Genomic DNA, 72,089 nt, shown 5'->3' with positions numbered 1-72,089 from the left:
AGTGTGAGAAGCTGTGGAAGATGCCTATGGCTTACACTACTGTCATTCTATTTATAGTGTGGGTGTGGAAGTAGACTTTTATGATGGAAATGTTCTGAATTGGGCAGTTTTGTCATTATTGTTTCATGCATTTTGTTTCATTGCCTATAGTACAGCCTACTGGAAAAATGTTCAAACAATAAATTTAAAATGTGCTCAATCAAACATGTGTGCTGTATTATACAAGGAATATAACTTAATAAAGTCAGGAAGATGTATCAAAGAAAAGAACACATGTATGTTTCTTGTTTTGTGTGCAAGGGGTCAATAATTTGAAAACAGCCCAAAGGTAATCTTTATCCACCACTGGCCAGATGCATTTTCTTTGGATGTGGTGTGTGGGTTTCAATGCTATTGCAATGAATGTGAGTTTCAAGGGCAGAGAAGTTTTAATGTCAAGTCTATTTTCATTGTGAGACAGTATTGCTTTGTTTAGGAGATGTCTGTTAGTTTTTGTGTATTGTTGTGCTGCAAAATGTAAAAATAAAATCCAAATAATCATTGCAGAAGTAAAGCAGTATGCACAAATTAGTGTTTATGCTAAATGGGGAGAAATCACCAGGTAATGGGACATTGGAATGGCTGCAGGGGGACTCTGGTGCCATATTTTGGTTTTATGTTCTTTAGTTTGGGTTTGAAAGTTTGTATCCCACAATTCCATCTTAGTGGGTGGGGTTATACAATTAGGTATGCAAATTACATGTTAATCAGCATTTGTACCTATTTTTCATGGGCCTTCTCCAGATTTTTGATGTTTCCAAGTTGAGAGGTATGTGCCAACCCCATGTGGAAAATAGGAAAAAGGGGATTGATGATGATGAAAGAAGATCTCAAGCTCATACTGGATTTTAATGGCATAAATTACATTGCCTTAACAGAAACCTTCTGGATCATCATATTGGTTCAGTCTGTCTTTCCTTGTTTACAAGAAGGAAACTGGATGTGCTTTATAGGTTCAGAGTTTCATACAAGGCTATTGATCCAGTGGATCATCAGTAGTCTTTCAATTTACCAAGGCATGAATTAATACCAAACTCCAACCTAGTTGTGGCCAATTTCCATAATGGCTGGAGGGGCCACACCATGGGTGTACTTAACGATTTCCAGGTTATGCTTAAAAAGGGTCAAGCAGCTACTCTGCTTTACTTATAAGGAGAGTCTATTCCATAAAAGAAGTATTATCTGTGAAAGACATCTATCCCACCAACATGTTTTATTTATGTTTCTGTGGAAGATTACATCTCTTGAGTGGATAGTTAGGGTGGTTTTACACCAACTCATAAGAAGTAAACTTTCACTGAAACCTAACTAGGACAACCAAGAATATTGTCTAGATGGTATGCACTCCTTGTCCAGAACTAGTCACTATCAGTTTAGGCCTTTACCATTTTGTCTCACTTCTGGTCCCAGGATGATCACATAGGGCACTTCCTAGTAACAGCTTACAAGAAATTGCAGCAAGCAAATATCTTCCCCTATGTAACTGACTATTTCTTTACTTGTTTTTACATGATAGTGTTGATAAAAACAGTGAGTTTCTACACAAACTACCCAATTCCTATAAAATTATAGAGAATCTTACAAAGTCTTATCTCCAACAGGTTCAGATCCTTGTCATTATAATTTGTTCTCTAAATGCAGTCTTTTGTAAGAGGTTCTTGTTCTAGGACAAGTTACTTTCTCTGAGCTGAGCAATTGCTTCCATTCACTCATTTCAGTTTGTTCCAACAGAAGCCTATCTCAAAGCCTTGGTCTGCATGGCAGCTTCAGTTTTCAAGGCATCTATGACAGACGTTACATCAGGCCATTCAGTGGACTTTCCACATCCCGTCATCTCCGAATTTTGACCATCTGTTTTTAAAATCAAGGCATCTAAGACTTTCAAGTCACTTTTTCTGCGTTGCCTTGATTCCACTCATCTGCTAGCTGGAAATACATTCCACTTGCAAACTCCTCAGGTATCGGTCACTGCAGATGTATGTACTGTTTAGGTGGGGGAACTACAAAGGGCAGACAGTCCTGGGGGTCTGGTCCCTTCAGGAGTCTCATTTTTGCATAAACATTTTAGGGATGAGATTTGCTCTTCTGGTAGTATAGAACTTTCATGACTCCTTGTCTCAGGGACTCATAGTTGTCTGCTCAGACAAGGTATCTCTTATCTTGGATATCAACAAACAGACTGAATATGATCCCACTCTCTTTGCAGGAAGTCCAGATGGTCGGGCAGTAGATAAGTTATTTCCACCATTGTTTAATTCCAAATTGTTTTTTCCATGGATTTTGCACACAGACTCAAAAAGTGTCTCTTGATATCCTTTGAATAGCCTCTGAGTATCTCAGTAACCAGAAGGATTTTTCATCTGTGGGGCAAACTGCTGTATGATCTGCATCTTAAACTAACAGCAAATGCCCTGATTACTTTTAACCAGCTCATTATCTGGGGGTAAATCAGGCCAAGAGTGCCATGGTCCACAGATAGCTTCTTCTTGATCTTTATGCTTTCCCTCTGATGACAAGGGTCATCCAAAAAGCAATGGCTATTCTTTACTCCAACATTATATCATATCCCACTTTTGGCAATGAGGCTCCCCTGCTGAGACTGTGTCTACTGGAGAAATTATTTCACTTTTACCCTTTCAGAATGCTACAGGCTCAACCATTCAGCAAACCTCACCCATATCTTTGTCATTTAGTGGTGACAGTTTGGCTTCTGCAGTTCTAGTTAAAGAAAGCAGGCCTGCCTTTTCAGACATAGTAGGTACTATCACTTCCTCTTATATGAGACCTTCCTCTCAAAATGACTTATTAGGATACGGTGACCTAAAGAGCTTAGATTTCTTTTTTGACACATTCTTACCATTCTCACTTGTGGGTCCAAAATATGTCATCAGGTGCAGTCCCTCTTCCCTTAAAATTCACTTGTCTATTGTTCTTAATTCCATTTGCAAACTAATTCTTCTTGCCTGGCTTCAGTTAAGGTCTGTAATGCTGCCTTATAGTTCCTTTCTTATTAGACCTCTAATGATGATCATGCTCCCCCACGGGACATCATATTAGAAAAGCCCACCCATCCTACATTTGAACCAGATTCCTTTGCAGAGTTAAACTGCCTGTCATGAAAGACATTGTTTGTTCTATAAAGGCAGGGTATGTCCAGAACTAATTGTACTTTCAAACCAAAAGTAGCTATAGTGTCAAAACTGAACTAATCCATCAATCTATCAGTTCTCTAGGCCCACTATGTTTAGCAAAAATAATATCTTATTCATGACATGGATGCTCACAAACAGCTTAGGTTTTATGTGGGCAAGACCAAGTCTTTTCATAAAAATAACCAACTATTAGTTTCATTTGACAAGTCTAAACTGGGTAAGACAGTTTCTAAGTCCAACCTTTTCAAATGGTCATCAAATTGTATTGCATTTTGCCATATTGAATATGGCATATACCTAACCAGTAACTCCTATGATTCATTCTGCTAGAGCTACAATCTAATCCATTATGGGCATCAGAAAAGAATTGAAAGTTGCCTCATCTATTAATTTCCCCTAGCTCACATTAAAATCATATGATTTTTTAATGATAACACTTTTGATGGTATTTTTGCAAATACATATTTGCTTTTTGTATACATTTGGGTACACAAACTAGACAGTATTTCCAGATGCAGGCCTTGGTTAAGGGCTACTTTCATCTGTGGCATGCTTCCAAGAAAATAGCAACAAAACAGAATTAGCTAGGGACTCTCTCTTATGTTTTTGTTTCCAGATGATGAATCTCTTCTTGTCAGATATAAAAGTTATCCACCTACCATAATGACAGATCTGTAAGAAGACAGTCAGACTACTGTAATATGCCATCCCATTATCTCCTACCTTTGGAGTGTCTGGTGTAAGGCTCTTTTCTCCCTCTTTCTCTTTTTCTTCTCTCAAGTAATAGCTATAACAAGAGGAAGCAGAGAGTGGGAGATGCCTGATATGGTATACATTCATTTGACTGAAACACATTTTGGCAGTCGTACGGTTGTGCGACTTTAAATGTCAAATCACAACATTCCGAACATACCAAGATTTCGAAAATGGTAATCTCGAAAACAAGATTCAACCATTTTCGAAAATGAAAAATTTACATACAGAGTTATGCAGGGGGTGCAAGCCCCCCTGCACCCCCACACACCCCTACTTTAATATACAAACTCCGAGATCACACTACAGTGGGGTAAAGGATTCATTTCCCGATCCCCGCTATAGTGTGATCTGCACCCAAAATGCCGACTTCAAATGAGCAAATGCAAATGTGCATTCGCTCATTTGAAAGTCGCACCCTTTTTATTTGTAATTTCGGAGATCTGGAGGTTGTACTTTCGCACTTTGGCAAATCGTACAACCTCCGTACAAACAAATGAATGTATACCGCATGATACATGATGAGAAGTGGAAGGATTCCTGGTAGTCAGGGAAAATCTTACCTAAGCCAGTGGTATCAGTAAACAGTTATAGAAAATGGTCCTCCTTCTTAGGAATCTATTTGTTATTCTTAGTACATAACTTTAATTTTACCCAGGTTATCTTTTATTTCACTCAAGTTTAAATGGGTTTTCATGCTGTATATTTATTTATGCAGTTCTGCATTTGTAGTGCAACAGATAAAAAGTCTGCTATTTTTCAGTCATGCATAGTTCATAGCTATTCTTGGCCACCTCATCTTACACGCTCCTGCACTAAACTTATATCTAGTGGCCTGTTATGCAGGCTTTCCTACCTCAACATTTAATTCTCTTGATGGTCTCTGTGTGAGATATATTTACTGATGTGATGAGGTTTTCTTGCCCATATTACATTTTCAGTCTTATGATACATGCACTGTTTGTGACCCTTTTAGTCAAGCTTTGAAATAATTAGTTATTAAAGCATATAAAGATCAGAATCAGTGTGAGCTGGTCAGACAAGAAATCTGATAAAACTAACCAGTACAAATACAAGTCTAGCAAGATAGGAACAAGATTTGATGTGGATTATATCAGATAGGTCGAAGGCAAATTGAAGGCATAAAAAGTGAGAAAAATCTGTTTTGGCACTGTAAGGTTTTCAGCAGTATTTTCCTAATAAAATATACAGCATGGATATTTTACTAACTAGCAAATGATGATGATTTTAGCTGCACAAATAATGCTAATTTTACTTGCATGTCTTTCACTGAGCCACGTAGTGGGAGTTTTGTTCCCTCAGGAGTATGGCGAATTTGCAACACTGATGATTCTTGGAGCCCAGGTTGCATGGCACATTTGCAACACTGATGATCTTGGATGTCATATTTGTATTTGTAGAAAGTATAAAACAACAAACCGACAGGCGACGACTCCAGTAACCACTTTATTGTAGGTTAAGCGCTTTCGTCAGACAAATATCCAACTTCTTCAGAACAAATTATACTCAGCATACACTTGCCTTAAATGCATAAAAACACGTCACATGACATTGTTGATTACCTCTCCATTAACTTCTAAAATACCAGAACATTTCAAAAGTTGTATATAAACATATAATATATACATCTTTTATACAGCTAAACCTATATATATATATATATATATATATATATATATATATATATATACACATGGGTCTACTTCAGTAGACCAAACTTTTACTTACCTGACATGGAAGTTTCCCAGACAAAAGCACCGACAACTTCAGAAGACCGATATCCGGAACACCGAGTCCACACGCGAGGTAAGTAATCGCTTGGCCACCCTGTTGAAATTTGCCCCTTATCCCTCGCAGTAGTGCGATCTCAGAGTTAGTATATTTAGTTGGGGTGTGTGGGTTTAGTTTAGTTTTGTTAATTGTTTTTGTTCTGGATGGCCAAGCAGTTACTTACTGGCATGCGGAGTCGGTGGAGTTGGTGCTCTGGACGTCAGTCTTCTGTCGTTATCTGTACTTTCGTTTAGCCAAGTGAGTGTCACGTAAGTAAAAGTTCAGTCTACTGAAGTAGACCCATATGTATATATATAAAATGTATTTCAAAGCACAATAAATCAAACCATCTCTTATGAGATTCACCAAATCTGTATTAAAAATCAACATGCCATAAATTACCATGTCTATCTGGGTTAAAACATTTCTATTCTACTTAATTCATTAAAAAGCCAACTCAGCTTTTAGATTCAATATAGTACTAATAGAAATGGTCTCAGTGAGGCCAGAAAGTTCTGCAGCATTACATTTCAGCTGACATTTCTGTTCTTTGTATTCTAGATATAAATCTGATGGTCCCTCCTCTGGCCAAGATTGACCTTATCAGTAGCAGTGTATTTAAAACTATGGGATGGGTTACTTTTTATATATTTTGCTAGTGCATTCCTGTCATCACCCTTTACTATATCATGTTGATGTTGATAAATTCTAATTCTAAATTTATTTTTAGTTTTGCCAACATAAAAATATTCACACCGTTGACACTTGGCAAGATACACTAATTCTGTGCTCTGACAGTTAACTTTGTGTCCCAGCTTTGCAACACCGCATCCTGGTGCCATCCCTTCAGTTCTTTATACAATGATGAGTCTTGGAGGCAAGATTTGTGTTTGCTCCATTTTTTGTATTTGTAGAAAGTATGTAAGATTTGCTCATAGGTGTCGCCAGGCATATGACTAAGCCATAGTACACAAATTAATGTTTAAGGAGGTCTAATTTCTCCCAGCACAAGAATATAAAAATGTCCCAGCTTAAAAATGGTGCAAATGCAAAAGTAAAAAAATATAGTTTTTCTCAGACTCATATATGCATATATGTCATATCAACAGCATTCCAATTAAGGTGTTCTGATGCTATAATTGAGTATATGAGGATTGTCTTTAATTCCATACTTATGATATATATCACTGATTAGAAGGCAGTTGTGCTTCTTGGAGAAGGAGGAATAACTTGTATAGACTGGTGTACGATTTCAAACATTTTAACTTCACCTTTGTTCTTCCTTATGTAATGTCTTCTTCCTAAAAATCGCATGGCTATAATTAATCCCAGTATTTACTTTGAATGTTTTATGTAATAACGTGTCATATAAAAGTGAATGAAATGTGCTTACTGCATGTTACAAATAATGTTTAGAAAGTATATCTAGTACAGCAGTGTGTCAGCCCTCCTGACTCAATATGCAGCATAAACAGCTTGTACAAAGACTTATAGTTTTTTTTTTTGCAAACCAAAGTGCAGCCAGTACAGCTGATGCAGCATAAGTCATAATTACAGGTTAGTGTCAGAGGTTCACATGCAGTTAGGATTTATTTAAAATAATGGTTTCAGTTCATCTTGTACAGCAGTTGATAGTTTCTAAAGTCTGTTTCAAACTGCTTGTTATTACTATATTGAAATCAGACTTATGTGGTTAGCATCCTGGTATATTTTGTTAAAAGATGCATGCCAGCTACATGTGGCTTTTCTGGCAGCCAACGCATGCACATAGCTCAGCATATAGCATGCTGCTTTGTCCTGTAATGAAGTACACTGCAGGAAGAGGAAGTGTTAGGAGGATCCAATTTCCCTTTTAAAGTGCTCAAGTACTGCTGTGTGCACAGTTATGTACCATCAGCATGAAACTCCCATAACCATCTGTCACTATCAGCACTGCATTTCTCATCAGCAAGAAAAAGTACAGGGAACTGACGCATGCTAACATATTGCTATTATATGAAGTAAATGCAAGAGGGTTCAAATAAACCAGTTTGTGTCAAAAGGCGACAATTGTTGATGATATCTGCTGATAATATTATAGTATTACTAAATCTGTCTTTCAGTTGTATTTTCTACCATCTATTCCATTCTGGGCATCAGATAAAAAACTGAAAGCTTGTCTCACCTATTAATTTCCTGTAGCTCACTTTAAAGTCTTATGCTTTATTTTCTGTAATAGAGCCATGGGTAACATGCCTGGTGCTATTCTGATTTCTAGATTACACGTCTTTATTTATTTTCCTAACCTTCAGAATGTTTATCAATTCTATTTTCATGGCTTCAGGGAATTTAAGCACAGACTCTCAGATGATCATGAGTTTGACATATTAATTTATGACACACACTTTTCATGTCATGCCATTTAATAATATGCTAAAATACATGAAAACTGTGTGTATTAACTATGTATATTCAAAAATAAATTCCATATGTTTGCTTTTCCTGAAATTTCTCTGAAATGGATGGTATTTCAACAGATCTTCAGTGCATACTATACCTTTTAACTTCAGCTTGCTAAGTTATAATCAATGGCTCAAACTCAAGTAGGGTAATAAGGAGCATCAAGTCTGTTACAGCTACTCTCTGGGGGAATTCAGTCAAAGGATTAAGTCTGTGAGATTTCTGATGTGTTGAATTTTTGCTACATTGCCAGTATTCTAATCACCCTAACCAGAACAGATTGTGTCATTGAAAAAGTCAGGAAAAATGACGGGGTGTCCATCCTGTTATCTTAATAGACCATCGCCTTGCATGCTTACAGTCATTGTTGATCACTCTGCAGACCACTCCTATTGATATGAGATCTGTCATGTTGTAGTTGTTGTATACAAAAAGATTCTCTATGGCCATTCCATTCTACCTTATCAGCATGATATTCTCAGAAAAAAAGAAAAATATAAGGCCAACATTGATCCCATTATAGATGGATATAGAACCAGTCATGATATAGTTCCTATAGCTTTAATGCCATCATAAACAGCATGATAAATATAAAGAAAATTATGAGTAGAAAGAACTTCATTGAATATGAGCATCATCTGATTTTGGTTATCATACCATAAACCTAGTTACATTTGATTACTACTTCTTAAAATTCACTTAGAAAAGTCACAAACCATACATACAGTCATGCTATTTTCATTCATACTAAGTAAGAATTCAGTGTCTGCCAGTAATAATTTAGGGCACCCATCCCAATTGCAGATGAAGCATTCCAACCATCCATTTGCATAATACGCAGTTATAGGAGCTTGTTTTGTAATGTAAACAACAGACTGATTACCAGATGAACTGAAATATGGGACATAGATAAATTTACTGTGCTTTGATTTGTGCACTACATATAAATCATTAATTAGAAAAGGAAATGTAATACTTCAAAAGTAAGAAATATAGCAGGAAGTTTTCCCGTGTATATGTATATGCCTAAAAATGTGATATTACAGCGAGAACTTTTGTGTTGTTGTGTCTTTCGGCTTTTCCCGGTTAGGGGTCACCACAGCGGAACTCCGGTCCGCTAATGATTGGCAGTAGATTTTTACTTGCCGAGTTGCCAGCCCTGATGCACAACCTTCAACGAAGGTACGCCCATTAACGCATGTCTCCACATAGAAGACGCTTTAGCTGAGAATCGAACAAGACAACGTCTTACTGTGAGGTGACAATGCTACCGCAGCACCACCACTGCAAAATGAAAAGAGCACAAAAAGCACAGTTAGCATATAGTTAACATCAGTAGTGATGCTGAAAAGACCTGAAAGCTGTAGGCTCTATCATTGCACCTCAAGGGCAGCAGGCACTGCATTTGTAGATGAATCACTTCAAACTCTGCATTGGTAAGAGATTACTTTAATGTGGAGGTGCTCACATGACTTACTTTTGCAGAATTTTACACATTAACTGATATTGATAGATTATAATAACAAGTTGGAATGTTCTAAAATAGGTAGTTTTGCCATTACTGGTTCATACATTTTATTCCATTGCTAATTTGAAAATAAAATGTTAGAAACTACAAATTTAAAACATACTTTAACAAATGTTCCTATATTAAACAAGGAATATAGTTTAATACAACCAGGAAGGTGAATCAAAGAGCACATGCATTTACACATGGTCCTAAAACTGTGTGCAGGGGACCCATGATTTGAAAACAGCCCAGTCCCAAGGTACACTTACTCTGCCACTGGCCAGAAGCATTTTCAATGAATGTGAGTTTCAATGCAGTTTCAATGCATGTCAGTTTCAAGGGCAGAAAAGTTTACTGTTGCTTATGCTGTCTGTTTTCAATGTAAGACTTTGGTTTTGTTTAGCAAATAGCCATTGATGTTTGTGCTACAAAATTTGAAATATAAGTTTTAAATTAAATCCAACTATCTGTAATCATTGTACAGGTAAAGAAGAAAATAGTATGTCCACTGACAGTTGGACCATATTTATGGTAAGCAGACAGCTAAGAAATGGAACACTGATATGGCTGTGGGGGGTACTGATCTGTTACCCTGCTTAGGGCCCCATTTAACCATGATTTAGCTCTGATCTTAATGAAACATGCTCCATCATCCTTTCTTGCTTAGAGTTTTGTATAACACAAAATCTTTCTTATATGGCTTAATATTTCATCTCAGATGTTATATGAAGAGTCCCTATTAAATTAACAAAAATTACAAATCCCGAACGCTCACATGAGCAAAAATGCCACAACTCAAAAAGTTTATTGTGGGGGGGGGGCTGTGCCCCCCACACCCCCCACTAAATATATATTCCAACTCCAAGATCTCAATACAGTGAAGAAAGGGCAAATATCCTGATCTTCACTGTATTGCGATGAAAAAAAGCAACTTCGAGTTGCAGTATTTTCGCTCATGTGAGAGTTTGGGATTTGTAACTTTCGTTAATTTAATAGGGACCCTGTATGTAGCATGACATAACACAGGCTAGGATTCATGAAGAATATCACTGCCTGGGCTATTTGGGCAATGACCACAATGCCCAATAACATGAAGGTGACGCAATGAAATTCAGTGACGGGATAAAGCCATATAGAGTAATGTATCATCAGCTCAGTAGATCATTGTCATGTCTCTGACCTGAACACTATCTGTTTACAGGTAATCCAGCTAGTGTTATCCTTTCAACCCATGTAACACAGTTGCACAGGGGCATACAAGAATTCATGCACAAATGTGCACGTATACACACACACACACACACACACACACACATACACACACACACACACACACACACACACACACACACACACACTTGCATCAAGACAGATGAAATCATGCTCATACACACATACTGACACTCATGCATACTTAGAATGTCATCAGTCATTTATTGTTAGTCATGTAGTGCAGTATTTTGATATTTATGTTAATATTTCTAGGAAAAAAGTGAATCTGTGTGGTATCTGCTCTGATCATGCTGCATAAAATAATCATTGATACGTGTACTGCAATTTGGCACAGCTTGAGAGAGATTGAGTGTTGTTGGTATTGTCGATTATAAAGATAAGTATAATTTTTATATTTCTGTACATTTCTCAAAAATAAACAAAGAAAACAAACATTTATCATGATATAAAAACTGAAGTTTGGAAAAACAAAAGCACTGCTGATGCTATATATCTAGAGGGCGTCATCATGTCTGGTCGTTGGTGAAGAGGTTAAGGAGCTGTTTAAGAGCTGGTTCCAGTGGTGCAAGGTTTGATTCCTTCAGCATCCATTGCTAGCTGTTTGACTTTAACTAAGTCACTTAAGCAGACACAGCTCCTGAGCTGAGTCTAAAAAAGGTTCATGGAGATTGCTGATCTATTCCAGAAAACAAATTTAAGTATATTAATCATCAACTCCCATTTTCTACATGGGGTCAGGGTGTCATATCAACTGTCACTATCGCTCTTATTTCTATGCCACTCTTCTACCTTCTTTGAGAGTCTTTTCCCATACAATTCATCCACCTCTTGGCTGGAGGACCTCACTTCCTTTTGCCTTCTGCCTGTCTGTCCCAAATCTTCTTCACCAGATTGTCCTTTGCTTTCATGCAGATGTGCAAAAAACACTGTAAGCACTTTGACCTTCTCTGCAATTGCAGCTACTTGAGCTTCTGCTCTGATGGCCTCGTTTCTTCATCTGTCCAAGAGTTTGCATCCTACCACACATCTCAGACACTTCACTTCCATCACTTCTATCTTCCTCATCTGCTTTGTTTTCACTCCCAGGTTTCTGTACTATACAATAATACTAGTCATACCGTTGTTTTGTGCACCTTACTTTTCAAGCTCTTTGGCATTCTACTCCCATACACTACACCTGACACTGTGCCAGTTAACTGCAGCCCCTGTAATTTTAGCTTGTCCTCCTCATTCAAACTTTTCTTCTCAACCATCCCTACCAGGTACTTGAAGCTGCTAACTTGTTTCACTATTTTCACTTCTGTCTCAGTTCTCAGCTTTGTCTTATTCCTCCACCTACTGCTATCACAGCTATCTTATCTATGCTCATGTTCATCCTGTGTGCCTTCAGTTTTGCATTCCATTCCCCTATCAGTTCTTGTTCAGAGTCTGCCTGTAATGTTACATCGTCTGCATACAGCAAATTTGTTGATCAGTCCTCTCCAATCTGTTTGCTAATATAGTCCATCACTAGTAAGAACAGCAGAACATCCAGAGTTGTACCCCGATGCACACCCACTCCCACTGGAAACCCCTCTGTGAATCCTAACACTGTTCATACTTCATGCCTCTCAAACTCTTAGCACAATAAATCTGGGCAAAGCCAAAATAATGGTGAGACAAAGGCCCAAAACTAGGGGCAAATTTTAAATGTTGCTCTTATAAACTTACAAAGTCACTAGAATAATAGGCTTTGCATTAGTATGTATTTTCTGAAGGATAAGAAGTCTGAAACTCAAATGTCTGTCATTATCTAATGACTTTAATCTCAATTATTTGCAAAAAAACATAAAATTTATGAACAACAGACCAAAACTATGAGGCAAAAATCTGGACAGTTGAGATGTACACATTTGATCCTATTGCCTGCATCAATTCTACCAATGTTTCCTGTGACTTCAAACCATTGCAGGCTGTCTAAATCTGATTTCTTTGGATCTTGTCATATGTTTTCTACATTGTATGATTTCTGAAATATAAAAACGTGTTTGTCAGCATTTAGACAAAAATGTAGGGCATTATAAAATGTCAAAGTATTAATGTGAAGACGTTTAAGATATTGACTGTAATCTTCATTTCTTGCATGGCAAACTATTTCTTAGTTAAATGAACATAGGAAATCCAAATAATACATTATCACAGCTGGAAGAATGAGCAGTTACAGAAAAATCATATTTAAGGGCAATATCTGAGACATATCTTAAAGATTCAGTTTGGATATCCCCAAGAGAGTCCAAAAATAGGATAGCGTAGAACAACGTTTCCATTGACAATGTCGGTGATAGATCCCATAAACTATGCCCTCCTTCTTCAGAGAGATAAGGCAAAAACCCTTTGCTTCAAGAAAATATTCAGTGGATGAGCATGTTTGTCACTAGGGTGACTTTTAAAGAAAATGATAAAGTTTACTAAAGCCAATTCACCTTTATATACATTCAGTAAAAGGGGAAGGAAACTGCAAGCAACTGGTCTGTACCACTTGTGATTGTTTAAAAAAATGTGGGATCAGGTTGGCTATCCCTGGAAACCCTAATTAGCATGTTTTCTAGTGATGACCAATAAGGTCCCTACAGTGGCCAGGCCATGTCATGTATCCTCTTCTCCCAAGAATTAAAACATAGTAAATGTACACATACTATGCTTGCATCATCTTGTTAAAAGATAAAACACATTTGATAAAAGTGTTTCTAGGGATCATAGGCTTTTGCTATTCTCTGATACAACTGATCTTAAATCAGTCTTTAAAGAATTACACAATTGCCATTTCCATTTGGCAGATATACTGTTATTATCCCTTACCCCTAGGCTTGTGGACAGGAAGTTATCATCCTTCTTACTAAATAGCATTAATTTTAGCCAGTGAGATTTAAACTGTGTCAACAAATTTGAACTTCATTATATTACGCTCGCAACTTAAATCAGATTTCTTTATCCATTCTCATAAGACACATTTTTAGGGTGATAAGGAAAATACGGAAATGTCTGCCTTAGAGAAAATAATGTGGTAGGTATTCTCATCATTTAAAAATAATTCATAAACATTTATGTCACTTAGCAAACATGACAGGGATATAAATGTACAAATGCACACATGCAATTTCAGTTTCTTAGCAATTTCTAAAATATTAATACATTACTATTTACTTGCTTTAAGGTAAAACAATGGTATACTTTAGGGAATGCAGTAAGGCTGGACATATACAAGCAGTCAAACAGTATGAGCCCTGCTGAAAGACAATATATCTGATGAAATATGGTTGTTACTGAGGCATCACAGACTTGTGCTGTTCCCTGATAAAACTAACCTTAAATCAGACTTTATAGAATAACACAATATACAGTTAGGCAATAGCAAGGCAGATGTACAAAAGTACTTTCAGTGATTGCGGATACCATAAACTAATTTTATTGAAAGCCTCTTTCAGTAATACTAGAAATACATTTTTCTACATTGATTTTCACAGTGCCACACTTAGATGATTTATATATATTGAGAATGTGTATTCCCTGCAAAAAAAATATTCTTAGAGGTTAACTGAAAATGGCTTTCAATGATTTAATTTTGCAATACTGATATCTGCATACATTTTCTGTGATATATCAAACAAGAATCCCAGTCAGACAAATTTAACACATTACTGATTGTTTGCTGGTTACAGAATGAATCAAGTTTGAGTATGCATGCGTAACTAAACAGTTGCCGAAGATATTAAGAATGCATTCAAATTCCACAGCCCGGAGGTTTCTCACTATAACCTGCCATATGGCTTAAAATGGAGTTTGAAATGAATTCCATTTGTATTAACTGCATGATAAAAGCAGAATCACATACTCAATTTGAAATGAAACCCAGTACAGATTGAATTTTCTTTGAAAATGTCAATGCTAATACTGCATTAGCTGTATCTCCATTATTACAATAATCCTACCTGACCAGTTTCTTCCCATGCACTCTTCATCCTCTTCATCCTCTTCAGTCTTGTTTACAATCAGCCTCACTTTCTACTTTAACATTTCTTCTTTTGTCTTCCCTCCTGCATTTATTCTCATCACATTATAAGCTCTTGCTCCTTTCTCTATAAGCCTCTTTCAAGTCTCAAAACACTCAAATGTAGCTTGATGTTCTTTCAACATGTTGGCTTATATCCCTATATCAATTACCCATGTCTTTATCTGCCTTCTCACTAAGTATAAAACTAATCTACTGACTTGTCTTGTTCCCGTCAAAAGAAAAGATGGGACCCTCAGTGATCTCCCTCTTGCTACATCTGTATATGTGTTTCCACATGTTTTTTTATATTCTCCCTTTGTTACTTTCATCTCTAATTGTTACTCTTTTCTTCCATTCATTCTATTAATCCATTTTTCTAGTTTCATCAGTTTTATCTTTAATTTCCCTTACGCTTATTCTCATAGCCTAAAGAATTCTGCAAATAAACTTTTATTATCCTCATTTGGGATATAAATTGTATTCATTTCCTGTACTTTCTATTACATCTTCTTTAGGATACCACATACCTGCAATCTCCATTATCGTTCATATTCTCTTAATCACTTTCATTCCTCGTTTAAATGAAATTGCTACCTGTCTTTCCCATCTTGTGCTATATCTTGTCTGTGTCCACCAAGGAATATTTTCTTATCTTAAGTTTCACTATGTCATTTGTCTTAAATTTAGTTTCTTTGTGAAGTTCAGTATTTACTCCTCACCTCAAAATTCTTCATTATTTTTCTTTTTAAATTTCTTGGGCAATCCCACATATTATAAAATATCACATTAGGTCCTTTATTTTTGGTTTTTCCCTTTACTATTACCCCTACCCCCATGTTCCTTATCTACTAATATTCTGCTTCTATCTTTATCCCTTATCAGTGGGATTGATCCTTCCCCCTCCCCCTGCATCTCTTAAAATCATAATGTACTTATGCTCAACACCCCCCTCCCATTTAGCTGGTACAAGCTCTGCCCCTTATTTCTACATAATGTATTTATTTGATGTTTCTCTGAGAGCCAAAATACCCCTTTTCAATATACTGTATTTTTGTAACCTTCTCCTAAGTCCCTCTACCCCATGTTAACTAAATCAGAATCCAATTTTTGGTCTTTTATTCTAATTCTGCTTGTTCTTGAAAGTCTTGTGAGCATTTTCCTCCCCTTCATATGTTCTCACAAATCTTGAAGTGTTGTCTGGTCCTCTACCCTCATCTTTTTTCAGTTTTCTTCTACCTCTCCCACCCTAAAACATTTACAACTTCTGTTCAAATTCCCATCCAGCTTCAACAAACTTCTCTTTTTCTTTATTATTTCATTTCTAGGGTTTCAGTTGTAGTTACAATGGTATGACATAAAAATTAATACACAACATACAAAAATGAAACAATTCACTTTAATCTTTATATGCATTATGATAACAACAGTGAATGTGTTGATTAAACATATGTACACATTTCTAAACATAGTTTGCTGTCACTTCTACCTCATAAACTTAAGAATGTAACTTCTTAAGCATGTAACATTGGTTAACACATCCTACATTATTCATTAAGTCTGCCTCCTTACAAATAATTCACTGTTCAGATAAGAACAACTTTTAAATAAATAGTAATGATACACATTTTGTTGTATTTAAGGAATCTGCCTATAAGGTCAGCACTTGCCAATATTTCTTCTTGAAAGCATTTCTTGTGCACCTCCTTATAGAAGTCTTAGGGCAAAGAGCACAATATGTTAGGTTATAGAATATGCAGCATTTGCAGAGATTACACTAATAATATGTTTGTGAGATAATGAAGTCTAAGGATTTTAAACATTACTACATTGATTGTCCATCATCGAATAACTATTATAGTTAATATTTAGAGACGACTGTTTAGCTAAAGGAATTTGTTGATGATTGGTATTAATTTGGTTTTATCCATTATCTCAGATGCAGAAACATGTACCGGAATATTTAAGGTGACCTTTTAGCACAGTTCTACAATGTGTGCAGCTGTTTCATGGCAAATTAATAGTAATATATTTTGCAATCTAAGGATAAAAAGGCTGGGCACGACCACCACAACGTGTATAAAATCCAGTTTACTAGATAAAAATGAGCGCTTTCACATACTCGACTGGCATGCTTCTTCAGATTCAGAAATCTGAAGAAGCATGCCAGTCGAGCATGTGAAAGCGCTCATTTTTATCTATTAAACTGGATTTTATACACGTTGTGGTGGTCGTGTCCAGCCTTTTTATCCTTAGTGTTTTCCTTTTCTGGGACGTGTACCTTTGGACAGCAGCTGTACTTGGATATATCTTGATATTTTACAATCTGCACAGACATGTTGAATGTGCTTCAATAATGTTGCATACTTTTTTATCCCTGAACGTCTTAGTCATACACATATTCACTTAATCTGTCACAATCCATACATTATTGCTATGAATTCTTGTGTTAATTGACCATACCACTTTTATGCATTTGTGAATGTTCTTGATCTATAAGCAAATGGTATAGCCACTTGTAGGATATCACTCTGACCGATGTCTACTTGAAACACAACAGTTTGGCAGAAGCACTGGCTTATACCTAGTACTGAGGAAAAACTAAGTTTCTGGCAATCTTGAGTCTACTCCTTCAGATGTAAACAATGGCTAATGTCTGCTCTGATCTGCTTTAACAAAGTTATTTATACCATGACTGTTAGTTCCTGTTTTACTTTACTTCTGAATATTACTGGCTACTATCCTCGCGAGAACACATACCATTGAAAGAGCATCATTTTTTTAATATGTAATATTCATCTGGCAAGCTTTCTAATCTTGTAAGCAAGTCACTGTAATCACGCAGTATATTATTGCTATAGATTTGGGCATGACATCTGATCTTTCTCTGTGATTCTGTGATCAAGTTTAAGCTCAGACAGCCTTTTGTTTTATACTTCACACTCTTTTTACTATTCCCATATAATCACCAAGCCACACAACCTCAAATAATAGAAGAATTAGCTTTTTTTCTTTACATGCAACTATTTGAAAAATAAATCTGATCTTCATATTCATGCACTGACAGATCAGGAGTTGCTGACATAATGGCACCAGCTGGTGGCCATATTAAGTTAACAATGTAGACATAACTTTTTTCTAAAATGCCAAACAGATGTCATGCTTTATAACTGTATTCTGTGACGATATTACACCCTGCACCAGTATCTAGTTTCAGAGCTGTAGCTGTGGCAGCTGGAATCCTGAGTAATTTCTCAGTTTACATCCCCCAGAAGAAGATCAAAATAAAAAAAAGTCATGAGGAGCCGAGGACAAAAAAAAAAGTCAACATTTTCATATCTAGCCAAAGAACTACTATATTTCTGCAAACTAGTGCTTTAATATCTTTAAGAAGGGTCTATATTAGATATTCGAACGCTTAAAAGTTCAAATCACTAAAGAACGAACTTTAGTGATCGAATGCTTAAATGTTCGAATATACATAAAAAAAAAAACAAAATAAAAAAAAGAAAAACTAAAGGGTGTACAGGGGGGCAAGTCCCCCTACACCCCCACACCTCCCGCTACTTAAATATACCAACTCCAAGATAGCACTACAGTGTAGGAAATGGGAAATGTTCCATTTCCGCACTGTAGCACACTGAAGTGCAATCTCGGATTTGGTATATTTAAGTAGCAAGGGGTGTGGAGGTGCAGGGGGCTTGCCCCCTAGCTTAAACTTTTTACTTTTTCTTTTTTTTTTAAATATTCTTTTTATTGATATTTTAACTTTTAAGCATTCGATCACTAAAGTTCGTTCTTTAGTGATTCGAACTTTTAAGTGTTTGAATATCTAATATAGACCCTTAAAGAATATAGGAATAACACAATACAAGTGATCATAGGGATCGTAAAAGGCCTAGCCACATGAACATTTAATTGTTTCCTACTCAAATTCTATGAAAGAGCTACTGTATACTGGTTCATTAATATAGTTGCTAAAATGCAGGCAGTCTTTTATATCATTTACGCAGTTCAGATATTAACTATATTTGCTTATACGTCTATTGGCATTTATGCTCAGTGCCACTGACTTGCAGGAAATGAGCAATATCTAAGGCTAATCATGGTCTGAAACAGCTTGGGCTTGGGGCAACTACCTTTCCCACCCACCCATGTTTATCTATATCACATTTCACATAATTCCCCTTAATTTTTAAGATTTCATCATTTTTCAACAGTCTGTTTTACAAGCCTGTATCACTGTTTACAATGCACTTTAAGACTTCAGAATAGCAAACCTTTACACTTATAAAGTACTGCTAAACAGGTAATTTTAATATTTCTAAAAGTGCACATTTATTTGGCCAGAAAATAGTTAAAACTTAAATATTTACTCATGAGCTTAAAAACAATGGCTTTCCTGGCATAATGCCTTCACAAGATTCTAAGCCATATTACTAGAAGATGTGCATTAAATGCTCCCCAGGAAATGATGCAAGTAAATCAAAGAAAGCACTCTCACATTTTAGAAAACAATAGAAAACTATATTGCTCATACAAAGGTATAGTTAAAATAATCTGGTATTTATAAGCTGTCTCTTATCTAAGTACTAATCAAGCCCAACCCTCCATAGCTTCTGAGATCAGATAGGTTTGGGAGTAATATATTATATATTATTACATACTGTGCTGTGCTAGACATATTCATATTCAACAACATTAGCTTCTTCACAGATAATACAAAGATAGGTGCAGCCGTGAGTGATGTGGTTGGAAGCTAAGGAAAGATTTAAAAAGTCTGGCAAAGTTAGTAGAAAGATGGCAATTGATGTTTACTACAGATGGCTACAAAATGCAGTACTTAGGTTGCAGCAACCCTGATGTGTAAGATTTTGGGGGTAGAAGTGATGGCGGTATCCAAAGAAAAGGAGATGTGAGTGTTTATCACATTTCACATTTGGATTGATGAGCCTCCAGGATTACAAGGTGTAATATTAGCCAATAAATAAATCTCCAATTTGAGAGTGTCTTGAACAGGCCACATAGTCTATACTGTGTGCAGTTATAGATGCCGTAGATTGAGAGGGATATCAGCCGGATAAAAAGAGCACAGCAAGAAGCCATTATAGGATCAAGATGAAGGAGCATAACTAAAGATTAGAAGAGCTGCAGCTTTTCTCATTAGGGACCAGAGAAGACAGTGGCTACATGACATACTTGCACAAGAAAATGTCAGGGAGATGCGAAGGAGTCACTATGAACAGGTGAAAGGAGTCGAGTGGAGACAATAGAGAGAACAGAGGAACTACTTGTCTTGATCTGCAAGTGTACTTCTTTTGCTGTTGACAAGTGGAATGGCCTATCAGAATGGAGAATAAATGGTATGGAGGAATTCTCTGAGGCACTTGAGACTGCATGTTGCAGATGGGGAAAGAGTGAAGGTTGGGGTGATGAAAGAGAGCTGGAATGATAAGAACACTTAAATGGCAAACTCCATATAATAATTATCGCCATCTGCCATCAGAAAGTGTAATTCAGAGCCAAAATCTTGAAAAGCAGGTGCTGTTAGAAAATTGTCAAAAGTTTCAAGTCTCAAAATAAAAGCATGTCTTCTTTTAGAAGACAGACATTTTTTTCACTCCTGAGTTACAATGCTTCTTCATCAAAAAGAGGACATTTCAAAGCAAACACCTGTAGGTAACAAAGAAGGCACAGCTCAGAAAACAGGTCTTTCATTTAATACCAGAAGTTAAAGTGCTTTTCGCTTGCACCAAAGCAAACTTCTTCAGAAGTAAAAAATTAGTTACACACATCATATTTAAAACCAAAGTGGAAGTGACGTCTTAGACCACACCTTTAAAGCAACATTGTTGCTTGAGGCTATACATAGATACTATTTATCAAAAACAATGACATTATAACTTCCAAAACCAAAATTGCAATAATTAAACTGATATAATTAAAAATATGTGTATATATATATATATATATATATATATATATATATATATATATATATATATATATATATATACGTATATATAAATGTTCGGTATGAATAGGATACCATAAGAAAAAACATTTGTGTATTCAAACCAAATAATTACCAAAAGAACACCCTACTTTGCATGAAATAAAATAAAGGTGTGCATATTAATGTACACATTTGTACTACTTCACTTGTTTTTTTAAAAAAATCACATATTTTAAAATGTGTGAAACATTCAAGGCACTTTGAAATAGAGCAAAATGTTAAGATGACTGTATTTAAAATAACTAAGTGGCACGAATGCCACTTTTCCCAACATCTACATAAATTTTTACATTTCAATATACAAGTAATGGAACACATGCCGTTAAGCCCTGGAAGTTTGTAGGCATTCAATTTTATCTGCCATCCAAGTTCAAGTTCTTCTAAATGAAGGGGAGTTGGTCCACCCCTTAGGGGTTGGAATACCTGATCAGTTGCCATGTATGTGAATCCATGAATCCATCAAAGTTTGCCCAATACATTATATTGGGAAAATGGAGCGTAGGCTCCATGACAGAGTGTATGAACACCAATATGCAGTTTCCAAAGAGAAACTGGAAAATGTATTGGCAAAACATGTTTATTTATGTCATGGGCATGGATTCACATACATGGCAATTGATCAGGACTACATGAAAAGAGACATGGAAGAGCTCTCCGATCTTGTAGCCCAGGCAGGTATGACCCTAGCCCTGAGTAGCATTCTGCCATTACCCGGAATGATGCCGCAGTACAAGCACAAAATGATTGACTTCAACAATTGGTTAAGCTTTTGGTGCCATTCTAAAGGGATCCAGTATCTGTCTGCCTGGGATGACATGGTTGACAGACCATGATGCTTTGCCATTGATGGCCTGCATCTGTCACCCCTAGGATTCCAGATACTGGCTAAGGTTCTTGCCGCCCTTATAGTGCTGTTTTTAGGCAAGGTTCAAATGACAAATTCACCACCATAACAGGAACAGGCAAGCAAAAACTGAGGGTGATGCTACTCAATGCTAAAAGTCTAAATCTCAAAATGCACTCACTTGAGGCACTCCTTAAAATGGAGAACATCGATATTTGTGCAGTGACTGAGACCTTGTTCAAGGCTCCAGAGAGCACCCCTGCACTACCAGGCTATAACTCATATCACACTTTTCGGCCACGTAACCTGGGCCGGAACACCAAAGGTGGAGGTGTGTCCATATTCATTAAGGATATCCACACCTCCAGGCTAGTTGCTCAGAATAATGCAGCCGAGGTTATCCAAGTGCAACTAACTCTGGGCAAAACTGCAATCCAAATTGTAGCTTGCTACATATCACCTACCATGCCCCAGGATTCCCACTCCTCTTTTCTTGATGTACTGGAAAATATTAGGGTTCAACCAAACACCCTAATAATGGGTAATTTCAGCTACCCCACCATTAACTAGGAAAACTACTCATGTACCAACTCCTTCGCTCAACGCTTTCTGGAATTCATAAACTCCAATTCCCTGGATCAACTTATCCATACCCCACCAGGGGCAACAATATCCTAGATCTAGTTATTACCAATATGAGTGACCAGTGTTCCACACCTGAAGTCAATGCCTCATTGGTCCAATCCGACCATAAGCTAATTACCCTAGATATCCACATCCTGTCTCCACCCCCCATTAAGGAAACTATGATAAAAAATTTCTCCAAAGCCAACTTCATGCTTCTTAAGACAGAAGTGGTGAACTTCATGGCACCCATGCAGATGGACAATACAGTTAGGACTACTGAATCCTACACAATTGCAGTTTATAAGCACTTATATGAGTGCATGGATCATGCTATCCCAAACAGAACGCTATCCTCCAAAAAAAGGAAGCCAATCTGGTGGTCCCCTGTCATAAACAAACTGTAAAACAGAAGGAAGAAACTCTTGCAAAAGAGAGTAAAATCCCACGAGTGGAGGAGCTCCCTGGTCAGCCTCAGTAAGAAGCTGTGATCTCTGATAAAATCCTCCAAAGCTAGTTATGAAAACAAAATCGCCACTGATTCTAAAGACAACCACAAAGCATTCTATAGCTATGTCAAGAATCTCAATGGCAAAAATCAGATCTGCTCTGAGTTACAGCACAGTGGCACTAAATATACAGACCCAACTGATATTGCCAACATCCTGGCAGATAGGTTCAGTGCTAACTTTACCCCCCTCTCACCCCCTAAAGAGCCCATCTCTATACTGGAAGAATGCAAAGTTCCTGTAATCATGGCTGCACACGTAAAAACCACACTCTCCAAAGCCAAGAACACAGCATCCATGGGACCAGACAACATCCCAGGCTGCGTTCTACACGAACTACAGAACGAACTGGCACCCCACCTAAGTACCACGTTCAATCATAGCCTCAGCTCAGGCTTTTCTGCCTGCTGAATGGCACACAGCAATGGTTATCCCACTCCACAAGGGGGGAGCCACCACGGACCCCGGGAACTACCACCCCATTAGCCTGACGAGCCTGGTCTGCAAGGCCATGGAACTTATCATCATGAAACTTATAAACAAAGACATTGGTAATCTCCAAACTCTGGATCCCACCCAGTTCGGGTTTGTAAAAGGCAGATCATGTCTCCTAAACCTGACAGACTTCTTTGAAGCAGTCACCAAAGCTGTCGACAAGGGTAAGGGGGTTCACACAACCTATCTAGATCTTGCCAAGGCTTTCAACACCATCTCCCACTCTGGAATTGTAGATAAACTCACTAAACTAGGTATAAATCCCTATGTCATAAGATGGGTTGCCAACTGGCTCACTGACGGAACCCACACTGTGAAAGTAGCAGACTCCAAATCCGACTTCAGAGCAGTGACAAGTGGAGTACCACAGGGTTCAGTCCTGGGTCCTCTCCTGTTTGGTATCTACTTCTCTGAAGTACAGGCTAACACAGAAGGTCTTTGGCTAACGAAGTTCACAGATGACTACAAACTAGGAGCCATAATCGAAACTCCTAACAATGTGGACATCCTACAAAAGGGCCTCACTGAGACAGATGCCTGGTGTCAAAGCCATGACCTCAAGCTCAGTGCCAAAAAGTGCATTGTCATCCCCTTTGGTAAAAAACTCTGTACCCATGAACTACAACATAGGCGGTAGTATACTTAACACCGAAAGTGTGATAAGAGACCTTGGGACACAGGTGGACAGTAGTCTCTCCTTTGATAATCACATCACCACAGTAGTCAGGAAATCCTTCTATGTGGCACACCTCATCACAAAAGGTTTCTCATCCAGAAAAAAAGAGGTTATTGTTCCCCTCTACTCATCACTCATTAGACCCATTATAGAGTACAACGCCCCTTTTGGTATGTACCTCACAAGACATCTACAACAACTGGAAAGGCCACAGAAATACCTCACAAAGAGGATTACCGGCCTCAAACAGTTGCCCTACGCAGATCATCTCAAAAAACTCCAGCTTTACTCCGTCGCATATCGCCTACTCAAAGGTGATCTCTGCCTAACATACAAAGCTATGTCAAACCCAGAGCTGTTGGACATGCTCCACTTAAAGAAATCTCAATCCCTCCGAGCTACACGCTCTAGGGACCTAAACCTTGTCACCACAATAAACAGAACATGCCGGAGGGATAGATTCCTGTCCCAGAGACTTCCCATACTCTGGAATAAACTACCTATCTATATCAAATAAAGCTCCTCATTAGCACTCTTCAAGAATAATCTTGATGATTGGATGGGAAATAGGAAATTCACCCTGGGGATCACCTCTGTGGCTCTGCTCGACAGTGGCACAGGAAAATAATTTTCTTGGGTGGCAAAAGCCAGGGTACCTTTTTGGCTGGGCTTGTATAGGCCCCAGGGCCGATAGCCTAGTACCTACCTATGAACCTATGAGCCTATTAATTTACTATGCACTCCTTAGTTCATAAGAGAGTACCTTGTGTCTATGACGTAAAGATCTTAACCATTATATGAAACCCACTCCTCAAAATATATACATATTTCTGTCTACAGACTATTACAAGTTTAGTCAATATATAAAGGTCAGAATCAAACCTTGTACTTTGTATTTGTGAGGTAAAGACCTTAACCGTTATGCCAGCTTTCCCCTTCTGACTTCTCTTAACAGAGCACTGAACTTATGCAACACCCAATACACACCTGAGCAGCTATAGTCCACATCACACAATGGGATACGTGATGTTTACTGCCACAAAGAGTTTTATCTCTGAATCCAGCATTAGGGAAATGCTGTCAAAGATAAAGCTGTTTTACACTGGAAGATCAGTAAGAAAAGCTGCAAATAGGACACAAAATACATAAGACAGCAATCAAGATGTAATTCATATTTACAGACAACAGACAAGTTAAATGTTGCAATATTCAAGAGATCAGTGAGGCAGTAAAAAAATGAATCAAATGATACATGTGAAGTTTTCATATTTAAATCTGGGTTAACCAGTCTAGCAAATTAAACAGTTTTCCATAAATGAGATCCAAGTAAAATATACCACTTTTCTCAAAAAGAAGACTTCATTTTTTTACTTTTCAGTCTACAATAAAGAGCATTAAGAAACAGACTGTTCTACACTTCATATTTAATTGCGTTCTACAGCCTTACATTTTCACTTAAGTTACAGGTGCCTTAATTTTATTTATTTGGCTTAATTTTCTTTGGTAATCAGGTGCATGTGCTTGCACAAGGTCTTGGCTTTATGGTCAAAGTCCTTACCTCATGGATGCAAGTTTAAGTCTGAACTCTGGTTGTGGGCTAGGCTTGCAATAATATGCAAACTCATAGCCTAATGTTTATCTATGAAATCTTTTCACTCATAGCATGAGCCAAAACACTTTTATTTATATTTTTTTTACAATTTCAATAACAGATAGTAGCAGTTTATTGTATTTCAAGTTGAGATAGTAGTACTTAACAGTATTTACAACTGTGGGATATTTCTAAGTAGAATATTTACAAGTTGAGCATCTTCGGATGTTATTAGCCTACTGTAAACTTCATATGCATTTGGAAGTACACTGTGTGCAAATATTAATTAAATTTACATCTTGTTAGGTAGCAAAATACAAAGCATTTACAGTATGCATTCATGCTATGTTATGAAAAGCATTACCATTAATCCAAGTTTTTTTTAACATTACTACACTGGTTAGGAATCCTCAGATAATTACTGCATTAAGTACTATTTCACAGATTACTTAGTGAATGGTACATGCTGGTATATTGATAATGAACTGCTTTTACTGTTTCTTTATAAAGCAGCAACATATATGACAGTCTTTGATGTAGTCTATTAACTTAGTCCTGAAATAGAAGTAGTTGGTTTCATAGTGAATTTCTGCCAGGAAGTTATTCCAATTAGCTAGAATAACCTTCTTAAAGCTTGTTTTCCTCCAGTGCAAGCACAAACTGAGGTCTTTGCTGCAGTAAAGTAGTTTCAGAGTGTGTAAGAAGATCATATAAGGATGGATATATTTATCTTTAGCGACAATTCCTGGAACTCATTAATGCCCACACTGAGTATACACTAAGTGTACACCATTCTGAGTGAATAGACAACATAAGCATAACTGACACCTTCTTATTCCTCATTTTAGTTTTACTACTGATTTTCTTGCAGCCTTAAATATTGAAGGGGATTCATAAAGGTTACCACAAAGTATAGACTACATGTCCACTTACTATAATCTTTCTGAGTAACCAAAAACCACAAAAAATGTGTTAGGGATGTTCTTGAATACAGATCAATTACACATAGTGGAGGCATTAATGAATCTGGCCTCTACCTCTTGTAAAGGTAAGTATAGATGGCAGAAGTGAGGCACATACTGGTATGAAGAGCCATTTTGTCTTGTTGAGAGCAATATAGTAATGTATTTTATGGCGAAAGACCAGTTGGCATAATGGTTACGGTCTTTGTCTGTGCTGCACAAGCTACAGACCTTGATCCTGACCTCTGTCCAATGACTGTTTGGAGTTTGTATGTTCTCCCTGTGTCTTTATGGGGTTCTTCCCACCTCTGAAAAGCATGCTGAGTGTTTTCATTTCAAACTCACCAATGAATGGATCTGTGGGCAGCAGCACAGAATTACATAATGCCCTACAGGGAGAAGAGTTGTATACACTAACTGCTTTGGGCATCTACCATGGTATGTATGTCTATATCAGAAGATCAGACACTAAAAATAGTGAATGCTCTTCTATCGAACTTAAAAACGCAAAACCTTAAAATGTCAAAGGAACAGATCAGAGAATTTTTTCCCTGGGAAAAAATTCACTGATCCAAAAAAATAAAAAAATTGTACAGGCAAAATAAAGTGGGGGGGCTTTGCCCCCACACCCCCCCAACTTAAATATACCAAACTCCAAGACTGCAACACAGTGGAGAAAACAGCAAAGTCCGGAGAACAGCCCATCAATTTTTTCCCTGGGAAAAAATAGATGTTCCGTGCCATCTACATTTTCAGGTTTCGCGTTTTAAAGTTCGATATAAGAGTGTTTGCTAATTTAAGTGTTCACTCTTCTAATAGGAACCCTGGTATGCAGTATCCTCAAGGTAGAAGAACATGAATCACAGACTGCAGCCTCTTGGCAGGTGTAAAATATGTCTCTAGATGGACTAACGTCACCAAATGGGCATGGGTGAACTAGCATTTAAACTCTCATAAACTAACACAGAGGGTAAATTAAATTTGACAAGATCTCATTCCATCATGTTTATCTGCTGCAGGCCTTGTTAGAAATTATGCTTTCCATATTTTTTTTTTGCATTCCCCTGACTCAGCAATGTTATAAAGCTGACCTATAGGCAGAATATTTGTATAGACCAACTGCTTTGGGCATCTACTGTAGTATGCAGTATCCTCAACATAGAAGAACATGGATCACAGACTGCAGCCACTCAATAGGTGTAAAATATGGTTCTAGGTGGACTAATGTCACCAAATGGCCATGGGTAACCTAGCATTTAAACTGTCATATATTAATACAGAGGACATACTAATTTTGCCAAGATCTCATTTGTTCGTGTTTATCTGCTGCAGGTTGTGTTAAAAATTATGATTTCCATGTTTTTTCCCATTCCACTGACTCAGCTATATTATAAAGCACTGACAACAACTTTAAGTAGATATATTATATGCACTTTCTATGTTAACCCATGTGTAGAAAATGTACATACAGAGGAGAATAACCAAACCTGCTGGTGGACAGAGAGCTCAGGAAAGTTGAATTAGGGCAAAGAAAGTAAATAGGTATATAAGTAAGATCCCAGGTTAAAAGACAGGGAGAGCAAGTACTGTAAGACAGTGTGAAGACGGTAGTACAGAAATGGGGATGAAGTGAGAGTCAGGGAAGGTTAAAGGAGAAGAAAGATGGTTGTAGCAAGGAATTTTGCATTCACCCATTAAAAAACTTAATAAGATGAAAGAAAGTGGAAGAGAGAGAAAGAAAGAAAAGCATTATGCTGGTTGTGACATCCCCAGACTGGGCCAGTAATCAAGGGGTCTGAATCCTGACACTGGAGAGGGATGTGTACTTCGAATACAAATGGATTCACTCAGTATTTCCAGATGCAGACTTCTCTGCATCAAGCACAATTTCTCTTAAGAACACACAGGGAACACATTCAGTCCAAGGTCTGGATCTCTATCTGTGCCCCTCTAGGTCCCCAATAAGATTCCCCACTGGTACAATTGTAGAGTTAGGGCCTCAGCTGAGTGTCCAAGCCAAGACCTCCAGCAGCCTCTCTGTAAGCCCAGTGCTTGGTGTTCCTGCCCCGAGAACCTGACACACACACATACACACACACACACACACACACACACACACACACACACACACACACACACACACACACACACACACACACTGTGAGATTTGATTTTTCAAACACACACACACACACACACACGCAGACACACGCAGACATACGCAGACACACATACACACACACACACACACACACACACACACACACACAGACTCACACTCGCACACGCACGCACACACACACACACATACACACACACACCTGGGAAAGACTGGCACAGATTTACCTGATGTGTCCACTTCTGCCCAGAGTATAAAGTAGTTATCATTGCCACCAGACACTCCACAATCAGCTACTACAAGACATTTAACAAAGGGTGTCCAATTATACTGTGTAATATTAATACTAATACAAATGGCAATAGTTGACCAAGACAGCTAGGTCTTCTGAAGTGGCACACACAGTGTCACCAAATAAATATAAGCACTCTCAATGCTTAAATATTTTCTTACAAATAAAGAAAAGCAATCTCTAAACTAAGCTTCACTATATTCCTGACTGAATCTAGGAGAATTACTATTCTATAATAACTTACTTGATAGAGCAAGGCACAATAAAATATGCAAGCAGTCTTTCTAGTCATGTTCCCCAAAGCAGAATACTCAATACTCAGAGACTTCTCCCTGTAAAATATAATATCCAAGATGGCTTGCAGAATTACCTCATCTGGCCACCTGACTTTAGGTTCTCACAGTATCCCCTTTTGAAGCTGAGACAGGAATTTATCATAGATGGCTACAGTACACATCTAAATGTTTATGTCAGTACTTAGGGCTTCCCCTCCTTTTACTGAGCTAATGAATGAAGGCTTCCTCCAGACCCACCATCTCCAGTCCTATTCAGCACTGTGGGGTACCATTTTAATGGTTTAACAGCTCATTTACATTTCTCTTGTTTTTTCTTAAAGTAAGCTAGCTGGTTAACCTCTGCTGTCTCGGTATCCTATGTTAAAACATATACATTTAATTCAGTTACTGTAATACGTGTACATTTCTTTTCATTTCAGCAGGGTAGGGTACACTGTTGATATATTTTAACACAAACCTCACAAATACATTTTCAACACAAACATCTGTACAAATCAGTTTGATATATAAATGACATATAATTATTTACAAAATTCCAGCTAGCTATGCTGGCACAAGTCATCCATCCACTGCCCCTCTTCTTCTAGCATGGCTAGTAGTACTTCCTATCATCACACTGGTCAGTTTTTCAAAAAGCATTTATACTTGAAATGTTTAATAAGATGCAGCTTTATGATGAACCTGAATTCAGAGTACATGTACATATGTCATCAGCAAATAAGCTGATCACATTCTCTACATGGTCATATATGCATGAAACAAACAGTAAAAAATACTAGCCCCAGGAATGCCCTCAGCAATACTTTACTAGGCTCTTTCCTTATTCATGACATTATCAATCTCACATTATAACCACCCTTGTCCAACATTTCCGTCTTGCACAACTCCAGTTCCTCAGTTTTGGTTGTACCCCTGCCCCTCCAGTTTTCCTATCTGTTGCTTATGAGGGACTTTACCAATAATATCACTGAAATCTAGGAAGACCCCATCTACAAATACATCCCTGCCATGTCGGTATGTGATCCAACCATAAAAATTTACCAAGGTTAACTGACAACTTCTGGTATCCTTGGTCATGCTGGTTACTGTCCTGGAAATTGCTGATGTCTTGGAAACTAGCCAGCATTTCTCCCAGGATTCTATTCCTGAGTTTCATGCCACTGCTGATCAGCTGTTATAAAAGTAGCACCTGCAGTGTCCTGTTCCCTACCTGGACAAGAGTACCAGACTTGCTGCTATCCATCCCTCTCAAATGTGCAGATTTTTGCCAAATTTCCAGATTTTTTACCACATATTTTTTATCCATTTGTCATAAAATTGTGGCTTTAGACAAATTAGTGTCAAATCGTTAAAGACTGAATTTAGAAAATATTGACAGACATTTGAGTTGCAGATGTCATAGCATTCAGAAAATTCACACAAATGCAAAACCTGTTATTCTATCAAATTTCTATGCATGTAAGAGTGATATTTAAAAAAATGTTTTAGTAAAAATGCTTTGGGCCTTTGTCCCACCTTTTGTTATGGCTGTGTCCATATTTCTTGCTCTCAGAAGTTGAGAAGTATGTTATCTAGTCCTCAAGCACTTATGCAATGGTCATTAATTATGGAAGAACTTCATTGGAGGTTTTGACAGCACACTGGTCAGATTCATCAGGACTATAGGAGTAGCTCATGAAGTCCTTTTGCTTTATCTCTTCTAAGGGTAGTCAGTTCTATTTCAATTTCTTTTTCCTCTATCCCCCTCTCCCTCTTCTTTATTTTGTCTTGAAGTCTGACCACTGCTGTCTTCATTTTGCCCTACCTCCCCCCCCCCAACATGGTACTCTCCTTCTGCTTTCTTCAATCACTATTGAAGTATTGTATTTATTTAATACCTCTGCTCTTTGCCAGTTTTATGTGATATCACTCCCATTTTTGCTCAGGCTGGCCAGGATTGTGCCTTCATACAACACTTGCCTATATACATAAAGGTGTTCTTGTTCACCTTCCTGACTCTTCTGCCATCTGTATTTTAACATGTTCCTTTGCTGTCTTTGCTACCTTTGTTACCATTCTGCTATGCTCCTTGAACTGTCTTGTTCACCTCCTTACTCTTCACTTTTCATATCTTTGAGGCCCCATCTGTTGCTCAGATTGTTAATAAGACACATGTCCCTTCTTCTTATTTTAACTTTCAGCCTTTTCTCATAGCCTGAATATTCTATCCCTGATCCATTCCCAAAGGGTGCCCCTTGCTTTGCTACTTTGGTCATGCACCTTTGACCCTCTCTCGAGATCAGTGTAATTTGTCCCTTTAAAATCCCACACAATCATATATGACTTTGTTTTCTTACACTCTCCTACACTCTTGACCACACAATGGCATAATATCATTTGGCTAATGGAACCTGCGTTGTCTTGGTTAGAAACTAATTCAGAATTGTATTCTTTCTGATACAGTTTTCCACAAACTGGGTGAAGTGTTTTAGTACAAAATTTAACACGTCATCTTTATCTCTTATGGCAGCGCAACTTGTTTATTTTTTGTAGGACCTATCAGTGGTATAAACTGGTGTAATCAGTTTTATAGAAACATAGGAATAATATTAGGCAAGTGGTCACGATGACCATAAGATGGCTAGACATATACACCTTTAATATGACACACTTAAAGGTTCACACCTCCCTTATAATATATATATTTAATAATGCTCACCTCCTAAACTGAGCAGGGCTGTACATGACAATAATGTAAATTTTTGTCTACCTATCCAATCATCACAATTTGCCTTAAAGGCAGGTAAAGTAGGACTTTATTTTACTTTTTGTGGTAACTCATAGATTGGATATACATGGACTTATGATGTCATCTCTCTAGTGAATCCTGTTTTTTTTGTCGGTGTGGATTTAGGTCCCTAATATAGGGGTTTATAGAGCCACTGTTTTAAAAAAAAAACAGGAGTTCGAATAGGACTGGGTCTTTTATGGATCAAAAATCAAGAGACATGTGTCTGCAGAGCAACCTATATGCTACTGGGTATAAGGAGATCTGTGCAAATTTGTCATGATACTTGAAAGATTTAAGGCCTTTTATTTACTTGTTGAAGTATCCTTGTGGGCCTTTCTAGTTTATACATACTAAATGGGGCATTGTATTCACTGATGGGTCTGATAAGGGAGGAGAAGAATGGAAGGATGACTTCTTTGAATTTTTAAGATACTCCCTTGGAAACTGACTGGACAAAATAAAAGGATGTCCTGACTGTGGTGGAAACATGATGTTCAATTTTCAATCTCTTGAGGATCAAACTCAAAGCATAGAAAGGCCTTCAAAATGTTTTCCACCCATACAGACTATCACTGAACTCCTCATCCACAGAACTCTTAAATGATATTAATGAGTCCACCCTTCTAATTTTATAGGGTAAAGATTTCCACCATATTCCAGCTTTACAATTAAGGCATTTTAAATACTGTCTAGAATTCCTAGGGGCAATCTTAACAAACAAATTATTATTTCTTGTCTCATGTTTGTGTCCCAGAACATTCATTCTGATGCAAGCACTATATACATAAACATGCATAATTTTATAGATAATAATTAAATCTCCTCTTACAAGCCTGTAAGCAATGGAGAATAATGATAGACTCCTCGATCTTTTCTTATTACTTAGGTCCTTTACATCCTTATTTTGTCTGATGTAATATCATTGTATCCTGTCTAATCTAATTAGTTGAGAGTAAGAGAAGTCACAGAAGGAAACATCATATCCCATCATTTATCTTACCTCAGCCTTGTACAGAGAAAAAGGCAATTTATAATCTTCGCACAAAATATTTTTAATTTCACTATAGCATCTCAAGACTATTTCCTTTAAATTCTATTCAAACCTTAAAGGTCTGTCAATGTTTATGCCCAATATTTGTGCCCAGATCACCAATACTGTCAACTTTCTGAAGTATAATATCATCAAGAGCATACAGATATTCCCTTTTGGTAGAAACAGAGTGCATTACTTTATTTTTTTACATTAAAACTCATATTATTAGAGGATATTCAAGATACCAAACTATTCATATATTCTCGCGTAGTCCTTTGGTAATCTGATGATGTTATAATTTCAACTATTTTAGTATCATCTGTGTACTTTCTTAACCATACTGTGATTAACTGTGGACATAAAAACAGGAAACACTGGGCCCAAGAAGGACCCTTGTGAAATGCTACTGTAAAATATTTTAGAGTTAAAATGATTACAACTTACTCATCAGTGTCTACCATGAAGCCAATTGCATAGCCATCTAAGCATGTAGCTATTTATTTTCTTCACTACAATTAATCTTAAAATGTAATTGTGCTGGATAGTAGCAAATATACCATGCCCACTGTAAGACCATTATTTCTCACCTCCCAAATTGATTGAAAAACGTAAATGAAATTTGTGAGACAAGATCTGTCTGTCTGCAAAAAAGCCAAGGTGAGGTAAATTGTGATTAGAATTCAATAGTTAAGAAATCAAATCTAGCAGACCCAGTTGAAATATTTCCCCAGGATGCTAGTTAAACTTATAGACCTAAAATTGCTCACTAAGGATCCAGCACTATCTTTGAACAATGAGACTATAAAAGCCTCTTTCCAAGCATGTGGAACAAAACAGACATGTAATGTTTCCTGAAACAGGGTATGCAAGCAAGGGGTGATGCACTGTATAACGTTTACTGGAGGAAAACAATTGGTCCATAAAAAACAGCAGCTGTATGATGCCTAATTAAATATAAGGTATTAACCAACATTTAAATGGCAATTGTTGGACAACCATCAAAGTCATTTAAGGAAATTACTCAGCCATGTCCCTTCTACAACCTAGGTAATATATAAATTCATCCAAAAAAAACTGGACCTTCATTTGGGGATCTGTAATGAGACAATCATCTTCTGTTAAATGAAATATAGAGTGAGACTATTTCCTGCATTGTCTTAACAGATTAAAAATGTCTTTTTGTTATATATTGTGCACATTACCAATTGTTGTTTTTCATAATTACATCTAATGGAATGTAAAAACCTCCTAAAATAACTTATAGCTAATACAGTATATATCTTTTTCTGCACTTCACATTTATGGTATTTTTTAAACTTTTTCCATTAATATTTTTTCTTTGCTTTATCCAGTGACCTATTCAACATGGTAAATGACTGTTACATGGTTTAACATGCACCATGGGTACATATTTTACAATTAGTTCATCAGTTTAATGGTAAAAATTTAATGGGTTTACAATGCATTATCCCAGTTATATACTTTTAATTCCTCCAAACAAACACCAAAGTATGCCCTAACAATGCACTCCTATATGTTTACGCTTCCAAAGAAATATAAGTAGTGCAATAATAATAATACATCTGTGGCAGACTCATATGATCGGACCCTAATAATTCAGGGTCTGTTCAACATTACTTTATGGCATTAAAGTATTTAATGCATACAACATCCTCCAAATTGATTCCTTCTCTTCTATGTGTAGCTCTGTTCTACACAGACATGAACTATTATGTCTAACATACTAGTGCCGACTGATACAAACTGCCACTTTACATTTAATGTATTAAAGTCACCTGCAATAATATCAAATATGAGGAAAACAACTCCTAATCCCCTGATGTCATCTTTAGTTTGATTTATGGGGTCATAGAATAAACACATCTTCATATCTTTATGTTTAAAGATATATTCTAGGCAAATATCTTGAACTGAATACTTGTATGGAGGGCACTGGCACGATACTTGTTATTCAGAAATCAAGATACTGATTGTGTCATCCTTCAGATTTGATGTTAAACCAAGGCCCCATCTCCTTGAGTGGGTGGTAGCTCAGGTGGATGTAAATGGCACCTGTCAAAAAATAGGGATCTTTTATTTACATTTTATTTACATGACATATTATTTACATATTTACATTCTTACACATTCTATATATGTTTACCAGTTTACAAAATTTAAAAGATTTTACTCAAACATTCACTTAATTTCTTTCTTATACATTCTATTTTTCATCTTAATATATATTTTCTTTAAACTGGACCCATCTTCCATAACCACAATCTGATTTCCCATAATATGACTGATAAGATCTATTTTTCATTGAACAAAATTTTATTTAATCTCTCATTCCAAATTTCCCACATTGCATAAAATAACTTTTTGTCCATTCTTATGTTATATTCTTTATTTTTATTCTGATAATATCCATAATCATACCCATGTTTATGTCACTGCTATATTTTAGTTCTGCAAAAAAAAATTTCTTTACTTAATTTTCCCATAATTTCTGTGGTATTTTATATTTTAGAAAAACACAGTTTGTAGTTTCTTCTTCACTACAGTACAAACACACTCTCTTATTTTTCTTTTTGTAAAGCATATTTGCTTTATTGGCAATGTCTTTATTCCCAATCTCCACAGAAAATCCTGACATTCTACTTCATTACTATACCACCTGATTCTTTCCTTTATAACCATAATCTTATTTCCAAGGGTTACCACAATAATATTGTGCCATTATATTCTTATACCATGTTTTTTGAACTTCTCCTATCTGATCAATCTTTATCTTCCATATTTTTATTTTTTTCTTGATAATTAAATATTTCTTTATTAATGCATTCCTTTTCTGTTATTTCTTCTTATTTTCTCCCCAACATTTTCATATTTATTTTAAAACTCTTACTACTAATTTCTCATTTTCTTCTGTTATCCATGTTGACATTTTATACAAAATGTAATGATGCTGCAAATACTACTGGATTTAATAATACCAATCTGCCTTCATCTTTATTCATATATAGGTTCATAGGTTCATAGGTTCATACTAGGTTATCTGCCCTGGGGCATTTATAAGCCTAGCCCAAGTGTGTTTGGCTTTCGCCACCCTTTGATTTGAGTTTGCTGTGCCCTTTTTAAGGTTAGTTTACTGTGCCTCTGTCAAGTAGTGACACAGAAGTAATCCCCAGGGTAAACCTACAATCTCCCATCCACTCATCAAGATTCCTCTTGAAGAGAGTCAGTGAGGTGCTCTGCCTAACATGGACTGGGATTCTATTCCAGAGCGAAGGGAGCCTCTGGGTTATGAATCTGTCCCTCCAGCATGTTCTATTTATTTCTGTGCTGAGGTTCAAGTTCCTCAAGCACGTGGTTCTAAGGGATTTAGATTTTCTGAGGTGGAGCATGTCCATTAATTCTGGCTTGGACATAGCTTTGTATGTCAGGCATAGATCGCCTCGAAGTAGGCGGTATGCAACTGAGTAGAGCTGGAGTTTTTTTAACCGGGCAGCATATGGGATCTGTTTGAGTCCCTTGATCCTCTTTGTGGGGTACTTTTGGGGTCTTTCTAGTTGCTGCAGGTGTCGGGTAAGGTACATCCCAAAAGGGGCATTGTATTCTATGATGGGCCTGATTAGGGAAGAATAAAGGGGCACTATTACCTCACTTGATCTAGATGTGAATCCTTTCGTGATAAGGTGGGCTATGTAGAAGGTCTTTCTAACCACTTTGTCATGTGGTTGTCAAAGGAGAGATTGCTATCAACATGGGTCCCCAGGTCCCTAATTACTTCTTCCGTACTTAATGGGTTACCACCTATATGGTAATTTGTGGGCACTTTGTTTTTGCCAAAGGGTATGTCTATACACTTTTTGGCGTTTAGCTTTAGGCCATGGCTCTAGCACCAGTTATCCATCTCTGTGAGACCTTTTTGGAGGATGTTCATGTCAGCTGAAGAGTTAATTATGGTGCCCAGTTTGCAGTCATCTGTGAACTTGGTCAGCCATAGTCCTCACGTGTTGGCCTGTACCTCGGAGAAGTATATGTCAAACAAGAGAGGTCCCAGGACAGAGCCACTTGTAACCGGTTTTGAGTCTGACATGGCTGCGACAATTCTGACTCTGTGGGTTCTGTCTTTGAGCCAGTTAGCAACCCATCTTGTGACATAGGGGTTTATATTTAAGCTGGATAGCTTATCTATGATGCCCGAGTGGGGTATTGTGTCAAATGCCTTTGCGAGGTCCAGATAGGCTGTGTGGACTACCTTCCCTTCATCTATGGCCTTGGTGACTGTTTCGAAAACGTCGACCAGGTTCAAGAGGCAGGATCTGCCCTTGACAAAGCTGAATTGGGTAGGATCTAGTGTCTGTAGGTCCCCAATGTCTTTGTTTATGAGTTCCATGATGATCCTCTCCATGGCCTTGCAGATAAGGCTAGTTAGGCTTATGGGGCGATAGTTACCAGGGTCCGTTGAGGCACCATCTTTGTGGAGTGGGACCACTGTTGCTGTATGCCATTCTTTGGGTACATATCCTGTAGTGAGGCTGAGATTGTACAGCAGTTTTACGTGAGGGTTTAGTTCTTCTTGGAGTTCATGTAGGATGCAACCCGCGACACTGTCTGGTCCCATTGAAGCAGTGTTTTTTGCTTTGGAGAGGGCGGCTTTCACCTGAGCATCTGAGATGTTAGGGAGGCTGCACTCTGCTGGGACAGATATTCGCTCTTTTGTCTGCCAGGATGTTGGCAATGTCTGTGGGTTCAGTGTATTTTTTGTCATTTAGAATCAACTCTGAGCATATCTGGGAGTTGCATCCCAGGTTCCTAACATAGCTAAAGAAAGCCTTATGATTGTCTTTAGTGTCCTGTGCAATTTTTCTCTCGAAGCTGGCCTTGGAGGATTTTATGAGGGATCGTAATTTTTTGCTAGTACTGATCAGAGATGCCTTCCCTTTTAGGGATTTTGCTCTATCATGTAGTAGCTTCCTCCTTCTGTTGTACAACTTATCTATGTCTGGGGTCCACCAGACTGGACACCTGCCTTTGGACGATTGGGTCTTGGTTTTGTTTGGGATAGCATGATCCATGCATTCCTGGAGATGTCCATAGAATGCGTTTATATAGGATTCTGTGGTTTGGGCCGTAGGTTCCACTGGCCCGGGGGCCTTGAAGGAATCCACCTCGGTTTTGAGAAGTGTGAAGTTTGCTTTTGAGAAGTTTTTCACTATGGTTTTCTGGGCTGGGGTGGGGTTGGGTTTTGGATATCCAGTGAAATTAATTTATGGTCTGATCTTACCAATGAGGGGTATACTTCTGGTGTGGAGCATAGGGTCCCCATGTTGGTGATGATCAGGTCAAGTATGTTTTCCCCCTCTTGAGGGAGTTGTGACTATTTGTTCCATGGCATTTGAGTTTATAAATTCCAGGAACCTTTGGGCTAGGGTGTTGGGGATTGAGTAATGCTCCCAGTCTATGTTTGGGTAGTTGAAGTCACCCAATATAATGGTGTTTGGAGAGATCTTCATGTTCTCCAATGTTTTCAGGAAAGTCGAGTGGGATTCCTGATTTTGAGATGGTGGTCTGTAGCATACTATAAACTGAAAGGCAGTTTTGCCCACTGTTAGTTGCACATGGATGATTTCTGATGCTTCGTGCAATGCCACTAACCAGGAGGTGTGGGTATCCTTGATAAATATGGATACTCCCCCTCCTTTTGTGGTTCGGTCCAAGTTTTGGGGCTGAAAGGCATGATATGAAGTATAACCTGGTAGTGCTGGGGTGCTCTCTGGAGCCTTGAACCAGTTTCTGTCACTGCGCAGATATCGATGTTCTCCATACTGAGTAGAGCTTCTAGTGCATGCATTTTGAGGATTAGACTTCTAGCATTTAGCAGCATTACCCTTAGTTTCTTATTCTTTGTGTTTTCTATGGAGGTGGGTTTGTCTTTTGAGCCTTGCCTAAAAAAGGCACTATGGGGGTGGCAAGAGCCTTTGCCAGTATCCGAAAGCCCAGGGGTGACAGGTGCAAGCCGTCCCTAGTGAAGCAACGTGGCTTGTCGAGCATGTCATCCCAGGCTGACAGACACTGGATCCCCTTTGAATGACACCAACATTTTAGCCAGTTGTTAAACTCGATCATTTTGTCTTTATACTGCAGCATCATTCTAGGTGAGGGTAAGATGCTGCTCAAGGTCAGGGTCATACCGGCCTGGGCTACATGATCGGAGAGCTCCTCTATGTCTCTTTTCTTGTAGTCGAGGGAGGTACATCTCAGGTCATTCACACTAGCATGTACTATGACAGAGTCATATTTGTACTTGCTTTGGAGTGACCTGAGTGCTTGCATTATGTGGTGGATCCTAGTGCCCGACAGGCAGCTCACTGTGACCTTCTCCTTGTTCAGCCTGGTGAGTGGGACACCAGTGTGTCTGACTATAGAATCACCTATTACAAGTGTATCAGGTGTGTTATTCAGCCTTAAGGGCTGTGACTGTTTGGTACACTGACTTTGTAAGCTATGTGTTGCACATGTTTTGTTGTGGGGTAGCGTTTGCTTGGATGTCTGCTTTGAATGTCTCTGCGGCTTAGGTAGATTTTTATTTAGAGCCTCCGAGTATGTTTTTGTGTGTTTATGTGTTTGGTTTGCTGTTGTGGTAGGACTATGTGTGACTGGATTAGTGTTGTGTGAGGTTACCTTCTCCTCCTGACTGGTTACACCAGTTCTGAGGTGAGAGAGCTCAGCCTCCAGTTTGGCTATATGGTTGCATCTCTCACATATGTTTGAACCTGTTTGGAGGAGGAGAGGGTTGTTCGTGTACATGAGGCAGTTGTAACATTGCTTCAAGATTCCCAGATTCACCAGCTGGATTGGAGAGGAAACCATTAACTGATCTTTGGACATGCTAGAGTAGTAAAGGGAACTCTTTTATCACTTAATTACAAAGGACCAATAGGGGACAAGGTAATTGTGGAGAGTATATGAGGATGTAGTGCTTTTAGTTTATTAGTGCAAGACTGTAAGATTGCTTATTTGGGCAAGTGCAGGGTCTTAGATTGAGAATAGGGTGTTTAATTTGAGAGATAGAGCAGTTCTAAGGGAAAAAGTGAAGAGCAGACTTTGTGGAGCCGGGAATAGTTTAAACCCGATTTAGCGGTGCTGACTGATGCTGTGCTATGCACACAATCGCGCAAAGCCGCGCTAAAGCGGGTTTTTATGCAGGGAACTTCAAAGAGCTAGAAATGGCCCAAAACAGCCAATTACTACAAGATTCTTGTACTGAGGTCACTCCTTCAGGGACAGATAGGCTGCTCAAGGCTCCCCACTCCCACTGGTGAGCAAAGAAACTTCCTTCTATCCAAGTAAGGAAATGGGCAACACAGGAACTATCCAAAAGTCCAGAATACAGCAAAGCCTGTATAAGGGACTATTCTAGTTTAGGAAAGGCGGGAAACAAGGATTTTTTTTTTCAGGAAAGCAGCAGGAGAATTACAGTATATTCAATGCACAGGCTAGCGCACTTGAGTGGGCAGCCTCAACAGTTAAATACAACAAATAAACTTTTAAACTAAGTGCAGGTAATAAAAAACACAAAAACAAGCTTATTAACAGTTAAATCAGCAGTGAAAACTCACTTTTCGGTGAGAAAGGATGATCGCACAGGTAGTAACAGAAAAAATATACTTATATCTTGAAAGCAGTTACTCTTTTCATTTCTCTGTTGCTAGCATCACTCTACAGGACCAAATATATATATATATATATATATATATATATATATATATATATATATACCCCTCCCTTGAATGGATTTAATCTAGATCCCTTTGTAAAAGTGAATATGACTTCTACCACTTGTTTTTTTATATATTGTTGGAATCATGTACACATTTGATAAATAGGGTTCTTATTAGAAGGCTGAAGACACATTCTTCTGAATAAGCCTTGGTCGATCTTAAAAGACTAAAATGGCAAAATATCGAAGTGGCTTTTAAGTAAATTCTTTTCCTGGGAAATAATTTGCTTGGCTGCTTCATTACTTTGCCATTTTCACACTGTAGTGCGGTCTCGGAGTTCGTATATTTAAGTAGGGGGTGTGGGGGTGAAGCCCCCCACTTAATGTAATGTTTAAAGTGTTTTGTTTTTTTATTTATTTTTTTTTTTTTTGTTGGAACAGCGATTTTTTTTCCCTTGGAAAAAAAATTCTGCTCTGACAGACATTGTAAGCTTTCGCTTACATAGGGTTGATTAATCACCATTTGCTTTTTTAAGCATTCAGTGATCTAATATAGACCTGATAAATACACTATTTTCCCATTTATACTGAATTTATCAAATTAGCTTTTTTCTCCATAGGATTGTCTATATTTTCTCCAAGACTACAAATCTCCTTTAGTTCTTGTAACAAATCTTTCCATTGTGTTTCACATATTGTTTCATTACCAACATTTATTCCCAATACTGAAATTTCTTTCATTGTAAACTGTATTCCTCCTATTTTTATTTCTCTCCCAAACCTTTACCAATCCTCCCAGTCCTTATTTAATGTCATACCTATGTCTTTTATACAGTTTGCCACATAAAGCATGGCTTCTTTCATCTATAAATTATTTTTGATAGTTATAATAATATCATCAGCATGTGCATCTGTTTATGTTACACACTTTGCATTCTTCATTTTACTACTCAATGTACTTACTACCATATTCATAACTAAAGCAAATAATATACCACTCATAAGACAGTTTTATATTATCCTGTTGCTCATCAATATTTCCTTACTTAAGCAGTCATTAATCAAAATTCTTATTTTCTTATTCCTATATGCTGCCAGACAAACTTTTTTAACTCTGCCATTAAAATTGTATGACTATTAATCCCCATAATGTATTATGCTGCATTGAATCAAGTACATTATTAATATCACCTACGAAAAGTTTTGCATCATTTCTTCTATTTAAAATATTGTCTACAATTTCTCTTACTAGCGTTAATAATCATTGACATCCTTTTCCTTTCCTTTCATATCAAACACATTTTTTCCATTATACCCCATCTTATTTTCTAGTATGTTGAATTATGTTTATACCATGCCCACTGTAAGACCATTATTTCTCACCTCCCTAATTGATTGAAAAAAGTCAATGAAATTTGTGAGACAAGATCTATCTGTCTGCAAGGTGAGGTAAATTGTGATTAGAAATCAATAGTTAAGAAATCAAATCTAGCAGACCCACTTGAAATATTTCCCCAGGATGCTAGTTAAACTTATAGACCTAAAATTGCTCACTAAAGATCCAGCACTACCTTTAAACAATGAGACTATAAAAGCCTCTTTCCAAGCATGTGGAACAAAACAGACATGTAATGTTTCCTGAAACAGACTATGCAAGCAAGGGATGATACACTGTATAGCGTTTACTGGAGGAAAACAATTGGTCCATAAAAAACAGCAGCTGTATGATGCTTAATTAACTATAAGGTATTAACCAACATTTAAATGGCAATTGTTGGACAACCATCAAAGTCATTCAAGGAAATTACCACAGCCATGTCCCTTCTACTACCTAGGTAATAAATTCATCCAAAAAAACTGCACCTTCATTTGGGGATCTGTAATGAGACAATCATCTTCTATTAAATGAAATATAGAATGAGACTATTTCCTGCATTGTCTTAGCAGATTAAAAATGTCTTTTTGTTATATATTGTGCACATTGCCAATTGTTGTTTTTCATAATTACATCTAATGGAATGTAAAAACCTCCAAAAATAACTTATAGCTAATACAGTATATATCTTTTTCTGCACTTCACATTTATGGTATTTTTTAAACTTTTTCCATTAATATTTTTTCTTTGATTTGCTATGTCCAGTGACCTATTCCACACAGTAAATAACTGTTACTTGGTTTAACCTGCACCATGGGTACATATTTTACAATTAGTCCTTCAGTTCAATGGTAAAAATTTCCAGATTTTCCTTAATGGGTTTACAATGCATTATCCCAGTTATATACTTTTAATTCCTCCAAACAAACACCAAAGTATGCCCTAACAATGCACTCCTATATGTTTACGCTTCCAAAGAAATATAAGTAGTGCAATAATAATAATACATCTGTGGCAGAATCATATGATCGGACCCTAATAATTCAGGGTCTCTTCAACATTCCTTTATGGCATTAGAGTATTTAATGCATACAACATCCTCCTAGTTGAATCTTTATCTTCTATGTGTAGCTCTGTCATACACTGACATGAACTATTATGTCTAACATACTAGTGCCGACTGATACAAACTGCCACTTTACATTTAATGCATTAAAATCACCTGCAATAATATCAAATATGAGGAAAACAACTCCTAATCCCCTGATGTCATCTTTAGTTTGATTTATGGGGTCATAGAATAAACACATCTTCATATCTTTATGTTTAAAGATATATTCAAGGCAAATATCTTGAAGTGAATACTTGTATGGAGGGCATTGGCACGATACTTGCTTATTCAGAAATCAAGATACTGATTGTGTCATCCTTCAGATTTGATGTTAAACCAAGTCCCCATCTCCTTGAGTGGGTGGTAGCTCAGGTGGATGTAAATGGCACCTGTCAAAAAATAGGGATCCTTTATTTACATTTTATTTACATGACATATTATTTACATATTTACATTCTTACACATTCTATATATGTTTACCAGTTTACAAAATGTAAAAGATTTTACTTAAACATTCACTTAATTTCTTTCTTTTACATTCTATTTGTCATCTTAATATATATTTTCTTTAAACTGGACCCAACTTCCATAACCACAATCTGATTTATCTTAATATGACTGATAAGATCTATTTTCCATTGAACATAATTTTATTTAATCTCTCATTCCAAATTGCCCACATTGCATAAAATAACTTTTTGTCCATTCTTATCTTATATTCTTTATTTTTATTCTTATAATATCCATAATCATACCCATGTTTATGTCACTGCTATTTTTAGTTCTGCAAAAAAATTTCTTTACTTAATCTTCCCATAATTTCTGTGGTATTTTATATTTTAGAAAAGCACAGTTTGTAGTTTCTTCTTCACTACAGTACAAACACACTCTCTTATTTTTCTTTTTGTAAAGCATATTTGCTTTACTGGCAACGTCTTTATTCCCAATCTCCACAGAAAATCCTGACATTCTACTTCAGTACTATACCACCTGTTTCTTTCCTTTATAACCATAATATTTCCTTCTGGTAAATATTTCCAAGGGTTACCACAATAATATTGTGCCATTATATTCTTATACCATGTTTTTCGAACTTCTCCTATCTGATCAATCTTTATCTTCCATATTTTTATTTTTTTCTTGATAATTAGATATTTCTTTATTAATGCATTCCTTTTCTGTTATTTCTTCTTATTTTCTCCCCAACATTTTCATATTTATTTTAAAACTCTTACTACTAATTTCTCATTTTCTTCTTTTATCCATGTTGACACTTTATACAAAATGTAATGATGCTGCAAATACTACTGGATTTAATAATACCAATCTGCCTTCATCTTTATTCATATATAGGTTCATAGGTTCATAGGTTCATACTAGGCTATCTGCCCTGGGGCATATATAAGCCTAGCCCAAGTGTGTTTGGCTTTCGCCACCCTTTGATTTGAGTTTGCTGTGCCCTTTTTAAGGTTAGTTTACTGTGCCTCTGTCTAGTAGTGACACAGAAGTAATCCCCAGGGTAAACCTACAATCTCCCATCCACTCATCAAGATTCCTCTTGAAGAGAATCAGTGAGGTGCTCTGCCTAACATGGACTGGGATTCTATTCCAGAGCGAAGGGAGCCTCTGGGTTATGAATCTGTCCCTCCAGCATGTTCTATTTATTTCTGTGCTGAGGTTCAAGTTCCTCGAGCACGTGGTTCTAAAGGATTTAGATTTTCTGAGGTGGAGCATGTCCATTAATTCTGGCTTGGACATAGCTTTGTATGTCAGTCATAGATCACCTCGAAGTAGGCGGTATGCAACTGAGTAGAGCTGGAGTTTTTTTAACCGGGCAGCATATGGGATCTGTTTGAGTCCCTTGATCCTCTTTGTGAGGTACTTTTGGGGTCTTTCTAGTTGCTGCAGGTGTCGGGTAAGGTACATCCCAAAAGGGGCATTGTATTCTATGATGGGCCTGATTAGGGATGAATAAAGGGGCACTATTACCTCACTTGAGCTAGATGTGAATCCTTTCATGATAAGATGGGCTGTGTAGAAGGTCTTTCTAACCACTTTGTCATGTGGTTGTCAAAGGAGAGATTGCTATCAACTTGGGTCCCCAGGTCCCTAATTACTTCTTCCGTACTTAATGGGTTACCACCTATATGGTAATTTGTGGGCACTTTGTTTTTGCCAAAGGGTATGTCTATACACTTTTTGGCGTTTAGCTTTAGGCCATGGCTCTAGCACCAGTTATCCATCTCTGTGAGACCTTTTTGGAGGATGTTCATGTCAGCTGGAGAGTCAATTATGGTGCCCAGTTTGCAGTCATCTGTGAACTTGGTCAGCCATAGTCCTCACGTGTTGGCCTGTAACTTGGAGAAGTATATGTCGAACAAGAGAGGTCCCAGGACAGAGCCACTTGTAACCGGTTTCGAGTCTGACATGGCTGCGACAATTCTGACTCTGTGGGTTCTGTCTTTGAGCCAGTTAGCAACCCATCTTGTGACATAGGGGTTTATATTTAAGCTGGATAGCTTATCTATGATGCCCGAGTGGGGTATTGTGTCAAATGCCTTTGCGAGGTCCAGATAGGCTGTGTGGACTACCTTCCCTTCATCTATGGCCTTGGTGACTGTTTCAAAAAAGTCGACCAGGTTCAAGAGGCAGGATCTACCCTTGACAAATATGAATTGGGTAGGATCTAGTGTCTGTAGGTCCCCAATGTCTTTGTTTATGAGTTCCATGATGATCCTCTCCATGGCCTTGCAGATAAGGCTAGTTAGGCTTATGGGGCGATAGTTACCAGGGTCCGTTGAGGCACCATCTTTGTGGATTGGGACCACTGTTGCTGTATGCCATTCTTTGGGTACATATCCTGTAGTGAGGCTGAGATTGTACAGCAGTTTTACGTGAGGGTTTAGTTCTTCTTGGAGTTCATGTAGGATGCAACCCGCGACACCGTCTGGTCCCATTGAAGCAGTGTTTTTTGCTTTGGATAGGGCGGCTTTCACCTGAGCATCTGAGATGTTAGGGAGGCTGCACTCTGCTGGGATAGATATTCGCTCTTTTGGGGGAGAAGGGGAGGAGAAGTTTGCACTGAACCTGTCTGCCAGGATGTTGACAATGTCTGTGGGTTCAGTGTATTTTTTGTCATTTAGAATCAACTCTGAGCATATCTGGGAGTTGCATCCCAGGTTCCTAACATAGCTAAAGAAAGCCTTGTGATTGTCTTTAGTGTCCTGTGCAATTTTTTTCTCGATGCTGGCCTTGGAGGATTTTATGAGGGATCGTAATGTTTTGCTAGTACTGATCAGAGATGCCTTCCCTTTTAGGGATTTTGCTCTATCATGTAGTAGCTTCCTCCTTCTGTTGTACAACTTATTTATGTCTGGGGTCCACCAGAATGGACGCCTGCCTTTGGACGATTGGGTCTTGGTTTTGTTTGGGATAGCATGATCCATGCATTCCTGGAGGTGTCCATAGAATGCGTTTATATAAGATTCTGTGGTTTGGGCCGTAGGTTCCACTGGCCCGGGGGCCTTGAAGGAATCCACCTCGGTTTTGAGAAGTGTAAAGTTTGCTTTTGAGAAGTTTTTCACTATGGTTTTCTGGGCTGGGGTGGGGTTGGGTTTTGGATATCCAGTGAAATTAATTTATGGTCTGATCTTACCAATGAGGGGTATACTTCTGGTGTGGAGCATAGGGTCCCCATGTTGGTGATGATCAGGTCAAGTATGTTTTCCCCTCTTGTGGGAGTTGTGACTATTTGTTCCATGGCATTTGAGTTTATAAATTCCAGGAACCTTTGGGCTAGGGTGTTGGGGATTGAGTAATGCTCCCAGTCTATGTTTGGGTAGTTGAAGTCACCCAATATAATGGTGTTTGGAGAGATCTTCATGTTCTCCAATGTTTTCAGGAAAGTCGAGTGGGATTCCTAATTTTGAGATGGTGGTCTGTAGCATACTATAAACTGAAAGGCAGTTTTGCCCACTGTTAGTTGCACATGGATGATTTCTGATGCTTCGTGCAATGCCACTAACCAGGAGGTGTGGATATCCTTGATAAATATGGATACTCCCCCTCCTTTTGTGGTTCGGTCCAAGTTTTGGGGCTGAAAGGCATGATATGAGGTATAACCTGGTAGTGCTGGGGTGCTCTCTGGAGCCTTGAACCAGTTTCTGTCACTGCGCAGATATCGATGTTCTCCATACTGAGGAGAGCTTCTAGTGCATGCATTTTGAGGATTAGACTTCTAGCATTTAGCAGCATTACCCTTAGTTTCTTATTCTTTGTGTTTTCTATGGAGGTGGGTTTGTCTTTTGAGCCTTGCCTAAAAAAAGGCACTATGGGGGTGGCAAGAGCCTTTGCCAGTATCCGAAAGCCCAGGGGTGACAGGTGCAAGCCGTCCCTAGCGAAGCAACGTGGCTTGTCGAGCATGTCATCCCAGGCTGACAGACACTGGATCCCCTTTGAATGACACCAACATTTTAGCCAATTGTTAAACTCGATCATTTTGTCTTTATACTGCAGCATCATTCTAGGTGAGGGTAAGATGCTGCTCAAGGTCAGGGTCATACCGGCCTGGGCTACATGATCGGAGAGCTCCTCTATGTCTCTTTTCTTGTAGTCGAGGGAGGTACGTCTCAGGTCATTCACACTAGCATGTACTATGACAGAGTCATATTTGTACTTGCTTTGGAGTGACCTGAGTGCTTGCGTTATGTGGTGGATCCTAATGCCCGACAGGCAGCTCTCTGTGACCTTCTCCTTGTTCAGCCTGGTGAGTGGGACATCAGTGTGTCTGACTATAGAATCACCTATTACAAGTGTATCAGGTGTGTTATTCAGCCTTAAGGGCTGTGACTGTTTGGTACACTGACTTTGCGAGCTATGTGTTGCACATGTTTTGTTGTGGGGTAGCGTTTGCTTGGATGTCTGCTTTGAAGGTCTCTGTGGCTTAGGTAGATTTTTATTTAGAGCCTCCGAGTATGTTTTTGTGTGTTTATGTGTTTGGTTTGCTGTTGTGGTAGGACTATGTGTGACTGGATTAGTGTTGTGTGAGGTTACCTTCTCCTCCTGACTGGTTACACCAGTTCTGAGGTGAGAGAGCTCAGCCTCCAGTTTGGCTATATGGTTGCATCTCTCACATATGTTTGAACCTGTTTGGAGGAGGAGAGGGTTGTCCATGTACATGAGGCAGTTGTAACATTGCCTCAAGATTCCCAGATTCGCCAGCTGGATTGGAGAGGAAACCATTAACTGACCTTTGGACATGCTAGAGTAGTAAAGGGAACTCTTTTATCACTTAATTACAAAGGACCAATAGGGGACAAGGTAAATGTGGAGAGTATATGAGGATGTAGTGCTTTTAGTTTATTAGTGCAAGACTGTAAGATTGCTTATTTGGGCAAGTGCAGGGTCTTAGATGGAGAATAGGGTGTTTAATTTGAGGGATAGAGCAGTTCTAAGGGAAAAAGTGAAGAGCAGACTTTGTGGAGCCGGGAATAGTTTAAACCCGATTTAGCGGTGCTGACTGATGCTGTGCTATGCACACAATCGCGCAAAGCCGCGCTAAAGCGGGTTTTTATGCATGGAACTTCAAAGAGCTAGAAATGGCCCAAAACAGCCAATTACTACAAGATTCTTGTACTGAGGTCACTCCTTCAGGGACAGATAGGCGGCTCAAGGCTCCCCACTCCCACTGGTGAGCAAAGAAACTTCCTTCTATCCAAGTAAGGAAATGGGCAACACAGGAACTATCCAAAAGTCCAGAATACAGCAAAGCCTGTATAAGGGACTATTCTAGTTTAGGAAAGGCGGGAAACAAGGATTTTCTTTTTCAGGAAAGCAGCAGGAGAATTACAGTATATTCAATGCACAGGCTAGCGCACTTGAGTGGGCAGCCTCAACAGTTAAATACAACAAATAAACTTTTTAAACTAAGTGCAGGTAATAAAAAACACAAAAACAAGCTTATTAACAGTTAAATCAGCAGTGAAAACTCACTTTTCGGCGAGAAAGGATGATCGCACAGGTAGTAACAGAAAAAATATACTTATATCTTGAAAGCAGTTACTCTTTTCATTTCTCTGTTGCTAGCATCACTCTACAGGACCAAATATATATATATGTATATAGATATATATATATATATATATATATATATATATATATATATATATATACCCCTCCCTTGAATGGATTTAATCTAGAGCCCTTTGTAAAAGTGAATATGACTTCTACCACTTGTCTTTTATATATTGTTGGAATCATGTACACATTTAATAAATAGGGTTCTTATTAGAAGGCTGAAGACACATTCTTTTGAATAAGCCTTGGTCGATCTTAAAAGACTGAAATGGCAAAATATCGAAGTGGCTTTTAAGCAAATTCTTTTCCTGGGAAATAATTTGCTTGGCTGCTTCGTTACTTTGCCATTTTCACACTGCAGTGCGGTCTCGGAGTTTGTATATTTAAGTAGGGGGTGTGGGGGTGAAGCCCCCCACTTAATGTAATGTTTAAAGTGTTTTGTTTTTTTATTTATTTATTTTTTTTTTTTTGTTGGAACAGCGATTTTTTTTCCCTTGGAAAAAAAATTCTGTTCTGACAGACATTGTAAGCTTTCGCTTACATAGGGTTGATTAATCACCATTTGCTTTTTTAAGCATTCGGTGATCTAATATAGACCTGATAAATACACTATTTTCTCATTTATACTGAATTTATCAAATTAGCTTTTTTCTCCATAGGATTGTCTATATTTTCTCCACAGACTACAAATCTCCTTTAGTTCTTGTAACAAATCTTTCCATTGTGTTTCACATATTGTTTCATTACCAACATTTATTCCCAATACTGAAATTTCTTTCATTGTAAACTGTATTCCTCCTATTTTTATTTCTCTCCCAAACCTTTACCAATCCTCCCAGTCCTTATTTAATGTCATACCTATGTCTTTTATACAGTTTGCCACATAAAGCATGGCTTCTTTCATCTATAAATTATTTTTGATAGTTATAATAATATCATCAGCATGTGCATCTGTTTATGTTACACACTTTGCATTCTTCATTTTACTACTCAATGTACTTACTACCATATTCATAACTAAAGCAAATAATATACGACTCATAAGACAGCTTTATATTATCCTGTTGCTCATCCCTATTTCCTTACTTAAGCAGTCATTAATCAAAATTCTTATTTTCTTATTCCTATATGCTGCCAGACAAACTTTTTTTAACTCTGCCATTAAAATTGTATGACTATTAATCCCCATAATGTATTATGCTGCATTGAATCAAGTACATTATTAATATCACCTACCAAAAGTTTTGCATAATTTCTTCTATTTAAAATATTGTCTACAATTTCTCTTACTAGCATTAATAATCCTTGACATCCTTTTCCGTTCCTTTCATATCAAACACATTTTTTCCATTATACCCCATCTTATTTTCTAGTCTGTTGAATTATGTTTATACCATGCCTACTGTAAGACCATTATTTCTCACCTCCCTAATTGATTGAAAAAAGACAATGAAATTTGTGAGACAAGATCTGTCTGTCTGCAAGGTGAGGTAAATTGTGACTAGAAATCAATAGTTAAGAAATCAAATCTAGCAGACCCATTTGAAATATTTCCCCAGGATGCTAGTTAAACTTATAGACCTAAAATTGCTCACTAAAGATCCAGCACTACCTTTAAACAATGAGACTATAAAAGCCTCTTTCCAAGCATGTGGAACAAAACAGACATGTAATGTTTCCTGAAACAGACTATGCAAGCAAGGGATGATACACTGTATAGCGTTTACTGGAGGAAAACAATTGGTCCATAAAAAACAGCAGCTGTATGATGCTTAATTAACTATAAGGTATTAACCAACATTTAAATGGCAATTGTTGGACAACCATCAAAGTCATTCAAGGAAATTACCACAGCCATGTCCCTTCTACTACCTAGGTAATATATAAATTCATCCAAAAAAACTGCACCTTCATTTGTGGATCTGTAATGAGACAATCATCTTCTATTAAATGAAATATAGAATGAGACTATTTCCTGCATTGTCTTAACAGATGAAAAATGTCTTTTTGTTATATATTGTGCACATTGCCAATTGTTGTTTTTCATAATTACATCTAATGGAATGTAAAAACCTCCAAAAATAACTTATAGCTAATACAGTATATATCTTTTTCTACACTTCACATTTATGGTCTTTTTTAAACTTTTTCCATTAATATTTTTTCTTTGATTTGCTATATCCAGTGACCTATTCCACACAGTAAATAACTGTTACTTGGTTTAACCTGCACCATGGGTACATATTTTACAATTAGTCCTTCAGTTCAATGGTAAAAAATTCCAGATTTTCCTTAATGGGTTTACAATGCATTATCCCAGTTATGTACTTTTAATTCCTCCAAACAAACACCAAAGTATGCCCTAACAATGCACTCCTATATGTTTACGCTTCCAAAGAAATATAAATAGTGCAATAATAATAATACATCTGTGGCAGACTCATATGATCGGACCCTAATAATTCAGGGTCTCTTCAACATTCCTTTATGGCATTAGAGTATTTAATGCATACAACATCCTCCTAGTTGAATCTTTATCTTCTATGTGTAGCTCTGTCGTACACTGACATGAACTATTATGTCTAACATACTAGTGCCGACTGATACAAACTGCCACTTTACATTTAATGCATTAAAATCACCTGCAATAATATCAAATATGAGGAAAACAACTCCTAATCCCCTGATGTCATCTTTAGTTTGATTTATGGGGTCATAGAATAAACACATCTTCATATCTTTATGTTTAAAGATATATTCAAGGCAAATATCTTGAACTGAATACTTGTATGGAGGGCATTGGCACGATACTTGTTTATTCAGAAATCAAGATACTGATTGTGCCATCCTTCAGATTTGATGTTAAACCAAGTCCCCATCTCCTTGAGTGGGTGGTAGCTCAGGTGGATGTAAATGGCACCTGTCAAAAAATAGGGATCCTTTATTTACATTTTATTTACATGACATATTATTTACATATTTACATTCTTACACATTCTATATATGTTTACCAGTTTACAAAATGTAAAAGATTTTTCTCAAACATTCACTTAATTTCTTTCTTATACATTCTATTTGTCATCTTAATATATATTTTCTTTAAACTGGACCCAACTTCCATAACCACAATCTGATTTATCTTAATATGACTGATAAGATCTATTTTCCATTGAACATAATTTTATTTAATCTCTCATTCCAAATTGCCCACATTGCATAAAATAACTTTTTGTCCATTCTTATTTTATATTCTTTATTGTTATTCTTATAATATCCATAATCATACCCATGTTAATGTCACTGCTATTTTTAGTTCTGCAAAAAAATTTTCTTTACTTAATCTTCTCATAATTTCTGTGGTATTTTATATTTTAGAAAAGCACAGTTTGTAGTTTCTTCTTCACTACAGTACAAACACACTCTCTTATTTTTCTTTTTGTAAAGCATATTTGCTTTACTGGCAATGTCTTTATTCCCAATCTCCACAGAAAATCCTGACATTCTACTTCAGTACTATACCACCTGTTTCTTTCCTTTATAACCATAATCTTTCCTTCTGGTAAATATTTCCAAGGGTTACCACAATAATATTGTGCCATTATATTCTTATACCATGTTTTTCGAACTTCTCCTATCTGATCAATCTTAATCTTCCATATTTTTATTTTTTTCTTGATAATTAGATATTTCTTTATTAATGCATTCCTTTTCTGTTATTTATTCTTATTTTCTCCCCAACATTTTCATATTTATTTTAAAACTGTTACTACTAATTTCTCATTTTCTTCTTTTATCCATGTTGACACTTTATACAAAATGCAATGATGCTGCAAATACTACTGGATTTAATAATACCAATCTGCCTTCATCTTTATTCATATATAATACCCCTCCCTTGAATGGATTTAATCTAGATCCCTTTGTAAAAGTGAATATGACATCTAACACTTGTTTTTTATATATTCTTGGAATCATGTACATACTTGATAAATAGGGTTCTTATTAGAAGGCCAAAGACACATTCTTTTGAATACATATTGGTCGAACTTAAAAGACTGAAATGGCAAAATATCGAAGTGGCTTTCAAGTGAATTCTTTTCCTGGGAAATAATTTGCTTGGCTGCTTCATTTCTTTGCCGTTTTCACACTGTAGTGCGGTCCCTGAGTTGGCATATTTAAGTAGGGGGGTGTGGGGTGAAGCCCCCCACTTAATGTAATGCTTAAAGTGTTTTGTTTTTTATTTTTTTTTATTTTTTTTTTGTTGGAACAGCGATTTTTTTTTTCCCTTGGAAAAAAATGTCTGTTCTGACAGACATTGTAAGCTTTTGCTTACATAGGATTGATTAATCTCACCATTTGTTTTTTTAAGCATTCGGTGATCTAATATAGACCTGATAAATACACTATTTTCCCATTTATACTGAATTTATCAAATTAGCTTTTTTTTCCATAGGATTGTCTATATTTTCTCCACAGACTACAAATCTCCTTTAGTTCTTGTAACAAATCTTTCCATTGTGTTTTACATATTGTTTCATTACCAAAATATATTCCCAATACTGAAATTTCTTTCATTGTAAACTGTATTCCTCCTATTTTTATTTCTCTCCCAAACCTTTACCAATTCTCCCAGTTCTTATTTAATGTCATACCTATTTCTTTTATACAGTTGGCCACATAAAACATGGCTTTTTTCATCTATAAATTATTTTTGATAGTTATAATAATATTATCAGCATGTGCATCTGTATGTGTTACACACTTTGCATTCTTCATTTTACTACTCAGTGTACTTACTACCATATTCATAACTAAAGCAAATAATATACCACTCATAAGACAGCTTTATATTATCCAGTTGCTCATCCCTATTTCCTTACTTAAGCAGTCATTAATCAAAGTTCATATTTTCTTATTCCTATGAGCTGCCAAACAAACTTTTTTTAACTCTGCCATTAAAATTGTATGAATTTATTAATCCACATAATGTATTATGCTGTATTGAATCAAGTACATTATTAATATCACCTACCAAAAGTTTTGCATCATTTCTTCTATTTAAAATATTGTCTACAATTTCTCTTACTAGCATTGATAATCCTTGGCATCCTTTTCCTTTCCTTTCCATTCATATCAAACATATTTTTCCATTATATCCCATCTTATTTTCTAGTCTGTTGAATTATGTTCATACCATTCCCACTATAAGACCATTATTTCTCACCTCCCAAATTGATTGAAAAAAGTCAATGAAATTTGTGAGACAAGATCTGTCTGTCTGCAAGGTGAGGTAAATTGTGATTAGAAATCAATAATTACGAAATCAAATCTAGCAGACCCACTTGAAATATTTCCCCAGGATGCTAGTTAAACTTATAGACCTAAAATTGCTCACTAAGGATCCAGCACTACCTTTGAACAATGAGACTATAAAAGCCTCTTCCCAAGCATGTGGAAAAAAACAGACATGTAATGTTTCCTGAAACAGACTATGCAAGCAAGGGGTGATACACTGTATAGCATTTACTGGAGGAAAACAACTGGCCATAAAAAACAGCAGCTGTATGATGCTTAATTGACTACAAGGTATTAACCAACATTTAAATGGCAATTGTTGGACAACCATCAAAGTCATTCAAGGAAATTACCACAGCCATGTCCCTTCTACTACCTAGGTAATATATAAATTCATCCAAAAAAACTGCACCTTCATTTGGGGATCTGTAATGAGACAATCATCTTCTATTAAATGAAATATAGAATGAGACTATTTCCTGCATTGCCTTAAGAGATTAAAAATGTCTTTTTGTTATATATTGTGCACATTGCCAATTGTTGTTTTTCATAATTACATCTAATGGAATGTAAAAACCTCCTAAAATAACTTATAGCTAATACAGTATATATCTTTTTCTGCACTTCACATTTATGGTCTTTTTTAATCTTTTTCCATTAATAATTTTTCTTTGATTTGCTATATCCAGTGACCTATTCCACACAGTAAACAACTGTTACATGGATTAACCTGCACCATGGGTACATATTTTACAATTAGTCCATCAGTTTAATGGTAAAAATTTCCAGATTTTTCTTAATGGGTTTACAATGCATTATCCCAGTTATATACTTTTAATTCCTCCAAACAAACACCAAAGTATACCCTAACAATGCACTCATATATGTTTACGCTTCCAAAGAAATATAAGCAGTGCAATAATAATAATACATCTGTTGCAGACTCATAAGATCGGACCCTTATAATTCAGGGTCTGTTCAACATTCCTTTATGGCATTAGAGTATTTAATGGATACAACATCCTCCTAGTTGATTCTTTATCTTCTATGTGTAGCTCTGTTTTACACAGACATGAACTATTATGTCTAACATACTAGTGCCGACTGATACAAACTGCCACTTTATATTTAATGCATTAAAATCACCTGCAATAATATCAAATATGAGGAAAACAACTCCTAATCCCCTGATGTCATCTTTAGTTTGATTTTTGGGATCATAGAATAAACACATCTTCATATCTTTATGTTTAAAGATAAATTCAAGGCAAATATCTTGAACTGAATACTTGTATGGAGGGCATTGGCACGATACTTGTTTATTCAGAAATCAAGATACTGATTGCGTCATCCTTCAGATTTGATGTTAAACCAAGGCCCCATCTCCTTGAATGGGTGGTAGCTCAGGTGGATGTAAATGGCACCTGTCAAAAATAGGGATCTTTTATTTACATTTTATTTACATGGCATATTATTTACATTCTCACACATTCTATATATGTTTACCAGTTTACAAAATTTAAAAGATTTTACTCAAACATTCACTTAATTTCTTTCTTATACATTCTATTTGTCATCTTAATATATATTTTCTTTAAACTGGACCCATCTTCCATAACCACAATCTGATTTCCCTTAATATGACTGATAAGATCTATTTTCCATTGAACATAATTTTATTTAATCTCTCATTCCAAATTGCCCACATTGCATAAAATAACTTTTTGTCCATTCTTATCTTATATTCTTTATTTTTATTCTTATAATATCCATAATCATACCCATGTTTATGTCACTGCTATTTTTTAGTTCTGCAAAAAAAATTTCTTTACTTAATTTTCCCATAATTTCTGTGGTATTTTATATTTTAGAAAAACACAGTTTGTAGTTTCTTCTTCACTACAGTACAATCACGCTCTCTTATTTTTCTTTTTATAAAGCATATTTGCTTTACTGGCAACGTCTTTACTCCCAATCTCCACAGAAAATCCTGACATTCTACTTCATTACTATACCACCCGTTTCTTTCCTTTTTAACCATAATCTTTCCTTCTGGTAAATATTCCCAAGGGTTACCACAATAATATTATGCCATTATATTTTTACACCATGTTTTTCGAACTTCTCCTATCTGATCAATCTTTATCTTCCATATTTTTATTTTTTTCTTGATAATTAGATATTTCTTCATTAATGCATTCCTTTTCTCTGTTATTTCTTCTTATTTTCTCCCCAACATTTTCATATTTATTTTTAAATCCATGTTGACACTTTATACAAAATGTAATGATGCTGCAAATACTACTGGATTTAATAATACCAATCTGCCTTCATCTTTATTCATATATAATACTCCTCTCTTGAATGGATTTAATCTAGATCCCTTTGTAAAAGTGAACATGACTTCTAACAATTGTTTTTTTATATATTCTTGGAATCATGTACACACTTGATAAATAGGGTTCTTATTAGAAGGCCGAAGACACATTCTTTCGAATACGTCTTGGTCGAACATAAAAGACTGAAATGGCAAAATATCGGAGTGGCTTTTAAGCAAATTCTTTCCCTGGGAAAGAATTTGCTTGGCCACTTCATTACTTTGCCATTTTCGGCACTGTAGTGTGGTCTTGGAGTTGGTATATTTAAGTAGGGGGTGTGGGGGTGAATCCCCCCACTTAATGTAATGTTTAAAGTGTTTTTTTTTTTTTTTTTTTTTTTTTTGTTGGAACAGCAATTTCTTTTCCCTTGGAAAAAAATTTAATTTCTGACAGTTTGACATTGTAAGCTTTCACTTACATAGGGTTGATTAATCACCATTTGCTTTTTTAAGCATTCAGTGATCTAATATAGACCCGATAAATACACTATTTTCCCATTTAAACTGAATTTATGAAATTAGCTTTTTTCTCCATAGGAGTGTCTATATTTTCTCCACAGACTACAAAGCTCTTTTAGTTCTTGTAACAAATCTTTCCATTGTGTTTCACATATTGTTTCATAACCAAAATTTATTTCCAGTACTGAAATTTCTTTCATTGTAAACTGTATTCCTCCTATTTTTATTTCTCTCCCAAACCTTTCCAATCCTCCCAATCCTTATTTAATGTCATACCTATTTCTTTTATACAGTTTGCCACATAAAATACATCTTCTTTCATCCATAAATTATTTTTGATAGTTATAATAATATCATCAGCATGTGCAGCTGTTTGTGTTACACACTTTGCATTCTTCATTTTACTACGGAATGTACTTACTACCATATTCATAACTAAAGCAAATAATATACCACTCATAAGACAGCTTTATCTTATCCTGTTGCTTATCCCAATTTACTTACTTAAGCAGTCATTAATCAAAATTCTTATTTTCTTATTATTATATGCTGCCAAACAAACTTTTTTTAACTCTGTCATTAAAATTGTATGACTTTATTAACCCCTATAATGTATTATGTTCTATTGAATCAAATGCATTATTAATATCACCTACCAAAAGTTTTGCATCATTTCTTCTTTTTAAAATATTGTCTACAATTTCTCTTATTACATTAATAATTCTTGACATCCTTTTCCTTTACTTTCCTTTCCTTTCATATCAAACGCATTATTTCCATTATATATCCCATCTTATTTTCTAGTCTGTTGAATTATGTTCATAAAAATGTATAATCTGTATTATATAATACTATTGATCTCTAATTCTTTATATCTTCTTTGTCACCTTTTTTCCAAATAAACGTTAATATTCCACTACACAGTTCCTTATAACAAAACTTGTATTTAACCAGTCATTTAAAACGTATAATAAGTATTCTTTCTATCATTCCATTAAATTTTTATACAATTCATATCCTATTCCATCTGGACCTGCTACTGAATCTATATTAACTTGTCTAAGGGCTTTGTCCAAGTCATACATAGCAATCTATTTTTCAATTTCTTTCTTCACTTGATCTTAAAAAAATTTACTTTCCATATTTTATTACAATCATTTTTTAAACCTTTCTCCCATGTAATGAACTACAGTTTCCATTATATGTGTTGATTTCTTACAGTCTCTTCTTCCTCATTTTTATCCTTCTCATTACTTTATTGTCTTCTTTTACAATTGTACACATATATTCCAATACTTTTTCCTTGTAATAAAATGTTCTTTCTTTCCTTGGAATAAATATCTTTGTTTATATAACAAATTATTTATCTTTTCATAATTTGCCTTTTATAGCTCTTTTTCCTTTTCATAATGTTCACTCTCATTTTTTCTAGCTTTTCAAAAGCATTTCAATATATTGCTATATATCTTTTTCTATTCTTCTACTTTCTCTTTTCCATTTAAAAAAAAAAACGTATCTTACATTTATTTTTAAATGTAATCCACCATTCTGACCAATTGACATAAAACGTTTTCATAGTAACATCACCGCTACATAAGTGTATGATTTTTTCTTTTCCCTTTTTAACCTATTCTTTCTCATTTATTCTTTTTATTCCTTTTCCTGTCTTTGTATGTTCTTTGTTTTCATTTATTTCCATCCATATTGCTAAATGATCTGTAAATCTTATTATAACTGCTTCCCCTTAATCTATCCCTATTTCTTCAGATGTTATAAAATAATCTATTTCTTATTTAAGAAATATAAAATAATCTATTTCTGATTTAAGAACATTGCTTATATACATCCAGAACTTTCTATTCCAACTAGCCAATGTACCACATTTCATAACTTCAACCATTTTTATTATATCTTTTCATTTCTTTTTCTTTTTTTGCCTCTTAAATCACAATTAAAATTTCCTGTTGTTATAATATTAATGTCTACTACCATACAATCCAATAACTGTTGAAGTAAACTCTCCCTTTCTTTGCATATAACTTCTGCATGTAATACTATAATTCTATATATTTTTCTTGCCAACTGACATCAATAATAGTCTTCCCATTCTTACTAAGGTTACATGTAATATCTTTACCATTCTTCTTCATAATACTGCTATTCCTGAACAATGTTAATTTCTCAAATTCTATATTATATTTCCATTCCATACCTTTTCTGTTTCCAATCTTTCTTCCTTTATTAAACATCTTATATCTTTTAATAAAGTTATATCTATGTAACATTTATTACACTATTCCAAAATTCCTATTCTTCTTACTATATTTTAATACTATTTACATCTATTGAAATAAATCTTAAACTATTACTCTCCATTTTCCTTAATTTAGGAGGAATCATTTAGCCTTTTTAATTTTCATTGCCCATTTCCTTTCTTTTTTTCTTTTAAATGAATTCCTTTAAACTTTCTTTTCCTATCTTTCACTGTTCTTCCAACAGAATTATTTTTTTCATTTTAGTATTATCCCATTTATATATTTCTCATCACTAATTTCTGACTCTGTTTCTATTTTCTCTCTCTCTCTCTTCTTGTTCTTTATTTTTATTTTTTTCTTCTTCCAAATTATCTTCAATTTCAATTTCCAATTCCTTTTCAGTTTGCTCTATATATTCCCCTATTTTTTACTTCCATTAACCTTCTTTACAGGCTATCAATAAATGCCCAGTTTGTTGGCACTTATAACATTCAAGTTCACATTTTTGGGCCATGTCCTGCTTTCCTACACATATAACATTTTTTACCACAATTATTCACAAAATGTCCTACTTTCCCATAAAAAATGCATAGTTGGTCGTCTCCAGTATTTTACTACACCCCTGTTACATCAACATTTATAAAACTTGGAATGTGCACAGTCTTTTCCTTCTCCATTTTCAAAACAACATTACAATCCCATTCTCAGTCCATAAACTTCTATTGTCATAAAATTTTTAAATGTCCATCACTTCTTTACAAACATTTTTAAATGTCTTTTTAAAGTCTCTCTTTCTACTTTCCTATGGATTTTACACAAATTATTTTTTGTTCCCTGAAAAAAGAAACATCTATCATGTAATTGTTCCATGGGTTAGCATGTGGTCTCTTTTTGTATTCGCACAAAATTTCTTCATTCCCTTAACAGTTTCAAAAATAATTTCACAGAAAGTCACTTTATTTATCAAAATAAAAGTACTTACCTTTTGCAGCTTGACACCCAGAGATAAAACTATAGTGTCTCAAACCTCTTATCTGTTTAATCTGATGTTCTTTTTACTTTTTATTCTCACCAAGTACTTTCTTTTCAGGCCATCATCTCTTTTTTCTTTCTGTTCTTGTTTACTCCTGACTGTTTCAGTATAAGACTTTTTCTTTGATTCAGCATCCCTTTTTGTAATTTCCTCCATGTCTTCATTCTGAAATTTGTCTACTATTTCTCCACACAATATGTCTCCTCCATTTTCCATTTCAATCTGCAGTAACATCTCTTGTAATATATCATCCTACAACCCTCCTGAATGGAGGGTTGTAACCACACACTCTTCCCTTGCCATTGATTCCAATTCGGCAGGCTAATTAGCCTGAAATGCTATCTCTGAATCTTCCTGTTGTAAGCTGGTATTCGCCTCTGCTCTCTCCATCCACTCCTCCATATTATGCACCATCCTTCTAGCTGTCACTATGCTAGGATCAAGATGTGCACATGTAATTGTAGCTAGCACTTCCACAATTACTAAAACAATGGTTAGGGGAAGTTCCCCAATGCCCTGGCCAAATTTCCCCGACTAGTATAAATACCATCTCAAGTCTCCCCTGAAAAGAGGCTACTGGCTTAGTGGAACTACATCCAGTCAACAAGGGATAGATAAATAAATAAATACAAATGAAATAAAAATACAATACCAACATTTTATTGAAGTCAATAGTTATGAAAACCCTTAAAAGAAAGAAGTGACACAGGTTTATTTCTATCTAAAAATCAAGGTTTTGTTAATAAAATGTCATATCATATGTTTCATGGGCTGATCCTACTTCAAGATAAAATTTAGTATTCAAGCTATGTAGACTATACATATATATTCTTATCAAACACCCTTTCTTTTGGTTCATACAAATATAAACCTGTTCATTTATATTTTTTAACAAATGTTAACAGTTTACTGAGCAGAAACCTATTACCTTGATTTCTTAAATGCAAGTTATTTGATCCATAATATATAGGATTTACAATAATTTATTCCCATATCCTAAGGCAGTCCAGGGAAGCCACAAAACATCCCCAGGAAAAGAAAATGTGGTGTACGGAATGACTAGACACCAGAGACTAGTAGCTTGCCTTAAAATGCACAAAAGAGATTCTGACACTGTAATCTCCCACCAAGGGTGGTAGTCATCTGTGCCACCACTAGATACCATGAATATTATATTAAAAATAAATAAGTGATTTGAAAAAACAGTACATAGGTGAAGGGCTATGAACCATGCACTATCGGTACTTGAAAGCCCAGCTTTAACCTGCTGGCTAACTGATAAGTTAGTGCAAAGGGGAGTACATATATTGAGGATATGGGGCATTATGGAATGCCTGCAACTTTTCATGACTTACTAGGAAGAGGGATGGGAGACATTAAGCACTTCCTAACATTAGGACTAAAGCCAAAAGTAATAAAGGGTCAAAATCCCGAGACTATTTTAAGTATTCCCCCTACAAACATTAAAAATTGCTAGGATAACAGATTTTTACTAGCATGCATGTATTTCCTGAAGGATATGATGTGTGAAACTTGAATGTTTGACATTAAGGACTAACTGTAATCACCCCTGAATCACTAGAAAAGGGGAAAAGGAGACATCATGGACTTTCTGACAACAGAGAAAGGCATGTGATATGTGGGTTTGTGTGCATGTGTGTATTTTGCTTTGTGTTTGTATGTGGGAGAGTGAGTAGGAAGTTCTTGTGCCAATGCATTGTGGCTGCCACTGTTAACTACCACAGCAAGGTGCTGATCTATACCCACTGCAGTTAATGACAATCCACACATATGCAAATTAGCTGATACTGGGGTCTTTTCTCACTGGGGCTAATGTGAATCTTTAGGAATGTCTTATGTATCAGAAGACAATGGATAAACCTAAATTAGCTTTCCCCACTATAAGCCAATCCAGCCAAATAAGCTTACAATAATCCATGAACCTTCAAAAACTGTTGTAACTCTATACATCTTCCATGGTAGTCATCAAGTAACATACTTTTCCCAAGACTTTTTCTTGGCAGTACAAGTCTCCCTGTTATCCAGCTCACCTATTATTAGGCCCACATCCCTAACCATTTATATCGACCTTGATTTTCATGCTTGTATTATACATTTTTTGCAAAAAGAAGCTCTAGAAATATCATTCACTTCCACTTCATTAGCATACAAACCTTTTTTTTCATATCCAAACAGCATAAGCATTTAATTAGTCTGATCATTACCAACTCTGTGAGGAACACAGACTGGTTTAACTAAACATTCAGTTTATTTATTTATTTATTTGCAGCTGGTTTACCAGGATAGTCCATTGGGCCAAGAAGAACCCATTTTCAATGGAGATCACATAGTCTCACTAAATCTACACCACCAAAATCCACACATAGTAACACAAAAACATTTGCGGAGGCTCTCAATAATAATCTGTTTAAGCAGCAGAGACCTCCAAAGCAGAAACGCAAGTAACCTCCATCCCCCAACACAACCCAAATGACACATAGCCCACAGACTCAGTGTGCCACTCAACCACAGCCAATAAGGCAAAACAACATACCCAACACACTAGTAATAGGTGACTCTATAGTCAGGTACACTGATGTCCCACTCACCAGGCTAAACAAGGAGAAGGTTACTGTCAGCTGCCTGTCAGGTGCCAGGATCTGCCATATAACCCACGCACTCAGGTCACTGCACAACAAGTACAAATATGACTCTGTCATTGTCCATGTTGGTGTGAATGACCTGAGATGTAACTCCCTGGACTACATGAAAAGAGACATGGAAGAGATCTCCGATCTTGTAGACCAGGCAGGTATGACCCTAGCCCTGAGTAGCATTCTGCCATCGCCCCGAATGATACCGCAGTACAAGGACAAAATGATTGACTTCGACAATTGGCTAAGCTTCTGGTGTCATTCTAAGGGGATCCAGTATCTGTCTGCTTGGGATGACATGGTCGACAAACCTCGATGCTTTGCCACAGATGGCCTGCACCTATCGCACCTGGGATTCCGGATACTGGCTAAGGCTCTTGCTGCCCCTATAGTGCTTTTTTTAGGCAAGGTTCAAATAACAAATTCACCACCGTAACAGGAACAGGCAAGCAAAAACTGAGGGTAATGCTACCCAATGCTAGAAGTCTAAATCTCAAAATGCACTCACTCAAGGCACTCCTTAAAATGGAGAACATCGATATCTGTGCAGTGACTGAGATCTGGTTCAAGGCTCCAGAGAGCACCACTGCACTACCAGGCTATAACTCATACCACACTTTTTGGCCATGTAACCTGGACCGTAACACCAAAGGTGGAGGTGAGTCCATATTCATTGAGGATACCCACACCTCCAGGCTAGTTGCTCAGCATAATGCATCTGAGGTTATCCAAGTGCAACTAATTCTGGGCAAAACTGCAATCCAAATTGTAGCTTGCTACAGATCCCCCACCATGCCCCAGGATTCCCACTCCTCTTTACTTGATGTACTGGAAAATATTAGGGTTCAACCAAACACCCTAATAATGGACGACTTCAACTACCCCACCATTAACTGGGAAAACTACGCGTGTACCAACTCCTTAGCTCAACAATTTCTGGAATTCATAAACTCCAATGCCCTGGATCAACTTATCCACACCCCCACCAGAGGCAACAATATCCTAGACCTAGTCATTACCAAGTCGTTCCACACCTGAAGTCAACTCCTCGTTGGTCCGATCCGACCATAAGCTAATCACCCTTGATATCCACATCCCGCCCCCACCCCCCATTAAGGAAACCACAGAAAAAAAAATTTTTCCAAAGCCAACTTCATGCTTCTTAAGAAAGAAGTGGTGAACTTCATGACACCCATGCAGATGGACAATACAGTTACAACTGCTGAGTCCTACACAAATGCACTCTATAAGCACTTACACGAGTGCATGGATCATGCTATCCCAAACAGAACCAAGACACTATCCTCTAAAAAAAGGAAGCCAATCTGGTGGTCCCCTGCCATAAACAAACTGTACAACAGAAGGAAGAAACTGTTGCAAAAGAGAGTAAAATCCCATGAGTGGAGGAGCTCCCTGGTCAGCCTCAGTAAGAAGATGAGATCCCCTATAAGATCCTCCAAAGCTAGCTATGAAAACAAAATCGCCATTAATTCTAAGGACAACCACAAAGCATTCTATAGCTATGTCAAGAATCTCATGGCAAAACCCAGATCTGCTCTGAGTTACAGCACAAAGGCACGAAAATTACAGAACCAACTGATATTGCCAACATCCTGGCAGATAGGTTCAGTGCTAACTTTACCCCCCCCCCACCCCCTAAAGGGCCCATATCTATACAGGAAGAATGCAGAGTCCCTGTAATCACAACTGCGCAGGTAAAAGCTGCACTCTTTAAAGCCAAAAACACAGCATCCATGGGACCGCACAACATCCCAGGCTGAGTTTTACACAAACTTAAGAACAAATTGGCTCCCCACTGAAGCACCATGTTCAATAATAGCCTCACATCAGGCTTTGTACCCACTGAATGGTGCACAGCAACAATTATTCAAAGGGGGAGCCACCACTGATCCCGGGAACTATCGACCTATTAGCCTGACGAGTCTGGTCTGCAAAGCCATGGAATGTATCATCATGGAACTCATAAACAAAGACATTGGTAACCTCCAAACTCTGGATCCCACCCAGTTCAGGTTTGTGAAAGGGAGATCATGCCTCCTGAACCTGATCAACTTCTTTGAGGCAGTCACCAAAGCCGTAAATGAGGGTAAGGTGGTTCACACAGTCTATCTTGACCTCTCCAAGGCTTTCGACACCATCCCCCATTCTGGAATTATAGCTAAACTCACTAAACTAGGTATAAATCCCTACGTCACAAGATGGGTTACCAACTGGCTCACTGACAGAACCCACACTGTAAAAGTTGCAGACTCCAAGTCTGACCTCAAAGCAGTGACAAGTGGAGTACCACAGGGTTCTGTCCTGGGACCTCTCCTGTTTGGTATCTACTTCTCTGAAGTGCAGGCTAACACAGAAGGCCACTGGCTAATGATGTTCACAGATGACTGCAAACTAGGAGCCATAGTCAAGATCCCAAAAGATGTGGACATCCTAGAGAAGGGCCTCGCTGAGGCAGATGCCTGGTGTCAGAGCCATGGCCTCAAGCTCAATGCCAAAAAATGCAGTGTCATCCCCTTTGGTAAAAACTCTGTACCCATAAACTATCACATAGGCAGCAATCTACTTAACACCAAATGTGTGATAAGAGACCGTGGGACCCAGGTGGACAGTAGTCTCTCCTTTGATAGTCACATCGCCACAGTAGTTAGGAAGTCCTTCTACATGGCACACCCATCATAAAAGGGTTCTCATCCAGGAAAAAAGAGGTCATTGTTCCCCTCTACTTGACACTCATTAGACCCATTGTAGAGTACAATGCCCCTTTTGGAATGTACCTCACAAGACATCTGCAGCAGCTGGAAAGGCCACAGAAGTACCTCACAAGGAGGATTACTGGCCTCAAACAAATGACCTACACTGACCGCCTCAAAATCTCCAGCTTTACTCCATAGCATATCGCCTACTCTGAGGTGATCTCTGCCTAACATATAAAGCTATGTTAAACCCAGAGCTGTTGGACATGCTACACCTAAAGAAATCCCAATCCCTCCGATCCACATGCTCCAGAGACCTAAATCTTGTCACCACAATAAACAGGACATGCTGGAGGGATAGATTCCTGTCCCAGAGACTTCCCACACTCTGGAACAGGCTACCCATCTATGTCAAACAAAGTTCTTCATTAGCACTCCTCAAGAAAAATCTTAATGAGTGGATGGGAAATAGGAAATACACCTCGGGGATCACTTCTGTGTCTCTGCTCGACAGTGGCACAGGAAAATAACTTTCTTGGGTGGCATAAGCCAGGGAACCTTGTTGGCTAGGCTTACGTAGGCCCTTGGGCCGATAGCCTAGTACCTACCTATGAACCTATGAATCAATATATTAGTACCAGAGGCTATATGCCTGCAAAAATTACAAGCCTCACATTTAAAAGTTCCTTCTATTCAGTATGTCCCTGCTCTATTTGTTTCTAAAATGTTCTAATAGTTCTTAATAATTTTATTGACATGATAAATAGTAGTACAACCTTTTTTAAATTTACCCATAAAGTGACAGATGCAAAAATAGCTTATTTAGATGTGGAGCTCTCAAAAGATTTAAATGAAAGACAATATGTAGCCAAAATTTATCGTAAAAAAACATATTTGAATACTATGCTACACTACATGAGCGCCCATCCATACCAGCAGAAAAACAGTGCTGTTAAGGGCCAGCTGGTATGTGCTGCATGAATAGTAACAGAAGAGGGAGCATTCCAAGAGGAATGTAATATGTTGAAAGGCATGTTTTCTAGAAGGGGATACCCTGAAAGTTTGTTAAGAGATATCATTGAAGAGGTGCAATATAAGAGAAGTGTAGGAATATATAAGCCTATCTTGAGAAGACAGATTTGTTTTGTGAATAGGGGAGAAGTCACTAGTGATATAGTGACCACGGATGGGACCCCTATGATTCCAAATACTAATACTGCATCATCGACTCCTAAATTTAATATGAGTTTTTTTTACACCATTTAGTTTAGAAGCAGACATGATTAAATCAATTTTGGTAAGAACTGGAATTTGTTTACTTTTGAAACAGGTGTTATAGAGAAGTTAGGAGATGCACCAATGGTTATATACAAGAAAGGATATAATTTAAAGAACATTTTGGAAACAAATAGAGCAGGGTCATACCGAATAGAAGGAACTTTTAAATGTGAGGCTTGTAATTTTTGTAGGTATATACCCTCTGGTAGTAATATATTGATTAATGGTAAGACTTATAAAGTAAGAGTAATAAACTGTTTGTCTAAGTCAGTGGTATATTTAGCTACCTGTCAGGCTTGTCCTGCATTTTATGTGGGCAAGACTGACAGGAAATTTAAAGAGAGGATTTACGAACATATGTATAATATTAGGAAAAAGAAGTTGGAAAATGCCTTAGCTAGACATTGTAATGAATATACTGCACATTCTTTTTCATTTAGGGTATTAGATCAGATTATTCCTAATATAAAAGGTGGCCCATATCAATTATTATTAGAACGACAAAAAATAATATGGCAACTAAAATTACAGTCTTATAAAGCCCCTGGTTTGAATGAAAAGGTGTCATTGGCATGTATTTTAAAATTGAGAAGTTTGATACGCTAGAATGAGATTTGAATGAATTGTATTTTTATATAAAAAAAACAGTTTCCCAATTTATAAATTTATATAGGTGTAATATAGTTAAGAAGTTATGTTATAGATCAGTTATATGTTTTCAGAAGTATAATATATGACTTATGTTCTATGTTTTTAAATATTTTAATAAATGAATAATTAGTATAATAATTTGATTTGTTAATGGTTGGTAGCACGTGATTAGCTGTTGCTATTTAAGTTGTGTTGGTTTTTCCAGTTGTTGTCTGAGGAAGTTTAGCCATTGCTTGCTGAACGAAAAGCCTATTCAAATAAATTGTTGTGCTTAATGTTATTTTCACGCTTCGTGTCTGTTTGTACTCCAGTCGCTGATCGTTGCATTTTGTTAGTTTTGTCAGGTAAAATTCCCCTGTCTGTGTACACCAGTGGTGTAGAGTTTGCGGGAAAAAACAGAATGAAAGGTGTTTGCATAGTTTATAGTGGTGTGCTGCAGATGCTGCCTGTGTGATTGGCTGAGTATGATACATTCCACCTGCCAGCTCTATTACTTGTATTTGAGTGCCTCTGTTCTGCTATTTCCCTTTTTTTCTTGTTCCACTTGCCATTTCCTGTATTTTTTTATTTTTGTGGTTTAAATCCCAGTGCACATCACGCACACCCATTTAGGCAAGGTAAACAAGGCTATACAGCCTCGGATACATCCCCTCTTGCTTACATATACACAGTGCTACCATTTCCTGTGTGTTGTTTTTTTAAGTCCCAGTGAGCCGCACAAACCCGTTTAGCTAAGTTAAACACGGTTTAGTAGAAATGTCCCTCCCTGGATGTGAACACACTCTTCATTTCATGGTGTAAGACATTACAGCCTCAGACACACCTCCTTGCTTAACTGTACTTAGCTAAGCGCAAACCCGGGCAATAGTGCTCCAATGTCCTTACAGCAAGCATGACACACCCCCTTTTGATGTAATTTACTTCTCATGCTTATACAGCCATATTAGAGCACCTACACAGTTAGGTGCAGTCTGATACTTAGAAGAAATTTGTGATTCAGTAATATTCCCCTCATTTGCATACCCCATTGCCTTACTCCATAATTACAGCACTCACACTGAGCCTTTCCCCTTAGCAACCACTGTTACCTGGTATTGTTTTCATTTTGCATGCCATTGACTATAATGGCAAAATGCAGATTTCTCTGACAATTGCTTTTTCACTTTTTTTTTTTTTTTTTTTTTGGCACGATCCCATTTGCGCGCCACTGCCCTATGCTTAAATGGCCAAGATCAACCAAAAAAAAAAAGTTTTATTTTATAAAAATGTAATTATTTTTCATGCCAATGGACATATATTTGGCCATTGGCATGCCTACTAACTATAATACATGCTTTCTTTTGAGCTGTCATGCCTCCATTTTTTAATTTGCAGAAATGTATTCAGCTACTAGCTGAATACATTTCAGCTTTGTACACTGTTCAGGCATGGACAACTGCCTGCTGCCAGGATCGCTAATTCACCTAATTTGCATGTTTTTCACCAGCAAATGAGGTAATTAGCATAAAGCAGTGGTGTCCATGCTGGAATAGTGTAGGAGTGCTCGTGAGCATCCTGGGAACTCGATCCAGGATCACTTGGTGGCCATATTACATGCAGCAGCTCCTGCACTATTCCGACACTCCATGTAGGGCTTCCTGAATCCGTGTTTTTTTCTCCAAGCTGACTTGAGAACTAGTTCTTTTTCTATATATGACAAAAACTTGACTACGATTGATCTTGGATGTGAATTAGGTGAAGAAGATATCTGTTTTCCTATTGCTCTATGCGCTCTTTCTTTTCCCCAGGATAATCCTTCTTTTAAATCTAAAATTTCAGGTATCCAGGAGTTTAAAAATAAAATAATGTCCTCACCTTCAGTTCTTTCTGGTAGTCTGAAAATTCTTATGTCTGTCCTCCTTTCTCTATTTTCTAGGTCATCTACCTTATTTATAAGCCAATTCTTCTGTTGTAATAGAAATTCATTTTGCTTTACTTCCTCTTTAAGTCTCCCCTCTATGTCACTTAAGGAAGATTCAATCTCTGATATTTTGGTTTGGTGTTGTAATAATTCTCTGAAGGCTTCAGTTTCTTTCTGAGAATTTTCTTTACAGTTTTCCAAATTGTCTTTAAAACTATCTGCTTTCAGGGATAGCTGTTGTAGTGTAGAGGACATCAGCTGTATTTCCTTTTTCAGTGAGGTTACTGAGTGAGAGTTCTTTGAGTTGTTCATTTACACAAAGCAGATGTAATCTCCAAGTTGTTTCAACAGGAAAATCTTAATGTATAAACTGCAAAATCAATATGCTGGTAGTTTAGAGTTTAGAGGTTTGCCAACAATATTAGACAGTTTTTGTTTGATAACATTATTTTTTCCTGTTTTCTAAGATAGTTTTGTGGAGCTCTAAAAAGTGCTTCTTTCAGTTGGCCATCTAGGCCCCCCCCCCAGTGAGATTTTTAACTGTTGTTACCAGTCTCTTGTGTCTTTGCTAGGGTATAACTCAGCAGATTGGATTCCTTTTACTGTAATGCAAGAAGCCATTGCTTCGGTTATCCTGTCTTTTGCTCATAGTTCCTCTTCAAAACTATAATTAATTAATAGTGTTCTGTTTCAGATGTACGTCGGTAAACTCTTCTTGGTGTTTGCAGCTCTGGTTTTGGTCTTAGCTTGTTATAAGTCTCCTTTGTTAGCTTAGTCATTCATTACACCCTTTGTCACTTTTCATATGTACTTTTACTTCTTTGCACAGCATGTTTAGCTTTGGTTCTACCTCAGCATGTGCACTTCTGTTCAGCTGCTCTGATTTGCAATTAGATAAACACATGAAATTCTATTATTATAACATGAATTTATTAAAATTATACCTTGATGTTATTTGTAGTTTCCTCTTATTACTATTATTCCATTCTATTTTAGGTACATAAATATATAATCCTAAAGCAAGCTAATAATTGTATATTTTGTAAATACAAGATTACATACAAGTTTGGGTGCATGAGTGTTGTGGTCTAAACTGACACATTGCAATTGCTATAAAATATTGTGTTTTCTCTGTACTATAATAGTTTTGTGGCATGTTCAAGGAAAAAAAGAGAAACACTGCCCTTGTTTAGACAGCATACATTTTTTATTGTCTTCATCACCATTAGCTTTCATTTAATTTCTCTTTTTGCTTTGTATCATATTTCTTATATACATTCAGCTACTCTGCTTTGTCGTTTCTGTTGGAAATGTTGTCTTGTTGGAACCATTTCTCACATCTTATAATTCTTCTTCTACTGCATGTTCAAGCAAAGTGAGTCAGTCTCCTCACATTTCACACAAAGTTTTTCTAACCCTGGTGGCTACTGCTTATGAGGATTTTCTTCCCAGTACATTCTGCAGAACAGCAAGGAACATCCATAATATGCATGTGCAGGCCTAACAGTAGCACAATATCATAGGTCCATAGGTGTTTACTAGTCTAATGACCAAAAGGGCCTTTTTAAGCCTAGCCATGTATGCCAAATCTCTGACAAGTTCTAGTACCCTTGATGAGTGTTAGCAGGGGCCTGTGAGGTGAACACAGGTATGGAAAAATAGAGCAACTATGCAAAGTCATGCCCATAGCTGTAGACCCCCAATGCATTACAGCTTTGAGCAGCTAGTTCAGGCACTATATCCTGAAAGGAAGAAAGTCCAAGAAGCAGGTTTGACTATAGCATTCGGATGCATGGCACAATTTTTTGGTCTGTAGTTGGACCAGGTTTCACACTGTCCAGAAGGTTAAGTTTCAAAACTTTGAATGAACATGACATAGCAGGATGTTCCTTTGCATTACATTATGTCATGCTGTTCTACATTCTAGTCCCACGACAGTGTCAGTAGGATGGAATATTTATGAATAAGGTATTTTTTGCTCTAGCATAAAAAGCAATACATAAGGATATTAC

This window comes from Protopterus annectens, chromosome 1.part0 (assembly GCF_019279795.1).
Source record: "Protopterus annectens isolate FY-2018-M chromosome 1.part0, PAN1.0, whole genome shotgun sequence".
NCBI classification, from domain to species: domain Eukaryota; kingdom Metazoa; phylum Chordata; order Ceratodontiformes; family Protopteridae; genus Protopterus; species Protopterus annectens.
The sequence above is the reverse complement of the archived record's forward strand: the minus strand, read 5'-3'. Positions refer to the sequence as shown.